At 38.8% G+C, this 58711-nt stretch overlaps 6 protein-coding genes across 10 annotated transcripts; 1 reads left to right on the top strand and 5 right to left on the bottom strand.

The window, feature by feature from the left end:
• Window positions 1–7925: 7925 nt before the first annotated feature.
• On the bottom strand, window positions 7926–9566 carry LOC116205695 (arabinogalactan protein 41-like). The gene is made up of 2 exons (XM_031538340.1): window positions 9152–9566; window positions 7926–8198 (listed from the first exon to the last, which is right to left on the bottom strand). The coding sequence occupies exons 1-2, from the start codon at window positions 9270–9272 to the stop codon at window positions 8101–8103; spliced, it is 219 nt and encodes a 72-aa protein (XP_031394200.1). The 5' UTR covers window positions 9273–9566; the 3' UTR covers window positions 7926–8100.
• Window positions 9567–18968: 9402 nt separating this feature from the next.
• Window positions 18969–23336, bottom strand: LOC116206038 (CMP-sialic acid transporter 1). The gene is made up of 8 exons (XM_031538770.1): window positions 23137–23336; window positions 22408–22491; window positions 22010–22224; window positions 21766–21844; window positions 21306–21475; window positions 20762–20948; window positions 20129–20206; window positions 18969–19667 (listed from the first exon to the last, which is right to left on the bottom strand). Exons 1-8 carry the CDS (start codon window positions 23185–23187, stop codon window positions 19524–19526), a joined length of 1008 nt encoding a protein of 335 aa, XP_031394630.1. The 5' UTR covers window positions 23188–23336; the 3' UTR covers window positions 18969–19523.
• A 943-nt stretch (window positions 23337–24279) lies between these two features.
• On the bottom strand, window positions 24280–28148 carry LOC116204070. Of its 3 annotated transcripts, XR_004156339.1 has the most exons (6): window positions 27549–28148; window positions 27363–27435; window positions 26739–27265; window positions 25386–25726; window positions 24959–25289; window positions 24280–24833 (listed from the first exon to the last, which is right to left on the bottom strand). XR_004156339.1 is itself a non-coding variant. In XM_031536130.1 (5 exons), the coding sequence occupies exons 2-4, from the start codon at window positions 27259–27261 to the stop codon at window positions 25212–25214; spliced, it is 942 nt and encodes a 313-aa protein (XP_031391990.1). In that variant the 5' UTR covers window positions 27262–27435; window positions 27549–28148; the 3' UTR covers window positions 24280–24833; window positions 25171–25211. The 3 variants fall into 3 exon arrangements, 1 of the variants encoding a protein (XP_031391990.1); XR_004156338.1 differs by having other exon boundaries at window positions 26739–27435; XM_031536130.1 differs by having other exon boundaries at window positions 25171–25289; window positions 26739–27435.
• Window positions 28149–31518: 3370 nt separating this feature from the next.
• On the top strand, window positions 31519–43474 carry LOC116203340 (COP1-interactive protein 1-like). The gene is made up of 5 exons (XM_031535030.1): window positions 31519–31648; window positions 33300–33409; window positions 33802–36069; window positions 39726–39839; window positions 39929–43474. Exons 2-5 carry the CDS (start codon window positions 33337–33339, stop codon window positions 43354–43356), a joined length of 5883 nt encoding a protein of 1960 aa, XP_031390890.1. The 5' UTR covers window positions 31519–31648; window positions 33300–33336; the 3' UTR covers window positions 43357–43474.
• Window positions 43475–43866: 392 nt separating this feature from the next.
• LOC116204069 (mitochondrial adenine nucleotide transporter ADNT1-like) lies at window positions 43867–48603 on the bottom strand. Its single transcript, XM_031536129.1, has 8 exons — window positions 48189–48603; window positions 46844–46892; window positions 46364–46527; window positions 46159–46196; window positions 45782–45894; window positions 45542–45655; window positions 44424–44768; window positions 43867–44314 (listed from the first exon to the last, which is right to left on the bottom strand). Exons 1-8 carry the CDS (start codon window positions 48353–48355, stop codon window positions 44231–44233), a joined length of 1074 nt encoding a protein of 357 aa, XP_031391989.1. The 5' UTR covers window positions 48356–48603; the 3' UTR covers window positions 43867–44230.
• Window positions 48604–54298: 5695 nt separating this feature from the next.
• Window positions 54299–57349, bottom strand: LOC116202882 (cysteine-rich receptor-like protein kinase 10). Of its 3 annotated transcripts, XM_031534516.1 has the most exons (8): window positions 56554–56659; window positions 56278–56464; window positions 56058–56174; window positions 55777–55967; window positions 55475–55685; window positions 55145–55382; window positions 54895–55045; window positions 54302–54818 (listed from the first exon to the last, which is right to left on the bottom strand). In XM_031534516.1, exons 2-8 carry the CDS (start codon window positions 56369–56371, stop codon window positions 54516–54518), a joined length of 1305 nt encoding a protein of 434 aa, XP_031390376.1. In that variant the 5' UTR covers window positions 56372–56464; window positions 56554–56659; the 3' UTR covers window positions 54302–54515. The 3 variants fall into 3 exon arrangements, with proteins under 3 accessions (XP_031390375.1, XP_031390377.1, XP_031390376.1); XM_031534515.1 differs by having other exon boundaries at window positions 54299–54818; window positions 56278–57349; XM_031534517.1 differs by lacking the exons at window positions 56058–56174; window positions 56278–56464; window positions 56554–56659 and having other exon boundaries at window positions 54300–54818; window positions 55800–55962.
• Window positions 57350–58711: the final 1362 nt, after the last annotated feature.

The raw sequence follows: 58711 nt of genomic DNA, 5'->3' as shown, positions 1-58711 counted from the left end.
GGGGGGGGGGGGGGGTAACCTGGGGCCGGCTTCTTCTTCTCATAAAAGGCTCTCTTTGCTCTGCACGCCACAGTAAAAGAGAGAGAGCATAAGAAAGGGGCCGGTCAGAACTGGCATCCATCCCTTTTCTTTTTCGCGGCCTAATAAAAGAAGCGATCGGAAGTCGGGGTTAAGTATATCGTCTTTCGTGTGTCGACTTGTGATGCCACGTAGTTCAAAATTTAAGTTGTAAGATACGGTATTGGTCGATCTCGACGCCAGGTACGCATGCATAATCGGTCGAAACTTCTTCGAAAACTGGGATATGTCCTTTGCTCTGCAGTGATTGATTTTGTTATGTCCCAGTACTATTTTGTTTAACATGCAGGGACAAGAAGGGAAGTCATTTTCTGTTCTGCCATTCATTCAGAATTTTGGTCCCCCTCCCTCCTCACTCTGATGTGCTGTGCAGTGGATGTTCAAGCAGCTTCTCTGATCAAAAATCGAATTAAATCACAAAATGTACGTAAATAAGGACAACGTCTAATATGCATGCTCTATAATCACCATTATCCATGTGATTACGCATTAGTTAAATAAGCCTTCGATATTGGTGGGTTATTATCGTAAGAAACAGCGAGTGAATACATGAATATACCTTCTCATCCGATACATATACGTTGATCTGAAGTCCTGTAATTTGTCCAGATGAAAGTTCTAATTTTCTCGGCAAAAAATAATCCAATTTTAGTAAAGATTGATAGTATGGTTTTTTTTTTTTTTGTGGGCACCATATGTCCATAAGCCCAATTGCAACCCCGATTAATCTAGTTCAAGCCGAAGTCAGTCTACTAAGGGATAAAACTATTCCGACGTAGATTTTATACATTCATGAAAACTCGAACTCGAGACCCTAATTAATGGAACAAACCACTCAAGACAATCGTGTTAGTTATAGTTTGATTTTACAGTCTAATTCATTCCATTTTTACTATTTGAGTATTTTTTTGCCAATTTTTTTTAAGGCCAAAATATTATTTTGAGTTAGCCAAAATATATATTTTTTCTAATGAGACCAAATATCATTTTGAGTTAGCCGAAATGTGTTTTTTTTTTTTTATAAGACCAAAATATTTTTTGAATTAGCCTGTTATAAAATCGCAGGCATTAGCAGGACGTCACGGATCGGTTTCATCCCATGCGACCAGAAGAAAAGGCAAAATAACGTTTTCCTTGCCAGAAGAATCCATCTTTGCCTAATGAACCAAACAGAGGATCTTTCCTTCTCCGTTATTCTTTGTCCCTGGGAGGACGTACCTGGACAATCCCAGCCGTACACATCGCATCGTTCTTCTGTTCTAACGGCTTGGGCCATCATCTCTTCTCTGGACCCCACATGTGGTCCCACACTGGGGTTTGCGTACTGTGGCCCCCACAGTCAGCACGGCCAATCAGGACCCTCTCTCCCCTTCCGGGTGCGTTCATCATAGGCCCTCCGTTTCCGATAAGAAGCGTTTGGAGTGGTACTGTCCATTTTTCCCGCGCTGAGCAAGTTGGTTATGGGGATCCATAACGGCAACCGGACCCACCTTGATCACCGTTTAGCTGCTATGTGACCTCTTCTCTCCATTAATCCCATGGCCCAAAGTGCATATGATGGATCCTTGACATTTAATCGATCCTAACTTGATCTATGCACTTTTAGGATTCGGATTCGGATTGAACTCGTGAGATTGAACTCGTGTTTTCCTCTTATGAGTTGAGGTTGCTTACCACTTTGCCAACGATTTGTTGGTACTTATAAGTATTTTAATTGGTTGTTAGTTATCCATTATGGATGAGTGCCGCTCATTAAATATTTAGTATGCACGGAGTGGCATATATGAATGTGTGTGTGTATTATTAGGTGCAGACTGAAAATGGAAAGGAGGGATATTCTTTTTATATGTCCAATATTTGGTGCAAGTAAAGGCGTGGAGGTGTGGGAGTGTTGTGGTGGAGAAGTGGCAGATAGCATAGCAGAGAGGGTCACGTGAAAATAAAATGTCTGTGTAATTTCGGAGTGGGGATTTTAATCATATACATAAAATATTTTGCACAAAAAACTTTGCTTGCTATTTAATATATGGTCTCCATATTTTTCAGGTCTGCTGCCTGTTGGGGGGATGTCTTAACGTGTCAAGTCATGGACGCGTCGTCTCAGCAGCTTGCGTGGCCTCTCCTGATCGATCTTTAAAAGGAACATTCCCAGTTTCTCTTGGGGGGGGGGGGGGGGGAAGCGCGTATAGTATAGTAGCGTTAACGACACTTGAAATAGAGATGTTATGAGGCCCCATTTGGTTGATGTAAAATGAAGGAATTGGAATCAGAATCATTCCAGGAATTTGATTTGGAGGAATCGGTAGCTGATTTCCTTTTACATGGGAATCAACTCTCTCGTAATGGAGAATCATTCAATTTTTGGGTTCTCCGGGAATAAAGAGGAAATCAAAAATTATTTTATTTTTATTTTTTAATCTAATTTTGAATTGAAATTTAATTAAAAATGAAAATAAAATCTCGTAAATAGTCAGTGAACAACAACTCGATGAAAATATCCGATCAACAAATGCAATCAACAAACATAATCAACAAATTAATTGTTAGGAGTATCTCATCGGTCAACAACTCAACAAACACATTCAACAAATGCAAGATATGTTATATGAATAATTAATGAGCCGCATGGTTACTTGTTAATTGTTCACTTAAATATTATGAACTTGGTTCCGTTTTCATAGGTAATGAACCAAATATAAGCAATTAAAATTCAATCGCGGTTCCTTATTAAACCAGACAAAGATGAAAATTTGTCATTCCATTATCAATAAACGCGCCTTGAATTCGATTATCATCAATGAGATTTCGCCCGGTAGATGTCAAAGATTTCTCGATATTTGGCGAAAATTTTCAAATTGTGTCGCCGATACTCGACGTATTATATTATAGCGAGTCGATCTACCAGCATCATCGCTAGCTGGACGCTAGTTAGCTGAGAAAATTCGAGTGATGAATGACCGAAGTCTGAACATTAGAGTAATCTTCAAAGATCATATTTTAGCTTTTTCACCCAAAAAGGATCATATATTTGCCGACGCTAAACTTGCTCGGAGCCGACTATGAGTTCAGTTCAATCGATCGACCGGCTGTAGAAATTTTTCTAAGACTAGCATCCACCCAAGCATTAGTGTGCCGTGGTTACGAAGTACTTTCTCTTGGTTTCACGCTATAGCTAAATTCACCCATCAGCAACATGTAATTTACCTATTGAGACGTCCGTTTTTTTTCTTAATAAAATCCAAATATTCTTAACTTATTAATTAAGACTAATTAAACCTTTTGAAACATATAAATAATATACTTATGCTACGCATTGGAGTTAGTTGCCGCGCAAAAATGCCATTCTACAGTTGCCCTAGTTCATGTAGTGTGGGTAAACATGTCGACTGTATAGGGGACAAGAAATTTCATGCCGCCTACCGACAGCAAGTCGATAGATTTATTCTTTTTTCGGCCTTTTCTTTTTAATGCTCATATAATTTTTCTGAATATTATTATTGATGTTCATTATCATGTGTGATGGGATATGAAAAATAGAGCATGGGCTATATTGGTCTAGTGGTATCTCATGATTTGGGTTTAGCTATTTAATATGGGCCCCCACTAAGGCACACGCACCGCTTGTGATCGTATTTTTGAAAAAGATAAAGGTACATGCATGTACGACAAGAGACTCTTATTCTATATAATTAGGTGATACTTGCGCCTATTAATTCTTTTATAATTAAGTATAAATAATCAATACATATGATGCGAATAAATAAAAATAAAAAATCTAATAAATACTAACTTTAATGTTATAAAAATGCAAACAACGTGTCTCCATATATATATATATATATATATATATATATATATATATAGTAAATTTACCTTAAAGTAGATTACCAAAAAGAAAAAAAAGTATACCTTAAAGTGAAGGTGTATAATCCTACTGAAAATAAAGTTTCCTAATGCGAAAAAAGTTTTACTATTTAAAAAACTAAATGTGTGTAAAAACACTAAAGTTAATAGAAGCGGTATATATAAAAGAATGAATTTCCAAATCTATCATTTATAGAATTTTTAGTGCATTGAATTTGAAAAAGTATCTCGTGTCTCAATGAATTTTCTAAATATTTGAAAAGATTTGTAATTTTTCAAAAAAATTTCATAATTATATATGAATTTTTATACATAATATAGACATATCCAAAATTCGTTGAATATTATATATCAAACAAAATATAGTAAAATTTTCATGTAATCAGAAATTGAAAGGCAAATATGTAAATTTTCCCATTAGCAATTGAATTCTTCAAGCACTCCAAAAAGCGATTGGGCTTTGTTTGGTTCTTGTATTGGAATCTAATTCCACTATTAGCCGCTAGGGACAAGATAGGTAAAAGTAATGTGAGAATTTATTATTAAAAAATTAATTGCAATAATAGTTAAGAAAAAAGTAGAAGTGAGAATTTATTATTAAATTGAAGAGAAACACAAAAATGTACGTATATATGGATGTAAAAGTAAATGGAGGAATTTTTTATTAAAAAGTTAGTTGTAAAAATGGTTATGAAAAAGTATGTGTGAGAATTTATTATTAAATGAAAGAAAAATATAAAAAAAATAATGATTGTGTTGTTGAGTTGAGGGAAGAATGAAATGGAGTGGAGTGAAGTATGATTTATATTCGAAAACGAAACGACACTTAACCATAAGCTGAGGATTTTCAAAAAATGATATACAATAAGTGTTTATCGATTTTTATATATTATCCTAGATAATCTTTCTTCTACCTTTTTTGTGCTTTTTTTTTTTTGTTTTTTTCCGGAAACCCGGCGCAACAATATGTCACCATTTTCGGCCGGTTAGCTATATTTCTCACTAGGTGTTGTGTGATAGTGTGCATGCCAATGTTGGTCAGTCTCTTCCAGAGATGGAATTTCGGCTTTGACGAGCAAAATATATATATATATATATGCGGATGTGTATGTATTCTACAGCGAAAGCCTTTGGGGTTTACTTAGGCCCATGGAAAGAAAGTGAAGAGTTCGACGCCCACCAAGCCGAGAATAGGCCGATCCATAAAAAAAGCCCAATTATGAAATATCAGTGGTAGATTATAGGCAGTGGGCTTCCCTTTTGAGACGTGCGGGTGGGCCCAAAATACTCATCTTGCCATTTGGTGTGTAATGGTCTAATGGGTCCGATTCTTTCTTCATGACTATCAGTCTCAAGTCATGGCTTTTGGATAGCTGTGCGATCGAAATGATTGTATCACCATATACTTTCATGTTTCTACCAATGGGTTATAGGAGCTAACTAAGAGTCATAAGAATTAAAATAATATATATGTTGTTTTTTGAGAGCATAAATTTATGGCAGGGTTCAGGTACCACCTGTTATTTTTCGGTGAGGAAAAACCTACATTTTAGGTCGGATGAGTTCGAAATCTTCAGCTTTCAGTTTTTCGAAGGTTTTTTTTTTTTTTTTTATTTTGGCACCACTAAAAACAAAAAAATTTATATTCCTAAAAAGAATATTATTTGAAAAATTATATTGCTCTTACTTAAAGTATACCCGTGCAAGTACACGGGCTATTAGTTAGTTCGTTATAAAATAATTCATCATTCAACACATATAACAACTATCACAATGTTAGAAAATTTGGATTTGAACAAATAATTAATCTCATTTTAATATCACGACTATCGCTATTAGATTCTTTCTAATTATTATTATTATTATTATTATTATTATTTTAAAGGAAGGCAAGGAAGCCTTCCGAGAACATCAGTGCACCGCTGTTTTTGCTGGAAAACTGTAGGAGGTTGAAATCCGCAGGTTTGACCGCTCCCTCCCCCCCTCTCTCTCACTCTCTCTTTCCTTCTTCTTCTTTCCACCGCTGGTCTGAAACCTGAATTCAGAACTGAGTGAAACCCTAAAACCCAGGAGATAACCGATGAGCGAAGCCGGAGCGAAGCCCGTGTGCGCTCAGGAGGCTCTCGATCTTCTCAACTGCGTCGCTCAAACGCCTTACGATCAGGAGAAATGCGTCCGCCTCCTCCAGTCCCTCCGCGACTGCGTGCTCAACAAGGTACTCAAATTTACCACTGAATCTCTCATTCCTCCATCCCTCCTGTTTCCCGATTAGCTTCCTGAGATTGCTGCTCTGCTCCTCCCATCGGTATGATTCAAATTCGTGATTCTCTCTATGTTTTGCCATTGTCTGGGATTTGAGCTGAACGAGTGACTTGGGGAATTAGCTCCAATATTGCAGTGACTGACATGACCTACGTTATTATTAGATGCCGCTTTGCGCCAACTTGTTAGCTTTTTTCGGTCTCGATTAGTTGCATTTTGCTGATCCGACTGTTTTCTTCTAAGAAGATCCATCGTAGATTGCGGTGTCGAAGCAAGTTCTGAATTTTTCTCGAAAGGGAAATGAACAAAAGAAAGAGGAATGATCATATGATTCATATCCATATCTAACATAGATAGTAGGATCAAGCAAGACCATCTTGGGTTTTGAAAAGTGTCCCTTCCAATTTGTAAACTAACACGAGTTTGATTAGTCATGGGTGTAGATAATGTTTATTGGGAATCTGGGATCGCATCATGCAAGAGTTGTTTGCTGCTCAAAAACTGAGGTATCGATGTTATGCTCAGTTGATGCATGTGTCAAATAAAGGGTCATAGTGGAGCTCGGTTGATGTTAATACAATGAAGCTCATTGCTCGGTCTAATGTGTAATGCCTGTTTCACAAAGTTCTGTTCCTCTGTTTCTTGATCAGAAACCTCCCCTTTAATTCGTCCTGAAACCGCATCCAAAGACTAGTAGTTACAACTTGTGCGTGGTGATACCATTGAGCCTGTCAAAATCCTATTTGTACTAATAGTTTAACTCACTAGTTTACCATCTTTGAGCTTTAACTTTCTCTTATTCCTTTGCTTTGATCTGCTTGCTTACATTTTTGACGTTCATTCGGGTTTTTTCTTGACAGAAAGTGAAGAAGTTTACAATAGCTGAACAGGACCAGCCAGCAGCAAGCTCTAGTGGGAAGAAAGCTTAGTTTATACTCTCTTCAAATTGCGCCAATTTTTCAGTCTGTTCCACTGACTGAGGGAAAGAAATTCCGTATGTTTCTTTTTCCATTGAGGATGACAGATTCCAGTGGATAAAAACCGTGTAACTGATCCTATGAGTCTTCATACACATTGAGTTATCTACAGAGGATTCGGTTCTCTTGATTCAATGCAGAATCTTCATTTCTTTTTTATTAGATAATCTCCTCGACTCTTCGCCGTTATAATTCATTAAGTTTCCAAATCGCCGGGGAAACTGGTTTAGGTGAATGAGTAGCTTTGAGGTTTCTCATGGACCACTTGGCGGTTTCTCCTGAATTGCTGTATGGTGCCTTCCCTACCATCTTAAGATATTTATACATATTAGATTGCCTTTCAATTCTCGTGTTACACTTCTTTGTCAGTTTAGGTGAAATCTAAAGCAGCAGGTAATTCGATGACTTTGAACATTCTGAATCTTTTTGCTTCTTCCATCTAGTTAGATGTGGATTCAGTTCCTTGGCATTTCGTATGGAACAACAAGTGGTTTGCTAGCAGGGTCAGATTGAATCCCGCCCTGACAGCCACTGGAGATCCTCCCGGCGGCGATTCTTAATATTGCCAGCAAGTGGGCTTAATAGTCGAGTAGGTTTGTGCTACCATGAGTATAGAGTTTTGCCTGGGATGGGTTCAAAACACCGAACCATCTGTCTATCTGACGAAAGACTATTGACCAATCGAGATTGGGATCGAAACCAAAGGCTTTCGAGTGCAAGAAAGTAAAGAAGAACGCAAGAGCAGAATGAAAGAACATAAGAAGCTGCTACAACAATTTGGTCACAAATTCAGAATCCCCAGTTGAAGAAACCATGACAGACGGTGGAAATCAAGGATATAAATGGATGAATCAGCCTCTGCCATCTACCACAAAGTCCCTACCCCTGAAACTCAAAACCCGACACCAGGTATTGCATCTTAGAAGGTGGAAGATACATCGACGGTGTGAATGAGGTAAGTGAGGACCAGCGCCACCAACATCAGCACATATGCAATGCCTTGGTCGATCGATGTCCCTGGAAGTAGAAAGCTCATGTCAGATTTACATTCCATCATATTTTCGATTTTAGGGAGTGGCATTGCTAAGAAAGATAACTGAGAGAACAACAACAGCATTACAATTTACGAGTACAACTATCCCATCCAATTCCATAAGGATCACCAATCCTAATTGAATTTAATTTGCCACCTAATTCCATTCCCCGTTGGATTCTAATCAGAAACTATGAAAGGTGAGGCTATTGCATGGATGGCATTCGGATTGCCGTCATCCTTGCATGAAAGATCTTCTTCCTCTTCCCTCCTCAAAATGCCACAAGCTTCTTTCCCGAGTTAATCCCGAAACTCAGTTTCTTGCTGGACTAAGCTGTCCATGGCGACCAAAATATGATATGTGAAAAGAGTACAAATTTTTTAGAAAACTCTCGGAATGTAAGTTAGTCAGATGAAATATATCGGAGTATTGATTTATATCCAGGCAACATTGTATGATAATCGATCCCATAATTTCCCCCGATGCCTCACCTAAGCATAGCAGATCGAGTTCCTCCCGAGATCTCGACAAGAGCACAAGTGAAATACTATATGCATTGAGGAACTACTAATCTCTGTGTTCTGTTTCAGAAAGCGTATGAGCATATGTTGTCAACAACAATTGCTTCTAGTGACAGCAAAATCCCCTCAGCACAGGGAGACAATTGCACCGATTGCACGCCACCAATCCTCTCGCTCGATCAGCAGAGAATTCGAACGCAACGACTTCGGGGCTAAGGATGGGAAAAATTAATAAGCATTGACTTTTACCTGGATAACCAGACCTCGTCAATCTACTAGATTATGGTCGACAATGTTGGCATATATCCGTTCTTGCGATTTCAAACGAATCAGCAAGCTCGACCATAGATACACAGAAATGAAAGCAGGATCTGGAATTTGTGCAGATAAAGAGGGGGGAGAGAGAGAGACTGACCGTCGCTGGTGGGGGCGGGGGCAGGAGCCATGGACTGAGCCTGGGCAGCGGGCAGCACAATGGCGAAGAGGAGGGTGGCGACGGCCGCCATGACACCGAATGAAACCCTAGAAACCGCCATTTCTCTTCGTTCCCGGTGGAGAACTACAAAGCTTCTGGTGCTGATACAAAGGAAAGGAAGAGGAACGAAGGAGGAGGTGCGAGAGAGAGACGAAACGAGGAAAAATGGATGGGATGTCTCTCTCTGCGACGCCCCCCTGAGGAGATTCCTGGAGAGGAGGCGCAGAGAGAGAAAGAAAGAGAGAGGAGCGGAGCTTTTGAGCAGAGAGCGGACGATGAAGACGGAGAGGTTATGGCTTTGAAGGCCCGATGAGAGGGCCAACTTGTGAATTGCGATGAGAGAGAGAGAGAGAGAGAGGAGACAGGGGAATCCCTTTTATATCTTGATTTTTTGGAGGCTAATACTAATATTAGGATCGAAATCCTCTGCGTCCCACTTCTGTGATCATCAGCAGTTCCGGGCATGGAATGCTGCCACGTGTCCCTCTAAGTTTCCAAAAATTACAAGATGAACCCACCAAATATTTCCCTTTTTTCGCGCTGCAATCCCTCGCCGTGCCTCCCTGTGGTCGATATCTAAACGAGTTACTAGAGAAGAGTTTGACGCGTGAAATGAGACGTCACCACTTATAATATTATAAATGTACTTTATCGTATTACAACTTGGACTAGACTCAAAAATTACAAGATGAATTCGCCAAATAACTCTTTCTGTTCTCTTAGAATTCACGTCAATTTTTTTCAAGAGAAAGAAACGTGCTCCCTATATTTATTTTTTTTCGGCATGTACCATGGTATCAAGAATCCAATGTGATCAAACTAATTCAGTCGGGAGATCGAGTATTAAAGGTTATTCTCCCTCCCAACAAATGCGATTCTCGGGATTCAAACTTGTATTCTCCTCCTTACGGGAGTGAGTTGCTTACAATTCAACCAACGCTTCCTATATTTTTTTTTGTCTTTTCAAAATTTTACCTGTGATTTTTCTTTCTTTTTTCTTTTAAGTAAATCCCGTGCAGGGTGGACAAAATTAAATGTAGTTATTTCATAAAGAGAGAGTGCAACAAAAAAGTCAACAAATAAAAGAAACATGTCTTCAAGCATAGAAAAATATGGGGGAATTTGCGCCATCCTAACCTTATCTTGTGCAATAGAACCCTTTACCCTGCCCGTGTGGCGGGCTTGGAAAAGTATTCTCAATGTGAAAAGCCATCTTACGTCCAGGTCACGTATAGCATGCGGCGTAAGAGATCAACAGTAAAAAATATGATATTTCATAATCATCATTATCAATGTGATTACGTGTCGATTAAACGTTTCACCACTGAACATTATACAGTCATATGATACAATCGAGACATGAGATACATTCTCATTAAATAAACTCGTATAGGGAATTTTAATTTGAGGTGAGAAGGATAATGTGAATGCATTTTGAACGTGATGAGATGGTCCACTCCAATGCTCGATAGTACGCCTTGAGTTTGTGATGCCTTTCCACACGGGTGAGACTTGGCCGGCCGCTGTGAGCTTGCACCAGCAAGTGATCCTTTGTTTGTGTGTGAGAAAGATGTCGTATAATTATTTTATCCAAATAAAAAGTCGTCCATTAGTTGTATTATATTAAAATCCGTAATATAAAAGGTTAGTCAACAAAATAAAACTTGAAGGGTAAATTGTAGAAATCTGAAGCATAAAATCTGAAACTTGGGGGGACGATGCAGAAATTCGAAAAGTGAAGATAATAGCACCAAATGAACTTCCGGAGTATATTGCTTGCCCTTACACGATGAACCAGAGGTACGCACAAACGATTCCGAGCACCATTTGACCGCACATAAAGTAGACAAATGAGTTGAGAATATATATAAATTGCAAAAAATCTAATATATATATATGTGTGTGTGTGATTGTGATATACTTTGCGTATGGACGCGTTTGTTAATACACCAGTAATTCACGGTCGCAACCTACGAAATTTCCATGGAAATTGCATTCGAATGAACGAACAGCTCGAAAGTTTTACGAAATCTTGGAACTTTCGGCATATATATATCTTTCGGGGGAATGGTAGTTTCATTCCACCTGCATAGTGGGTCATTTTCAATTAGGTCCTTTAAAAAATATATCCCAATTTTCTTTAACCTAACAATTTTTGTTTTTATTTCCCCACTAATTGCGCCTCGATATTATATTGGATTTGCTTCTGTTTTGGCTTTCGAAAATTAGTTGGAAGGTTTGAACTAGCTTACTAGTTACTGTTAACTTTTGACCTATAATTGAGCTGGCTGCAAATTATATTCTTTTGTCTTTTCTCCCTTTTCCTCTCATAATGTGTTGTCTTCTCTTTTTTTATTTTTATTTTCAGTTACAGATTTTGAACTAACTTACCGTTAATTTTGTCTCCATTGTACCATCAAGGGGACGAAGCTCATGATCTAACGTTAGTTAGTATAAGATAAGATAAGATAACATGCACGTTAGCGAGTAATTTTTTTTTCTAAATTTATCTACTTTTGCGCATCAAACATTAGGCTAAATATAAATTTAATAATCAATATAAATTAGTTCAAGCGATTTGCCATTTGTTCTTATTAAATAAGATTTTGAGTTTTATTATTTTGTATAGAAAAAATTTATGTTGAGAAAACTTTATCGTGCTTAGTAAATTGAGCTGGCTTAACCTAAATTATCGGACCCATTGGACTTTTAAATAATAAGGTACATTAAAAATTATAAATCTAATCAAATAAATAATTTGATGAGCGAAAATAATGAAATACTGTGCATTTAATAAATTATATTATTAACGAACAAACTTTATTTGTAATATAAAATGTCAAAATTTATTTAAAGTAGGTCGTAATTAAGATCGAATCAATATGAAAAGCGAAAATCTGCTTGAGAGAGAGTGGATGAGGACCTGTGGGGGAAGACAGATAATCTGGGGCTCCACGTGATGAGCAGACCCGGCGGCTCCATCGTTGTTTGTCTTGCCGTTGGACAGTCTGGCGACCTTAGTTGGCGCCATGTGCTCCGCCCCACTACCAGACCGATTCTTCTCCCTTCCCTCCCCCATATGCTATTTTAGTCTTTCCTTTCCTTTCATTTATTTATTTGTTCTCTTTCGAAATTCTAAAAGAAAAGGAAAAAAAAAGAGAGTTATTTTTGCTATTAATATATGAATTGGTTCAAATTATTCAATATTAATTTTTTAAATAAAAATCAAGATTCGAGTTTTGTATTTAAAGAAAATCATCCTCTATATGATCGATCCAACTCCAATTGAATCAGGGGCCTTTTGTGTTTTCGCATGTAACCCACCCTACGGAAGATGAGTTGTCAGGATGACCAATGCTAATATTTTAATTTCTTAATTAACTGAACTAACAACGGCCAATTATTATGTATCAAACTGGCATCTAATAAAATGCTTTGGGTTGGACTATAACCTCGTATGCCTCTGGATTGAGTGTTACATCATTCACCGGGAGTTAGCCATAATATACTTTGATTTCGTAATAGACTTAATTACTACTTGATACTGAAGATTTATACATATCTTTAAAAATTTGAGGATTATATTACGCATCTATTCATAACTCATAAGTAATATTACGAAATGTTCAAGTTCTAGTGTTCAACCGCGAACATATCAGACGAACTGAATAACCAGCGCAAGCACTGACCCCGTCAATGTGACATCACCAAGAATCTAATATGATTCACAGAAGCCGAAGATGAGCTCAGGCCTAAGCCAAAGAATCCAACCTAGCATATTTTCTCGGGGGGATTCGACTCGAGATCTGGGGGGTCTTCAAACTACATGAGAGTAAATTTGGAACCACTAAGCCATCACTCATGTTGGTTAAATCTCTATCTTTTGAAAATATAATATCTAGATAATATTGTATATCAAAATATTATAGATAGAGATAAAAAAGAATGAACTTTTATTAAGAGATTATCAGGGTTTTATAGATATGATATCTCTCGAGAACTCGATGTAAATGCGCGCGATGACCGCTTATAGTGAGTGAGAGTATAATCTAGTGAGATCTCGGGATGAGAGTCTCTTTGAGTGTTAGGTATCATCTTTTCGAATTGGCCGTTGTGTCCCGTGAGAGATACACCCGTTTTATATTCCGCTCCATTATTTATTACTTAATAAAAAGTTATTGTCGTGCCTCTTTCGCCCTTAAAAGTTTTCCTCATGCTCACATTGATCAAGAGAATTATACCACGTAAAATCACATCTTGATCTTCTCTTTTCTTTCTCTATTTTCTCGGTTGTTTTATTGAGTCGACCCCCAACACGCGGCATGCTTAATTGTTGTTTGTATTCCGTCACTCTTGCATTATTACTATATAAAACCCTCGGCCTAAGGTTCTCATATCTTTTATAATCGGATATGTAAACATGATCACGTATAGATGGACATAAAATATAAGTAGTACTGGCGATGGGTGGTCCCATGTGATTATAACCTTTTGCACCAACTAGTCCTCAATTTTATCAGCTTTCGCAGGCTTTGATAGGATTGAAAATCTTGGAAGATCTTATGCAAATATATATATATATATATATATATATATATATGTTAGTATATGCTTCTGAGGAAGACAAGACGATAAACTTTGTCAATTGAACACAAAAGAGAAGTGGACAACTTCTGCCCATCCCATGCTTTGCATTGCATGCGCCAATTGTATTTTCTTGTCGGGGATGAAAAAAAGGTCGACTTGGACTGGGACAGTAGTGCAGAGAACAGAGAACGGCAGCCAAAGCATGCATTGTCAATTTTTGTTTTTGTCCTCCATCACCATCAGTAACGTTTGCTTTGTGCTCCCCCATGATTTCGATCATTACCCTAAAACCATGCATGCTATGCACGAAGATGTTCCAATCCAGGCACTGAAAATAGTGCAATTTAATGTGAAGTTAATCCGAACTCAAACCGGATTAAGAAGTTCAAATTTGTTTAAAAGGAGCTTTGAATAATCCAATATGGTTGGTTCAGTGGTGAAATGACACAATTTTTTAGTAAAAACTCAAGTTTGAGTCACGAGAAGTCATGGAGGAGAATATTTCTTATATGCATGATTTGTGCAACCTAACTTACCTATCATGTGTGCTTACATTGTGTTCACGTGAGCTGTAAAGATTACTAGGATGAAATTCAAGTACCATTTGCAACACTTCTATCGAAAAGAATTTCAAGCTTCATTCTAATTGTAAACGTAGACATAATTTACGGAAGAACAGCGGTATGTACAGCACAGAGGAAAGGTATATTTACAATGGTTCGAGACAGATCAGTAGCATTAATTCGAGAGTATAAGGGAAAGGTCCATATATAACGTATGAGCACAGGCCCGCCCAAGCTTGTCGGACCATCTAACAATGGGCCTAGGAAATATTTTCTCAAACCCGCCAGTCCAGCCTGGGCCGGTTTGGACGAAAACCGAACATAGGTTGATTGGGCTACTGCACTCAACTCGAACGCTCCATATCCACTGGACAATAATTAATGCACGAAAACGTTCGATAACACGAGCCGCTCGATCGTGTAGCTTGACGGTAAATCAATTAATAAAGACTTTTGTACTATATATGCAACAACCTAATTCATCGGATTTGAACCTGGAATGAATTATGAATGATAGTCAACGTCCAAGAATCAAATGTTTTCTCGATATGTACCATTTGATATTCGAAATTCAATGAAATTCTCTTTATTGTGAATTTTCTCCATGAAAGACTCAAAACTGAAATCTTTTTTTTTTTTTTTAAGAAGAAAGGGTGCTGAATTATTTGAGGTTCCAAGAATAAATTATTATTAAGCCTATATGGTGGATCATTTTACAGTTATAAATGTTATATACTTCTAAAAAATCCTAAATGATCGCACCTTATGACAATGCAACAATAAAGAACCAATGAAAGGCAAACTTACGATAAATTACTCGCGCGGGAAATTCCATGGTACGTAGCATGTACCATATTCAGAAACCATTGATCGCGATTGAATAAATGCATGGTCCTCTTACTCGTGTGACTGCAATCTTATCGGCTTCTTCTCACGCTGGGGCAATGTATGAGAAAACCATCAGAGAAATAGAAGAGGAACAATATATATATATATATATATATATATATATGTATGTATGTATGTATGTACGTGCGTGTAGATAGTATGTTCATGCCCTGGATAAGAGGTCACTGTAACTTTCACATATTAAATGATGACTTGCAACCCACCATTCTGCTTGATCGATCTACAGTACATTCTTGCAGAATTATGTGGAGGAAATACTCCTTCACACAGCTTTTCCTTGTCAAGCCATCTCAATTATTAACTCGAATTATTATCTTAACGAAGATTCAAATAGAAGGTGACGGTTCACTGAGCGAAAAAGTCTGCTGAGCTACATTGATTATTCATTCGCGTATAACGTGTCACATTGTTGTACCGGGCGATCGATGCTTCATTCCGTGTCTTACTTGTTAATGTGTATAGAAAGCAACTTGAGCGCCATTCGCCTCAATAACTATTCGAGAAATTTAACAAGGCCAAATCAACAAAAAACAGCATACTCAAAATTGATGCTAATTAATTAGCTTCAAGAAACCTACCCAACACAGCCGATAATATATAAGAAATAGACATGCCATGTTAATTATCGTAGGCGTGCTTCATGCACATTGTCAAGTAAATTGTCATCTAAAGTTTCTTTTTTGCTGTTCTTTGCTGTGAGTAAATTATACGCTTTTCTTGTCCTTAACTCACCTCTTTTGATTATCAAATCTTCACGTTAAAACTAAGCTTAATTAATTGCTGCAAACATGCTATATGTCTATCTCTTTCCACACTTCGGCATGGAAACACGGAAGCGTCTGTGAAGGCATTGTGTAATTCAAGACCAACTTAGATTCAGTTGTGAATCGAATGTATCGGAAGGTCTTGTAATGCTGGGTCTCCGGCATATCATACCTGGTCCGATCATACAGGTATGGCAACTGGGTGCCACTCGAAATATATATCTAATAACCTCATTTATCACGATTGACTTGATTTTAGCTTGGAGGAAAGAAGAGTACTGATACGAGATATACATGAAATCAAGCATCGTTTATTGCAAGAGTTATTATAGTACATGCAGGATGGAGAACTTAACTAACTACAACCCCACCGTGTAGTGTGTAACAGATGCACCAAAAAGACTACTAAGTACTAAAAAGCCGAAAATCGAAATAGCTTATTTTCGGTTTCCCTCCTATGTAAGAAAGCCGTCCATCGCTTATTCGTTCTTCCAGAGGAAAGCTCCCATGGCGAAATTCCTCTTGTGATTGACATCTCCTGAGACAGGCAATCCGTATTCCCTCAGCAGGCAATCCAACCTCCACTCGGGCATCTCCTCATAGTCCCTCTTGTTGTACCTAGGATAGTGGAGAGGCATCTGAAAGTAACCCATATTGGGCTTGTTGTTCATCTCTTTCAGCCCATTGGGACTGGGACCAGGCCCACCCAAAATTTTGGCATTGTTTGGGAAGCTAGCTTCAGTCATCTCTCTCTTTCAACCTCTCAAGTAGCTCTCCTTTGGAGAAATCTCTCAACTCTCATCTTCGATTAGCTAGGTTGCCTATTTATAGGGAAAAAAAATGCTGGGGAACATTTGTGTAGATGCTAGAATGGAGATTGAGATGGAGCGCATTTAATATTGTGATAGCGATGTGAATCATTACCTAGAAAACTTGTTTTACGAACCACGAATCATCATGTCTGAACAGTATTTCGCAAAATCCATCTTATCTAGAGAGCATCAAATGATAAAAGGTATAATTCAGAACACTGATCAACTGACCCAAACGCCTTTTAGTACTCGCTCGTAGCCATTGTCGTGAAAGTAACTATTCATTCGAAAAATCCATACTTGGAGTCTAAGAATAATTCGCAGTTTATTATAGTGAATCTTAGGTTATGTTTGATTACTCCAATTAAGAGTTGAATTCAGCACTTAATTGGATTAAGCTTACTTGATAAACACAAAATAAAAAGTGACTTATAAGTCAAAAAAGTGATGAATGAGTAAGCAAATGGGAACTTACTTGATCATTCAGTGATTTTTTTGCTAATCCCTCAGCTGAGGGCAATTTTATCATATTTGTGGCAGTGCCCCTCAACTTTTACATAATTTGCAAATCAGCCCGTTCGCATTTTCACAATAGTTTGGAGAGAGAGAGAGAGAGTAGAGGGGTGCCAATCACGAGGGGCACTGGTGGCGCCATCACCGGCCACCAACTCCATAGAGGAGGTCGTTGGCGAGCTACAGACTTTGTAGAGGTGGTGGCCAAGTTGAGGCCACCACTGCCTCGATTTTCCTCCCTCCCTCTCTTCGAGTGGTCGGCGATGGCGCTGCCAACAACCCTCCCACTCCAATTTGAAACCCTTTTTTTTTTGCAATTTTCAAATTTTTTAAATTTTCTGAATTCAAAAATTAAAATAAAATGTGGGCAAAAGGGAAAAGATGTTAAAGTATTGGGTATTTATGCAAATATAATTTCAGCCATTAAATTTTTACCCAGTCAAACACTCTTCACTTAATCAATGAATCACTTACTCTATTTATGAAATTTTCAACAGTTAATTTTTAACACTTAAAATTAAATACAAACAAACACAACCTTACCTTATATGAATTGGTTTTGCTTTCTAGCTCTTTCTGTCAATGGCAGAAGGATGTCCTAGTTGAGACCCAAAAAGGGATGTTCTAGTGTGAAGACGAACTCACTTAAACATTATATTGAGGAAACGGCACACCCATGTCTCATTCCCTTGCGAGAACCTCTACCTCAATCATATATACCTTTGCTGACTCGTATGCCACCCTTTGCCTGCAAATCCTTTTATAACGAATTCATCATAATCTGCGCAATAAGCATTAAAATGCATGGTGTTTGCTTCTCGTTCGGATCTCCTTCTCCTGGTCTCGCTACCATACTGTCGCTGTCACCAAGCTTATCCTTTGGGCAGTGCATCGCGCGTACCTCAAGATCATATACAGCTTGCTGATAAACAGAGCAACGATTCTGATACCAGAAGGTTGTCATAATTCCTTAATAATCAAAAGTAATTAAAATCCAAAGCCAGGAGATTGCTATACTTAATGATTAAACATAGTCGTTAAACATCAAAGGCAAGATACGTGGTAAAGGGGAAGAGATGAGGCGGGCCAGATATGTAGCGAATTATAATAGAGTCAGAAACATCGATAAGTCAGCATCAACCGCGGTAGTTCTATTTCAAATGGCTCATTACTCGCTATTATTAATATCAACCATCCTCTCAAATCGGAAGTGGTTAAGCTTCTCATCGATCGCTGTGATGATAACGAACTTTGCACGTCCTATTTTTCCACAGACTGCCCTTTCGATATTTTGTGGCTGTGAATAATGTTCTGCGATTGTCCGTGTTCAATCGTAAAACAATTGAAGAACGTTCTAGTTAAGGTTTTTGCCGTCCTTATTCTGTGCTTATCAAGAAAAGAGTGAAAATCTAACTAATCCCTGCACCTAATTCTGGAAAGCTCAACATAATAATTCTGTTCAATAAGTAAAGAATGTTATGAAATAGAATACAATCACTATATATGGAATTGGATTATCTTATAGGACAAATTTATCTGATTCCATTTTCATTCTAGAGTACCAAATATAATCAATAGCCACTTGTTTTGACCTTGAAGCCGCCGCGTGAGCTAGAAAAATAATGAAGCAAGTTGGTAAAACAATTAATACAACACGGGATGATGCCGCGGGGAGATGATATCTAGTCCACATGAAATCGCATGCCTACATCAGTCGACTTCACTACGGAACAATCTCTGCAGCTCAGGATCTAGAAATTTGCAAGTTCTTTCTCCCCTTTCCACTTTCCCTTCAATTAACTATAACACCGGACAGAACAATCCGATCAATAAGTCGAACAAAATACTCGGACGCAGTATCATTCTACTTAAATAACTACTGCATTCCTGAGAAAAAAGGGTCACAATATGGAACCAACAATTGAATGTGTCCGTGCCAGTATAGGAGGTAATTTACTCCATCACAAATTTTCGCCACTTTTTCTCCACTGAGAGCATTTTCACTCGCTTGTGCAAACTTCAACCTTAGGAGAATTCAGCTGGAAACCAGAAAGCATTTTTGCTCGTTTGGAATATTGTTGCGCAGGCATACCGTCTGTTGGAATTGTCATGGGGCAAACCAGACTGCGTATTTTCTTATTGATCTCTTATAGTAGCCTCAGATTCAGGACTCGTTCTTTCGATCAATCGAAATTTCTTTCAAGCTTTCAGGAGATGCTTTTGATGTTGAAGGAAGATCCACAAGCATGTTTGGTGGAGCAAAGTACATGTGCAGCGACATCATACAGATAACGATCCCCAAGAACAGCTGCACGATAAATAAGTAGCTATAGAGGTCACTCACTGCTCCGCCAGAGAAGAGATGGCATAGTTTTCAGAGTCGGACAAGAGATTAAATCAGCCAAGCAGGGCATTTATGGGTTCGACTTAGGTTAAATGGGCCAACCAGATTATAGAAAACATTGTAATAGTTGTTTCAAAAGGTGTATAAATATATAAGTTATAAAAAATATAAATTAATTTGTGAATCCTATGTATTTCACTGGTGAATTGCATAACCAGCTTGTTCTCAGGAAGACCCAGCTGGTTTGGCATATCCAATGTTTGGCACAAAACCGGTGTTCTCGTCCATTTTGAACTATAAGAGGGGCTAAGGCTTTTACACAAGAAAAGAATTTAAGTTTGTGCCCGTAACATAAAATGTCTGCAACCAGATGAAAGAGAAGACGGCAACAATGGAACCAAAGTGAAAGGCCTGCAGAAGCTTACCTGTAGAGTTGGCTTGAAGGAGAAAAGATATACAGATAGCACCATAGTTAGCAGCATCGCCATTGACGTGGAATAAACCTATTTAAATGTAAAAATTACATGAAGTGGGATTAGCAATGATAACTTAGCACACCACAGTACACTGTAGATCAGACAAGACAACATTCTCAGTGCATACAAACACAAAACTACAATCTACAAGAAATCTGAAAATATCCAAGAGATGCATGTTAGAAGGGCCTTAGATATTGTTTCATTTATATAAGGTATAAGACAACGAAGACAATACCCTTCATCAAGCACATAACTTTTGCAGACTTGGGAACTTCATTGACTCTCACAAACGGTTTTTTAAGTCTTGGAACTAACAAAAAGATGGAAATTTTCTCTAAAGCACTAATGCATACGGACACCCAAAACAGATCATCTGGTGAAGGAAAATATTCCCTACTTGTGGATTCCTATGGAATTTCATGTGAGCAGATTAAATAACATGTAGTACATGCATTGTTATGGTAAGGCTACTTTGTCTGTAGATCACTTTGGCATCAATATCATTCTGATGTTACAAGACCAACTGGGATGTTATCACATGACAAGTATTGACCTTCGAATATTAGCAGAAAGAGTTACCTTAACTATGTTATCCGCATACTTCATCAACCACGAAACAAGCAAGCCTGTTGATCCAAGATTTAACACCACCATCCAAGTTATCAAATCATATCCGTTTAAAAGCCTTTGCCACCAAGGTCCCTTCTCAAATCCACCTCTGAAATCATCCAGCACTAACCGTCCCATGTTGAATATTGCCCCAAACCTTGAAATAAAATGAAATTGAAAAATCATCAAATGGTGAAATCAATATCCCTTCACTATGTCCTCCATTTCCCTAAATAAAAGCCAACCTTGCATGTTGATACATTTACAACACATGAATTTGTAAATGAGTTCAAACTTGACAAAAGAAAGGTGTCAAAGTACACTATGAATTAAAAGAAAGGACTGCAATTACTCAAGGAACAGCCTTCAACTTGTATTGTTGCAAAGATGTCATTAGAAGCAATTGATATAGTAAGACCACACAGAGAATATCAAATTTTATGTAAAGCATGAGAAGCCTAATACTTTACTTATATAAAAAGAGTAAGCTACGGTTCAGAGATAAGATACCTACGTATATAATTGAACATTCTGCCAATACAGACTATCGTTGTTCTTCTTCATCAGAAATTCTGTGTAAACACCTGCTAATGCTGATAGGCAAGCGGAGAGGATTCCAAGCATATACCCCTGGATTGGTGCTGAGAAGAGAGAGTCGCATGAAGTTTGTCCACAACCTTTGATCTACAATGCTAGTAGAAATATACTGTTACTTTTCCATACGACAAGTGCAATCCAAAAGGTGCTTAAGCATTCCTGAATTGAGCAGTTCTGTCATGCACGTATCAATTAAATACAGGAATATAAACCTCCCAAATAAACATGATGCAAGACACTCATTCTAACGGTTCCACTTTGATTGGGAGATCATTGCTCTTGGTATATCATACAAGAGAAAACGACACCCGCCAAGTAATTTAATGATAGACGGCATCCAAATTTATGAAAATGCAAGATGTTGCTGCGTTACTCACCTGGCTTGTGGTTGTCCCGACAGCCAGGAGTACAATTGCCATCCACTGAAGGTTGGAGAGCTTCTTTCGTAGGAACAGCCTGAATAATCAGATCAATTGATAAGCAAAAATGCAAGGTGACCGCTAAACTACATTAAGCTAGATCTGAAAAGGAATAATACAGTTATGTTTATCTTTGGATTTAAAACGAAAGAGAGAAGAATGCCAAAATGCTGAAATAATGGTTTCAACTAGAATGGGATACCTGAATAATATTCCAGTAGTAACGATCTTCAGATTTCCCATTATCTGGTATGTGGATGTATCCACATACGTCAGCGTAGCAAATTGAACATTATTATGAATCAGATATATGATCGAAGGAATGGGAAATAAGCGGACACTTTTCCATTCTGTAGTCATCCTTGTAGAAGGCAATGTTCGAATTTCTCTCCATAGAAGGACGCTAGAAACAAGCAGCTGTAGGCAAGCAATTGGGAGATGAGGTACAGCAGCTTTTTAGCATAGAGATTAAGTAATGGGCAATTTCCTTTTCATGAATTTTCTTTTAATACATTAACGATGAAAGAGTTAAATTTAGTTCAGATGAACTCTAGTTATAATAGATGCCTTGCTTCTTGTTCATTTAGAATGTCAAATTACCTTGAAAACTTCTGCGAGGAATGGGACAGTCGCATAGTTGTACTTATATCCCCCATTGCTTTGAGAGAGTGTCGTGAGTATTCCCTATATGAATCAAAAGTGGAATTTCAATCATTAGCAGGCAACTGGGAGAATAACTTCCATCAATAACTTTCTACAATTCATTACAGGACCACTGTTGTCCTTGGATACTGCCCTTTTGAGAAACAGCCATAAATCCCTTTTGCCCATGCGATATGATGTTTAGTACACTTTCCCGGAGTGTAAATCCGAGAATCAATTCAACTTGATATCCAACAAACACTTAAAGGAAAAGAGATCAAATTTGTATAAGACTGACTCCAGCAGCATGTGTCCTATGTGAATTAGGTTCTCATATGGAGATTTTGTCGTGGCCTCGTGTAAGTATCAGCATCTCCCATAATATGCAGCAAAATTGTGTCAATTACTCATATCTGATAGCCTAATTACATAGTAAAATCACGCAATCACAGTTAATAAGCATTGCTTTAGAACAGAGGAATCAGTTTTACATACGGCGAGATCCACCATCGGAAAAGAAACAAACTAGTCAGAAGCTGAGATTCGAACTCGACATCGAGCTCGAAATCCAAGAATAGCTCGTGACTGCGACAGCTCAAATCAACTAAAGCGCATAACAGAATCTCAAGATTGAGTACGGGAAGAAGCTGCCTTTCACTTCGGCTTACGGATTCATCTTCTACTGACCTGAGAGCTGGTGAGGACGGTGAGAAGGGCTGCGACGAAGTACCACTGCATTGTGAACAGTCAGTGCTCTGAGCATAGTTTCTCCGATTTCACCATTGCTCGACAGTCGCCATTGTTGAGGTTAACGCCGATTTCATCCTCCTCGTCTCTTCTGCAAGAAGCTCTGAAGCTAGCAGTCCGTCCGAAGAAGAAACGTTGAGATTTGTACTGTAGCCCCCCAACTGTTTTATATATTATCGAAAACTTCCCCTGATGTTTCAGATTTTGGCTCTTGCATCCCATCTCCGTGGACATAATCCCAATTTCGTCCACAAAGTTTGCTCTTTGTCTCAATTTCACCTTTGTTTGAGCTTTCACTTTGGGCTAATTCTGGTAGAAATGGATCGTGTTATCACGACGGTTGGGTTGGGAATTGGAAATGAGCTCAATACAGTCTCATACGATGGAGGTTTATCATCCGTCAGCCGTGGAACCTCACAGAGTCTTCGACTCTTCGCATTCGCAATCAAAAGCTTCTCTCAAAAAGTGATCACGTGTGCGAATGACCTCAAAAAAAGTGTATGCACTTATGGAAAATCAAGTTCACGACTAGTCCAGAGGTGTTTATACTCGATAAACTATCAAGACTAACACTGGGAGATATCGTGTGTTTGGTTTTAGAGTTTGAGTTAAGTTTTGATTTTAATTGGATTGTAACGATTGTGTTGTTAAATTATGAAAAAAAAATATGAAAAAGTAATGAATAGTTGAAAAAAAGTAATGGTTGTATTGTTGAATTGTAAAAAAAATAATGGATAGTTGAGAGAATTTAATATTAAAAATTGAATTGAATGGTTAAAAAATGAAAAAATAAAAAAAAGTAATAATTGTGTTGTTAATTTTTATTGTGTAGTGAGTAGAGTTAAAATTTTCAAAATATGATTGTAAAACCAAACGGAGGGTTAAAAATTCTCCTTTTTACATGAATCTTAGGATGCAAGACTGTCTCAAAAAATTGCCAACAATTTCCAACTGAATCTGGACATGACAATTACTCTGTTCTCACACGATGATGTCTCGAAACTGCAGTAGACAAATTTAATCTAGCACTTACACCTGATCCTCCAATCATAGTAGAGGCAAATGTTTTATGTAAGCAATAAATAGAAGAATGCCCAGAAGGATGGAGGTTTGATTAGTCAAAAGATTTAAGTACACATTCAACAGACGATGTGTTCGAAGGAACTACAAGATAAGACTAGACAAGTTAAAGGGCCCTGATCGACGTTCGCATCATTCCTAACATCCTAACTACGTACATAAAAAACACGGTGAGTGAGTACTTTGTCTGCACATATCCTAGCAGGACAGTCATATGTACCTCAATCAAGTGGGTGAGGCAGAATGCCATCACCCATCAACAACAAAATCTGCAGGAGAGTCCTGATTCATTTCAGTGTGGGGGGGCTCCGCTTCTATTATCTACAGTTTCCATCCTGGAATGGCTCTTAAGCATTAAGTTCGCTACCTTATGAGTGCGGAAAAAAAGGGGTCTTCTTTCTTGTTGTATATTTTGATCAACTCCTTGAAATAGTTGACTGCTATTTTTCCTACAATGCTCGATGAAATGAGTGTTGAACTTCTGCAGCTCGGAGATGGACCTTTTCAACCTGCCCTGTGGATATCCACTTGTAAGAAATTCAACCCATGATGTTTCCCTACAATAAAATAAAATACAAGAAAAGTGAGGAAGGTTATGTATAGAAAATGAAAACCTTATCAAATTGTTCAGAAATAAACAAGCTCATAAGCACAATCCCCCGTGTAATACAATGTTAAATACCTGCGTGTAATTATAAGTACAACCATCAGGGCAGCTCATATAGAGAAATTGCCTTCCGTTGGAATGACCATATGAATCCACAATTGTAACTCTTCTCTTCCAATATTTGCTTTTTCTATGACATATATTTTTTGAGAGGAAAAAAAAAACGCACATGTATTTGTGATAGAAGACAACTGTTTTAAAAGGACATGTTTGTCAAGCCAAATTACCAAATCCCTGTAAATGCTCCTTCAGCTCAAGGTGCTTAACATTAGAAAATTGCCTTCTCTGCCGGTCGTAACTCTGTAAATCGGCTAGCTTCGGTGAAACTCCTTCGAGTTTTTGATGCCTGTAAAGTGCAAAAACAGCTCTCATACATAACTCGTCATCTTTGGAGAAATCAGTAAGCATTTCCATATCAAAGTTCCATTCTCTAATTTTTCACCTCTGGGTTGTGTTGGCGTTGGAAAGAGTCTCTTTCAGTGCTAGAAGCCATAGTATTCTTGTCATAGGAGTTCATCTTGGTGTTGCTGGTCTCTTGGCACTTCTCAAGAACAACCATATCCTGCAGGGATTTAGAGGAAGACCTAGCAGCTTCACCAACAACACAACAAGCTTCTGTCTTTCTCAATTTTCTCCAGCTGTTCTCACTCTCATCGTCACTTAGATCTACAAGAGAGCTCTCTCGACGTTTGAGGCCGGCTGTTGTTTTCTCTCCATTAGTCTGAAGAGAATTGTAGCTTTTGTTTACCTTCTTGGACCCTAATTTGCTTCCGTTCAGGTCTCCTAATAAAGCAATGCCGTCATCACTATCAATAATTTCCAAGATCTTGGGTTTTTATCCGAGAAAAAAAAGGGAGGGAAGAACTTATTCCAAAAAAAAAAAGAAGAAGACACTTAAATTGACAATTTTCCAGGAAGATTTCGTGTCGACTGTTATCGACTGTTTTGGAAATAATTGCATCAGTAATCTTATCCTCTAATTTGAACACAAAAGATTGTTGGTTACGATCTCTTGTATATAACATTGAAAATTTTGAACATTATTGAAGAGGAGGTATTTTATTAGAGAGGATAAAGTATACTTCAATGAGGGTGACTGGATATTCCTATTCATGCTAGAAGCAACCCCAAAGTCAAGATATCACCACAAGGAAAATTTGTCAACTACATGTTTTAGCATGCAAGTTTCTTCAAAACGAAACAAAGTAACAAAACTGATGGATTTGAACGATGACAGAAGAATTTCACGGACAATCTAAGAGCAAGAATTCATACATATCCTCTGTCCTTGCACTATCATTTGGCCACTATCTTTTTGTCTTATGAAGTGTTTACGTATGATAGGATGCATAAGAAACACAGTTATTGGAAATCAGATTAAAGGGGAACAGAAAGTGTACATAAATGAACTGCAGCAGCAACGAGAAACAGTTGGATTTTCAAATACGTTAAGGAATTGAGAAAACAACTAATAGCTTTTCTATTCCAACAATTAGAATGACTAGCTCATTGCTACCAGTGGACAGAGTACTTTATATTTTTACAGCATATAAAACAGAATCAGTGGGACACTCATTAGAGCTTGATCAAACAAAACATGTATTCTGGTCCACTTATCTACAGAGCACCAACTACCATAACAATATTTAGAATGACATCCCAACAAACAAATGTTAAGATTAGAATAACAAGGAAAGCGACAACCATCAGTTCAATAAGCTGAGACATGGTAATAACAAAAAATTGGGCAACAATTAACCACGGTGACTAACTATTCCAAACAAAAAGCTGGTACCTTCCTCACTTGGCGGGGATTTTGAAGCCATGCTCGGCGTGATAAACAGAAACTCTTCGAAACAAATCGGCCACTTCATCTTAAGCTTAGAGTGGACCGAACTATTCCCAGTCTCTCCCTGCATGACAACACCATTAGGGCAACCCTGTTCACTACCAAAATCGGCCTTCATTTCGGTGATATCATCCTCTATTTGGGACATCCGCTTTACCAGTTCTTCGTAATCCCTCCTATAAGCTGCATTTTCGTCCTCTAACCTGTCTATCTTCTCCTTTAAACGATTATTCTCGTTCCTCAATAATTTGTTGGAAAACCCATTGAGGACATCCTTAGGGGTTCTTATTTCTTCCAGCTTTAGTTTCAGCGCTTCACACTTCTTCTTGTAAGTTTCCACCTTGAGATTCAATTGTTCCTCCCGAGCCAAGAGCTTCTCCTCCACGACCTTGTAATCGGAGGGAAAAAATGTTGATTCCAAGCTCTTAATCAACTCGGGAATGCTCTCTCTTCCGCTATCAGACTCCATCCGGCTGAAAACAACAACGAAATAAGAACCGTATACAGAGGCGAGCGTGAGGACCGGCAGGAGGGGACGTTATGGGGACGAGCTGGTGCGCAAGAAGATACCGATTGGAGATGCGCGTAAGGAGCAACGGGAGGAGCCGGTGACGGAAGGAGCTGGTGGCGGAGGTGACAATAGCTGCAGAGATGAAGAACACGATGAATGGAGGCAGTAGTTAGAGAAACGAACGGTCACGGCCAGGGTTTGGAATGGTATTTTCGTTCAAAAAAAATATATATAGAAACATGTACCTGTTAGAAGCTCAAAAATGGCGGCGGCGGGCACAACGTCCGAGAGATGCTCTTCGGTCCCGCCGTCCCGTAATGGCACGGGAGGCCGGAGAAGGCAAAAGGGTTTTAGCGGGAGGAGCTTACGCAGAGTTTCAGAGGGAAAATGCGGAAGACCCGAGAACGAATAATGACGAAAAGGCGTGATCTTGCTGAAGGGGAAGAGCAGAGGAAACGTGAATGGAGGCCGAAACGCTTTTCAAAACGCCTCGACGTGTATGAGAAGGCGACGGAAGGAGAAGTAGGCCATGGCATTACTCACACAAGGGAATGGAATGTGGCTAAACCTTCAGAAATTCCGGTCATTTAAGGGGATGATTAGATAGATGCTTTTCCTCCGGGGAAATGATTCTGAAGGCGAAGCGCCCAAGAAGCCGAAGCGACCGTCGCAGTCTCCATCGGGCGAAACACAGAAGAGGAGAGCCGGGAGGGTGGCAGTATGAGAGAGACAGATGCGCAACAAATATTTTCGGTCGCCGAGATTCGCAACCGATGTCGTCTGGCCTGCTCAGGGGATGTCGATTGTCGAGATTCGCAACCGATGCTACTATTGCTAGCCAAATCTCGATTCCGTCTATTAGAATATAACCATTTTCAAATTTTTCCTACTCATGACATGACGACTTATATTTAATGCACTCATTTAATACACAAAAAATTATATTTAATACACTCATTTTCCGCATCAATTTTCTTTGGAATATCTACACTTAAGGATGTATTATAACTGATAAAAAGTTATACTAATTTGAATACATCAAAAATTCTTTTTTTTTTTCCCCTAGGTAAAACAAGGGTCGGGGGCGACCCTTGGGGATCTTCCCCTTATTTGCTTCCAAGGTTTCTAAAAAGAGTATTAGCACATTACCAGCTAAATTATACCTCATTGGTGAATACATAAAAAAATTCTACAGAATCTTAATATTTATTGAACGATATATTGCTTATAGCTCCACATATTTTGAAGAACAATTTTTGCATGATTTATAGAATGTTACAAATTTATGAATAAAATTTGTGGACTTGACAATTGACACCGATACTAACATATCTCTATTGAACTCGAGGGTGACTGGCTTATCCCCCATGGTAAAAAATCGAAGTTTGAATTTTCCTTTTTGAACTAGAACATGGATGATCGAGAGAGAGCTAACGCAATGTTAGTCGTAGAATAGAAAAGATGAAAAATAAGACTAAAAATAACAGTTCTTTTTATTTTTAATAACTAAATAACAGAATGTTGGTTAGGGGATAATTCCATTCTATTGTGTATGTGATGATGGTATTACCCCTGCTCGGTATCATTCCAGATTGTTGTTCCCCATTTTATACCTACTCGGGATAGCCAATGAATGTAGATTATTGTAAAAAAAAAATAGTGTATAATATTGGAGAATTTCAATTATAGTTTTTATTTTATTAATTTTTTGGCTAAATAATTCAGAGCATAAAAATTAAAATTGCAATATCCATCGCATCTCAACTACTATTAATTTCAATTATAGTCTTTCAATTTAGAGTAAATTACAAAAAAAGAAATCTAAGTTTTCAAAAAATTCTCAGTTTTTCCATAAATTTTATTTTGTAGTAAAAAAACCACATGTTTTTCAAATGTCTCATAAATGACATCCCATCCATCCCGTCACAAATCCCTTATAATTTCGATCCCTTTGCCTAATTGGACACTATGGAACCCACCAGATTTACACATCATCACGTCATTCTCCTTACCCCTAAGAAAAAAAACCCAAGTTTTCAAAAAATTCTCAATTTTATCATAAATTTTGTTTTGTATTTTAAAAAATACATGTTTTCATGATATCTCGAAAATAGCCTCAAGGACCTATAACAAGAAATAATCGTAACCTCTTTGTTTTGCGAGAATCCACGATTGAAACCTCTTCATTTTGTTGTATTATTGATGTGATCATAGAAGTCAATTTTTTTTTCTGAAACACCAATCCCTGGCTGACATTGAAGAGAGAATATTAATCAAGGAAGCAAAATATGAAAACATTCATCTCGAGTATAAATTTGGAAGTTGTATACTTGCCCTTGTTGTAACCCATAAAACTGAATCCCCGAATACAATGATAATTCGCTCATTACTTTATGCTCTTACATGACCTATTTTCTTCAATTCTTTATTGGATTGCCTCTAGGATTGCTTGGTTTGTCTATGTTTAGCTCTTTCCTTGGTTTTATATACACAAATACATAACAAATAACCATATCGGGCATCGGCTGGTGTCAAATGTTTCTTGTTATAAGCCCATGAGGCCATTTCTAAAACATTTTGAAAACTTATGGTTTTTATGATTACAAAACAAAATTTATGACAAAATTGAGAATTTTTTGTAAATTTGGATTTTTTATGTAAAGGGCAGAGAGAATGATGGGATGATGTGTAAATATGATGAGTCTCACACTGTCCACGTAGGCAAATGAACAGAAATTATAATGGAAGTTGTAATAGTATATCATTTTTGAGACATGTGGTTTTTTATGTTACAAAATAAAATCTAGAATAAAACTGAAATTTCTTGAAAAATTTAGGTCCTTTTTGCTAATTCTTCCTTTATTTTATTAATTTTTATTAATATAGGTTTTAATCATGGCAAAGAAAGCGTTTAGGTTTTGATAATCTTTCTAATTAGATAAGATTAGCCACTATTTTTTTAATATGCTTTTCTTGACAGAAATGGTATGATTCAATGAAACCTTGTACTAGCAAAAAATAGAAAGTATAATAATTTTAAGAATATATAACTCAAGTTGTATTGAATTATACGAGCAAATTGTGTACCTCTTATGCAATCTAATCCTAATCACTATTATGGGCATACCATCCAGTATTCTGCACCACATAATATTTGAAAATTCATTTAGCAAAAAGAAAAGTATTTGAAAATTCAATACACTTCAACTAATTCAAATCGAGCTGAATCAATCCATTAAGAAGCAAAATTCTTTTAAATCTTGAATTTTGTGTAACCAAGGTGAAGTGGCCATAACTTCAAAGAGTTTAGCCCGATGGTAAGGAGAAGCGTAAGTATCCACTCGATCTCATATTTGAATACCCTTAAAGTCAACTGTCATGGCTTAACTCTTTTTCTCCCATCCCATATGTGTCGCGTAAGGTGCATAGAACCCGAGGGATTGATCGAGCAAATAATAAGAAACTTATTAAATAGTAAAATACTTGTTATTTAATAACAAACTTATTGTTCATAATAAGGTATTTGCTAAATAATAAGAAACTTGTTATTTTATAAAAAAATATAGTATATGGTTAATTTCACCGTATATCATGATATTTTGAAAATTTTCACCACGTAGCATATATCGTCGTAATTTCACCAAATTACATGATATTTTGAAATCTTTTCAAAGCATAGCACGGAACACAGTAATTTCACCATATGGCATAAAATTTTAAAAAGATTTCATGACATAGTATGGAGTTAGTTTTCCGTCTATGACTTAACAGAGAACTGACATGACCGTGTATGATTGTAATAAACAAGACACTTATTAAATAATAAATTATCATACTAAATAATAAAAAAATCTTATTTTTTTCTAAGCATCCTTGAAAGTGCTTGGAACGGTAGACGCTCTCCTTGCCATTAAAAAAAAGAAAATTGCAAGTGGCCACATAAAAGCATAAACCGAGGTGCAGATCATGGAGTGAACAACTCGTACGGTACGAGATTGTCAAAAGACCATCTCGCGACATTTCCTTCTGCATTGTACTGTTGATTCGGGGAATGCGGACTCCGGGGAGAAATTGAAGGGTCCCACCCAGTGGTCCTGGACGTAAATAATGCCAACTGAGGGCGTTAATATCAAAGAGACGCGCCAAACTCTCTTTTCCTCCCCCAACCCCCGCCCTGCCGGTGCCTGCCTGCTCCTACGTAATGACAAAAAGAAATTCAAGATTTAACTAATCAGTTATTATTACTTGAGATTTCCTAAACTTAATAATAATTTCCCGTTGTCCCTGCTCCGATTTATTTAATCATCATGTCCAGATCTGTGATGGTGACGGACCCAATCCGCAGGTAATTTCGAATTTTTGTCTCCTTCTGATCTCTTTCCTTTGCCGCAAAAACCCCCCTCCCCTCATCGTGTCCGGCAGCTGCCGATGATGTTCTGTTCATAGGATATACGAGATTTGATCCTTCTGAAGATGCGCCTCATCGCGTAACCGACGCAGATCATTAATTCCTGATGCGTCCTTAATTAATGCTCCTGTTTGTGTCAATTTCTATTCGATTTTGAGTTCAATTTTAGGGATTTTACCGTTTGGGATGTCAATAGTGGATTTATGTCACTCTCATTTGACCAATTGAAACACAAAAAGAAAAAAAAAATCACCAATTGTCAGTCTCTGACTGGTGAAAATGAGAAACAATGGAAAAGATTACTTAATTGACGAAATCAGAGGATAGGGGAGCCCACCACGTGTTCCTCTTTCGCATTATTGTGCATTTAGGTGATCAATTCATTGTGTATTCATGTACATTTATTTATGTTTGCATATGTGTATGTATTATTATATGTTAGTATTGCATCAGGAGATACTGGGAAGGGAGAAAATCTGGTTTACTGCATATGTTAGGAGGATTTTTGGGTAGCTGTCTTCGCTTGAAAGCTCGAGACCGGAATATTGATAGAGATTTTATCGTTTATAAGGACACCATTTTTCGTCGGTTAGGAAGCGGAGAGTGACTTACTATTTAATTCGGGTTGCTACTTGTTAGATATGCCCGGTTAAGACATGGCACATGCCCGTTTGTGTTTCCATGTTTCTTTAGGAAATATAATAGTATGTTTTTTTCTATGAAGTTGACGTCTTATGGGTTCATGTTTCTGGACTAAATATTCACTATGGGTATTTCTCATTACTTTGAATGAATAAAAATCAATCAAAATACTTATAAGTAAGTGAGAATCTGTAAGATCATTATGGAGCAAGTTATTCACTTTCAGATATCTTAAGTGAATGTTATACATCTAAATAGATGAGTAATACTCGTTCATTATTTGTTCGTGTTTCTGAGTGGGCCCAGTGCATCGTGTAGTAGATGTAGATCTCTGCCATAGATCAGCAGACTGGGAGGGGATATTAGAAAAATAAGCTCTTGGTCATTAAGAAATTTGTGATGATTTTTTCTTTTTTAGTTTAAGGAAACGAGACCGTACACTTTTCGCTTCGTTAGATATGAACGCCGATGATCGAGCTTGGTGATTCCGACATTCAGTATATAAATTAAATGTCGTCTTTGACTTTGCAAGTACTATTGACAGGTTTATCGGCCTGATTGCTTAAGAAATTAAACCTTAACTAATCAGTCTCTGAATAGTGCTGAGAAATCTTATGATGTCACTGTCTGCATATATTGAACTTGTTATTTTATGAGTCGTCTTTCTGACCTTCAAGTTTAAGATTTTGAGATAGAGAAAAAAAATTAATGCTCCAGGTTTTCTGGAATAAGATGTTGTTCTTGAGAAAATGATGCAGATGAACGTCCTTTCCTTTAACGTGTTAATTGTACTGGAAGAATTGTTTTGCATATAAATCTCGGACACATTATATTGAGTTTTTGCAGTATGAATTGATGCAAAAAGTGTATGTTGCAATTCCCATTGTTTCTTCTTTTGATAAACTATCCAGGTCGGGAACGATGTGATCACTTGTTTTGACTGCAGAATAAACAACATATAACTGCCAGTCCTCCACTAGAAAATGAAAAAGAGTCAATCGGCGAAATCCTTCGGAGACACCCAGAAGCCACCTGAGCTCGAAGGGACTAAAGCAGGTGAAGCCCCCATATCATATGAGCATCTCAATCTGAATTCGCGAATTTGTGCTCAGATTGATCATCAGTGATACTGTGCCATTAAGAGAGAGTGCAAATGTTGTGCGTCATTTGTTAAGGAAAGAAACAAATGATAACTAGTTCTTCTATGGCTTCACCATATATGCATAAATACAGAAAAATAACCTTCCGGGTAGTTCATTTACAAAGAGTACAAGAGGTCTCATGAAAAGTTGAGCTTTGATGCCATTAAGACTTCGGAAGATCACTGTTAACTCATCTAAAAGCTTTAAGTTTGTGAGGCGAACGTCCGGTTTGTTATTTACTACTTAACTATGAAGGCGTACCAATGTGGCCCCTTACTTTTGGTCTTAAGAGGTTTGTTTCATCAGCAGATGTCACGAAGAAGATCACAAGGATCTTGGAGCTCATAAAGAACGAAGGCCAGAGTAGAAAACGTGGAGGCAAGAGCTGGAAACGAGAGTCCGAACTAGTTACGCTCGTCCAGGACTTGCATAAACAGTATCAATCACTTTACGTGCTGTACGAGCAACTCAAACAAGAACAAGGAAGAAGTGACCATGGAGGAAGCAGAAAGACTCATCCTCCCTCTCCATCTGGCTCCGATGTTTCCGAGTATTTCTCGTCTGATGAAATCGAGGGAATCAGTGGATTGAATAGCGATATTGTTAATGAGGAAGGGATTAACCTAAAAGATCTTTTGGATTTGGCTACAAAAGAGAGGGAAACTCTGAGTGCTCAATACACGGAAGCTTTGAGAAAGATTGAGGAAGCAGAGTCTCTAATGAAAGATCTGAGAAGTGAGGCTGACGAGAGGAAAAGGGAAGTCTCTATTCTTTCGGAGAAGAATCGGCATTTGGAGGCTGAAGCATCGGCGAGGACAATGGTGTTGGAAGATGAATTAATGGGTGTGAAATCTGAACTCAAGTCGTTGCAGCAGAACAGGAGACGCCTAAACGGGCAGCTTGAGAGCCGTGCAACTAAAGCCAAAGAGCTGAGTGAAGAGAACAAAGGGCTGCGAGCTCGTATTTCCGAGCTTGATTTGATGCTAAAGAATAAAGGGGAGGAATTCTCAGACCTCCTAAAAAATCTCCAGGACACCGAGAACAACAGGTCGTGTAAAGTGGCACAGTTGACTGCTCAAGTCCATGAACTTCAACAGGAAGTGGAGTCCATGCGAGATCAGAAATGCAAACTGGAAGAAAAGATGCAATCTCTAAGAAATGAAAATGCATTTCGGGAGAAGGAATTCGATGAAAAGATGGAATCTCTCAGAAATGAACTAGTGGCTCGAGAAAAGGAACTTGATGAAAAGATAGAAGTTCCTGGAAAGGAACGGGCGGCTCTACAGGAGGAACTCGATGATCTGCGGAAAGAAATTCAGTCCTTAGTTTCCGAACTCGAAGGTAAAAAGAATGAAATTTCGGAGAACTTGATTGAAATAGAACGCCTGCAAGAAGAGTTAGCCAGGAAAAACAAAGAGGAGCAGGGAGTTTTGGAGGAGAGGAAGTTCCTTGCGCAGCAAGTCGAGGATTTAAAACTAAAAGTAAGTTCTCTATCTGACCATGAACACGAATTGGAAGAGAAATTGCGGGAAAAATCTGATGAGACTGACCGTCTGAGAGAGGAAAAAGAGGAGTTTGGGGCTAAAGTTATTGAACTCGAGAGAAGCTTGACAGAGAGAGAAAACGAGGTTACGTCTCTCCAGGACACGCTTCGATCCGAGGGCAATGCGAATTCTACGCAAATCTCGGGCATGAAAATCGAGATTGAGAGCTTGCAGCAGGAGCTCAATTCACTGGAGGCCCAAAAGAGCCGATTGGAGCTGAATAATAGAAGAGAGGAAGAAGAATCTTCTCGTAGGATGTCCCTCTTGGAGAACGAGAACATGCAGTTGACAAACATGATTCAGGACCTCCAGAGCAAGATGAATGAACCGGGAGGGCCCTCAGGAAGACTCATCAGCAAGAACAGCAGCAATCAGGTGAAGAATTCTCCTCGGAGTTTGAAATTGGATCCTTGCAGCGTAGAGAAGAAGATAGAGGAGCTTGCCGTAGAATATAGAATGAACCTCGAGGATAATATTCGCATTCTATGCCAAAGAATTCTAGTGCTGGAGCAATTACACATTGAGAACAAGGAGAGTTATAAGACCGCAAAGGAACGATTCCAGGAAGAATACAAGTGTCTCGAGGAGAAGATATCATTTTATAAGAACGAAATGAAGAAGATGATGGAGGCGTCCATGACGGCAAACAACACGATCACTGAACTTGACTTGTTAGTTAGGAAATCGGATGAGAACAGCAGGAATATTATGAATCGGGTCTCAAAGGTCTCGAAGGAAATTCAGCTCATGAAAGACTGGTTTTCTCAAGTGAACCGCCACACTGACAGTAGGAATGTGCAAGAGGAGACGAAGGTTCGGGATTCACAAAACTTGGAGGAGGTGAAGAAGCTCGAGAAGAAAGTGGTGGACTTGGAAGGGATTGTAAGGGAGAGAGATACGGGGCTGGTGGCTCTCGGAGAAGAGAAGAGGGAGGCGATAAGGCAACTGTGCGTTCTGATCGAGTATCAACGTGGTCGATGCGAATATTTCAAGGAAGTTATATCAAAGATAACGGTAAAAAGGAAGAAGTGAACTTGGAGAAATACGATTGAGTCTCTCCTCCACCATCATCAAGAGGCAACTTTGGTGAAGGGTTTTCTTTCTTTATTCTTTCAGAATGATGTAAGTTTTGGTTGTTCTTCAACCGTTAGACAGTTAGGGGAGTAAACTATAGCCATTTCCCCTGTTATTGCTTCAGATGGTATGAACATGCCCGACCGAATTTAACAGCATGGCATGTCCGTTTTATCATTTCATCAATATGGCCCGGGTCGTGTAGAGCTAAGATACATTCAGGAATTGTGTCCATTTCTTCGACGGGGTCCGAATTATTGTGGTATGGCCAAGGAAAAGTTCACAGGCCACGAGTAATTTGAATTGACATATCTTTTGGTGTGGAAACACAAGACAAAATGTGGTCCCTTCACCTTTGTTAGCTTTTGAAAGTAATGGGCAAATAAATTGAGGATACATGCAAAACTCAATTAGGATTTCTTTTTTTTTTTTTTTTTTAATAATGCTCAATTTGAGTTCAAACATTGAAGATTAGCATTTGACTGCACATTTACCCATAGCATCTAACATTCCATAAGCTGCAACTTGAGAATGAACTTTTGTTTTCTTGTCCCAATGATTAACGTGATTGATCATGTATTAACCTTGTATATAAGTCTTCTTTTTGATGAGGCATTCGATTCGATATGATCTTCCAACAGGTCTTTGCGAACAATTACAAATATACGTATTGAATTATAAGTTGTATTTGTGGTCACGCCGAACAGCTCTCCGACGACCTTCGAGGAAACCCACAACCAATTGGCTCAAAACAAAATTGGAGCCAGTTTAATTTTGAATTTTCATTGACTTCCAACTTTGGCCAATTTAGTCACCTAACAGAAGTAATATTGTCCAACTGTATGGATCCTATCCACCCTGAATACAGGTGACCCTTTGAACATTGAACTTTCATTCTGATCCCCTTCCCACTTCAAACCGATAAAAGTAACCTCCGAGGTTCTTTACCTAATCCCTTATCCGATCATATTTTCAAGTTATTAATAACCGTACGCGGCTTATTTAGACACGGGGCCCTTTCTTTATATAGAAAAAGCATATACAAACGATCGGATCGGATTTAATACGCGCCTTTAATTAGACATAATAGAAGAGGAATAAAATTGAGAATCCAATAAAAATAGTATATTATAGTGATGCACGCTTTCATCTGTAACAAATACTCGTTGTGATATTATTAATTATAATTTTTATTTCATTATATTATATTTAAAAAATTTCCTTTATTATAATAATAATAATAATAATAATAAAAGAGATGGAGAATGGTCGCTCCAATGGCAATAGGGAACAACGGACGGTGAAACGCGGGAAGGGAAACGATTGGTGGCGCCAATGTCAATCATCATGTTCCCAGTCATTTTCTCGAGAATCCAAAAAAACTCATACCGCGTATCGCGAGATAGACTGGCGACAAATTGGGCCCTCTTCATCTGCATGACAGCATCATGCATTGACAGGCTGAAAGATTGAGCCAATTGCCAGCCGAGGACAGCTTCCCGCGGTGGCAGAGTCGTAATATCTGGTGAAATTGGAGGGCAATTAATTGTAAGGGAATGACGACCTGGAGATTCCGTCCTCATAAATTTTTATTTTTAGTGGCGGGCTAAAAATGGAGGGCGAGTCTTGAGTCTGATTTGAGCGCTCTGATAATCCAAACAACAACAAAAAAAAAAAACCACTTTTTCCCTTCCGATTTCTTTTGTCATTCTTTTTGAATCTTGACATTCATCTCATTTCCATCTCTCTCTCTCTCCCTCTCTCTCCCTCTCCGTACGCGGCTGCGCTTCTGCTCTGTGTCGTCTTCTTATTGGAGAAGGAAGCTCGTCTCCTCCCAGTCTGTGCATAATCTCGATTTTCTCCCCCGCGAGCTCGAGGCTGTTTGTCTGTTTGATCAATCGGACGCGGCCGGAGTGAAGCTTCATCTGAGCTCGGCGTCTGAGGTATAACTCCGATTCTCAGCCGATCACTGCTTGTTTTTGCTTCCACTGTCTGCCTCTGCCTCTGCCTCTGCTTCTGTCACCTGAGAATTCTTTTTCAGTCACGTTCTTGGATAATATTAATTAGTCCAGTGCATGCTTTGATTAAGTGAAGTTTTGATATGGCATAAACCGAGCTTTTAGAATTCTTGAGTGGATTGCTTGCCGAAGATCCGCGTAGTGGAGTAGACTCCGGGAATTCCGATTTCATTAGTTTTGTTAGCTCAGGCTTCGGGAACTTCAGTTGATCGTTCTTCCTTTGCAGGATTCGGCAACTTTGAAGGAAGTCTCGCGGTTGGTTTGAAGGAGAAACATCCGGGGTCAGTATCATCAGGTCCTCACTATTTCAAAGCTTGGATTAGATGACGAAACTCGATGGATAGAGCTGGATAGTGGTTTACTGCTTGAATGATTGTGAATCTTTAAATTATCGATAATCATTCTCTCCGGCCTGGTATTGAAAATAAAAGCGCGGCTGCTTTTTCTGACACAATAATAATCCCTTGTCCATAATTTTCTGATTTCCTCTACTTTTGGGACTCACTCTCTCCATTGAATTCAAAATTAGGTAGGGAGAGAGCAGCATGAGTTGGCACCGAACATAAAAATAGTGTTCCAAGCAGTGTTACGTGCACGACGTGAGCACCAGAGGATGGAGTCATTGGGTTTTTAACTAGGAAATATTCATCGATCCTCCCCTCATGCCCAATTATTTATCCCAAACGCAATTCTAGGAAGTGGTCCCCAGTTTCTTTATGGCATTAGGAAGTAGGAACTGGAGCTGTCCTTTTCTCTCTCTCTTTTTCATACTGAATTTTCAAAATTTTGCTTGGATTTCGGCATAATGCTTTCTCTAAGGTCTATTTGAATGGTGGTTCCTGGTAGATTGCAAAGACTGCGTTAGAGCAGTAACGACTGCTATTGTAGTCAAAATATAATCCTTATACAGTGGGTAACTGGATATCGCTCTCAATGGAAGGCATATATCAGTTCAATGCTGAGGCTTGAGTGTCTGTGGCATCTCCTACTTGTCAAGTAGTTAGAATATAAGGAAAATGGTACCCAATTACGGTCAGCCCATTTATAGGAAAACAAGATATAGTTTTCAGCTGGAACCGGCTCACTGAATGCTGATGGAAGGATGGTCGTGTATAATTTTTCTCTGTTCACATAAATCAAGGAGTCCATCAAAATGCTGGAGAAACTCGAGGAACTTGCTAAGGGTGATAGCTTCTGCTATTCAAACAAAATTATATTAAACTTTTGGAAATATAAATAGATGTATCGTGCAGAGATGATCATACCTTGGGTCGGGCAATGTCATTTAGATTACTTTCATTAGTAGGTATGTTTTGCAATTCGTCTGGGAGTTACATAAGTGGCCTATCTTAAGTCTTAACCTTGGGTGTGATGTGGCTCCAATTACCCTCTGGTAGAGAGCTTTCCTTTTCTAAATGATATCCCTTCTGTATAAATTCCAGTTATGAAAAAGATAAAAGAGGCGCTCTCCTAATGATTGATTAACTATACGTTACCAGAAGCTTTTTACAGAACTGACAGATTGCAAATCTTTTGTCAGGACTTCCAATAATTGGGCAAATGATGGAGATGTTATGAAAGTATCCTTGCTGAGATTATTTCTTGGGAAAAGATATGGCAAAGCATCGGTTCAGGGATTCAATAAAGTCATTATTTGGAAGTCATATCGATCCAGAGAGAGATGAACAACTTAAAGAAACTATTACAGGTAAAGCTGTTGCCACTCGTACTGTACCCTCCCTGCTAACTCTGATGGAAATCCATATACCGGCTTAAAATTTTTATCTTTTATTTCAGAAATTGAGAACAAAGTGAAAAGGATCTTGAAGCGTTTCAGAGGTGAAGATCAAGCAGAGAATGACCAGAGTCCCGTCACAGATTTGAAAAAAGAAGAATTAATTGAGATTATAGACGATCTCCATAAAAAGTACCAGACACTTTACGCACAATATGATCATCTCACAGGGGAACTGAAGAACAAAGTACATGGAAAACAAAGTAAGGAGACATTGTCATCTAGCTCAGACTCGGACTCGGATTCAGGTGACTCAAAGAAGAGAAATAGTAAAAATGGAAAGCTGGATACTGCCTCGGAGAAAATCATTGAAGAACTAAAGCTGGAAGTTGAAACAACAAAGTCAGAAGTTGCTGAATTGACAGCTAGGCTAACTGTCTTGACCGAAGAGAAGGAAGCTTTACAGGCAGAGCAACAGGCAGCTTTAAGCAAGGCAGAGGAAGCAGAAAATACCATCATAGATCTTAGAACTGAAGCTGAGAGGTTACGTGAGGAGAATTCTGAGCAGTCAGTTGAAAATCAAAATCTGACTGAAAGGTTGGAAGTTGCGGGTGAGGTTGAAAAAGAACTAAGGAGGAGACTGGAAGATATGACCAAGAATCTGACTGCTGAAACAGAAGCTGCTGCGAAGAGGGTTGAAGAAGGTGAGAGAACTTCAGAGAACTTGAGAAACATGATTGACGTGCTGAAGGATGAAAAGGCAGCCCTTGAGCAGGAACTTGAATCAGTTAAACACGAAATTACTAACATGAACAGACTGCAAGAATCAGCAGAGCAGAAGATAGCGGATTTGGGCTCTACTCTCGAGACCACCATGGATGAGAACAAATCTCTAACGTCAAGACTTTCAGAGCTTTCTATTGAGATTGATGAGGCACAGAAAGCAATTGAAGTAGCTGTGGGTGAGTCCAGTCAGTTGAAGAAAATAATGGAAGAAAAAGAAAGAGAGCACTCAAACCTCAGAGAAGTGCATGAGGTCCATAAAAATGAAGCCTCAGCACGGGTGGAAGGACTAAATGCTCAGGTTGCAGAACTTGAACTGGAGCTGGAGTCACTGAAAACCCAGAAAAGAGATATGGAGGAGCAGATAGAAAGTAAATCAGCAGAAGAAGATCGACTGGGGAAGGAAAATACTAGACTGGCAGCTGAAATTGCAGAACTTGAAAAACTATCAAGAGAGAGAGAAGATGATATCTCTGAACTGCGGAAGAAACTTGAGGATCACAAGAAGGAGTCTCTTTCTAGGGTGGAGGATTTGACTGGACAAGTTAAGAGTCTCCAGGGTGATCTGGAATCTTTAGAAGCTCAAAAAGCTGAACTGGAGGCACAGATAGTTTCTAAAAGTGGCGAAGCATCAAGTCAGCTCAGTGGGTTTATGGATCAGATCAGTGCACTGCAGAAAGAACTGGGGTCCTTGCAAAATGAGAAAGCGGAACTAGAGTTGCAACTTGAGAAAAAAACTCAAGAACTTTCAGAGCACCTGATTCAGATAGAAAGTCTGAAAGAAGAGTTGGTGAGAAATAAAGAGGATAAGGAAAAGGTACTGGAGGAAAACGGAGGTCTCGTTGCTCGGGTGAAGGATCTAGAGATTGAGGTAGATGCCCTGCAGAGTCAGAAAAAGGAGTTGGCAGGACAGATAGAGAGCTTGAACTATGAGAGCGAGAAGTTGAGAGGGGATAATGAGGGGCTGCAAGGCAGAGTTCTGGAGTTTGAAGAAAAGCTCGAGTCTCTACATGGACACAAGGGTAATTTGGAACAGCAACTCGAGACAAAAGCCCGTGATGTTTCGGAATTTCTTATTCAAATGGAGAACTTGAAGCAGGATTTAGCAAGCCACACGGCAGATAAACGGAAAATTATGGAGGAGAGAGACGGAATAACTTCTCAGATGAAGAACCTTCAAATTGAGGTGGATTCTTTAAGCAGCAAGAAGAGCCAACTCGAGGAGCAGATAGAGTGTAAAAATCAGGAGACCAATCAACTTCAAGAAGAAAACAAAAAGCTGCAGGATAGGATGCTGCAGTTGGAGATTGATTTAAAGCAGAAAGGTGATGAGTTCTCTGCTCTGATTGGGAATCTTGAGCAGCGAGATAGCGAAGCTTCTGCTCAGATTGCGGCCTTGGAGGGACAGCTTGATAGCCTAAGGCAGGAATTGGGTTCCATTCAGATCCAGAGGAATGAACTGGTATCACAGCTCGACAAGGAGAGGCAAGAATTTTCAGAAACTCTGATGCAGCTCGAGAACCGGAAATCTGAATTGACGAATCAGTTAGAAGATCAGCAAAGATTGTTGAAAGAGCAGGAGGGGGCGTACCAGAAGTTGACTGAGGAGTATGAACAGAATCAAGATAGCCTAAGGCAGGAGCTGGGTTCCATTCAGATCCAGAGGAATGAACTGGAATCGAAGCTCGAGAAGGAGAGGCAAGAATTTTCAGAAACTCTAATGCAGATGGAGAACCAGAAGTCTGAATTAACGAGTCAATTGGAAGATCAGCAGAGGTTGTTAAAAGAGCAGGAGGAGGCGCACAAGAAATTGACTGAGGAGTATGAACAGAACCAAGATCTGCTTCAGAAATACAAGGAGAGTCTTGAACTCACAGAGAGCAGGATCGAAGAAACAGCAGCAGAGCTCCGAACAAAGTCAGTATCGAGCGACCAGGCAGTGGCTGAATTGGAGGAAATGGTCGAAGACCTGAAGAGAGATCTGGAGCTGAAGGGAGATGAATTGAGCACTCTAACTGAGAATGTGAGTACGATTGAGGTCAAGCTTCGGCTGTCAAACCAGAAGCTCCGGGTCACTGAGCAGTTACTGACAGAGAAGGAAGGTTTCTTCAGAACTGCGGAGGCTAAGTACAAGGAGGAAATTAGAGTTCTTGAAGAAAGGGTTGCAGAATTATCTGAAACACTGGTCTCCAACCACAAAATGTTCATCACTATCTCAGAAGAAGTGACCAGGACCATGATTGGATTGGAATCCGTGGTGCAGAAGTTCGAACGAGAACTGAATTCAAACTGCATCCTCCAAGCGTCTGCTGAGCTCCAGATTGTAAAAAACTGGGTTAGAGAGACTAGTAATGCAAAACACCACCTAGAGGAAGAGGTCCATAGTCTGGCGGAGCAACTGAAGAAGATGACCCAACAGGAGTCGGAACTAAAAGAACAGGTGGAGAAGTTGGAGGTGAAAGCAAGGACGGAGGAATCGGAGAAAGGGAAGCTGAGCATAGCGTTTAACAAGCTCGAGACGAAAGTCGTGGAACTTGAGATGAAACTGAAGGGTAAGGAGGAAATAGCTTCTGTTCTTGGGGAGGAGAAGAGGGAGGCAATCAGGCAGCTCTGTATATGGATCGACTATCACCGAGTCCGGTACGATGAGTTGAAGGAAGCGCTGTCAAAGACGAGGGCCGGCAGGGGCAGGCTGCGAAGGGAATAATTCTTAGCCATTCCCGAGTTCCCATAGAGCATGTGCATTATTATTCTTAATACTGCAGGTCGTGTTGTGTTCTGTGCTGAAGATTGATTCATTTTTTAGGCGGGTGTGTTTGTTTGTATATCAATTTTTTTTCTTTCCTCAGACCCCCCGTGATGAGATATTTTCGGATCGGGTTGGTTAGGAAATATGTCATGTAAAACTCAGTCGGTCTCTCCTCATTTGTCAATTGATGTGTTTTAATAAGAATCTCAGAGAAGACCCTCTTTTGATTTGATAGGGTCGAGACTCGAGAGCGGACATTTTATGGAAATGATTTCTCGAGTTTGAAGGAATTAGTGTCACGAGCAGATTCATTTTGAACAATTTAGCCTTATCCATCAGTTTCTCCGCCTCGTCTTTCAGTGAGATTACAGAGACAACAATGGCTTACGCCGATCGAATTTCCATCTTAAGAAGGAAATGCACACGCACGGAACCGAAGTGCTTAGAGATCTATATTGATAACGGTCAGGAGCTCATAAAGAATTCTATTTGGCAAAACCAGTCGATGGTCCAATTGAAACCAGCCAAAAATTACGAGAATAAATCCACAATTGACTGATAGGGACAACTCCGGTGCGACATTTATTTCAGGCCATACAGTAAAAATTAAATAAGAAAGAAACTAAGAGCTCCAGGTGAAGGAAGAACGTAAAAAAAATTATGTATAAATAAGAGCTACACATAAAAGATGTGGATCCCTACCGCCCTAATTTTAAAATAAATAAGTAGCCAGCAATATTTCTGCCCTCTGCTATCTCCTTCCCTTAACTCGAAAAAGACCAAGCGAAAACGATAGCTAGGTCAGTGACCCCGAAGTTGCCCATATCCTCCTTCAGTCAGATATCCTCATCTCTACTCCGAGGACGTCCTTCACTGCTTCGTATGTGACAAAAGCTATAGCAATTGATGGTACCACCTGAAAGTGTTCCATACCGCATAAACGTTAAAAGCACAGCCTGGTAAGGCAAGTCTCAAAACTAAAATAACAATACTTGGGGCAACTAAATCTATAAGGTAGAACTGACCTTTACTGAGTTTGGTACCAAGCCCTTGTACAATGCTCCGAACCCCTCGTTGCGAACAGTTTTTCTGAATGCGTCGACCATGCCAGTGTACTCGAGGGGAGCCTTAATCTTCCCTTCGCCTGTAACAACTGACGAGGCATCTTTCCATCCCACCATCTGCATCCTCCGCCTGATGACGTCAAGTGGGTAGGCGACTGTTTGGCCCACAGTCCCAGCAGCAGCCCCACAGGCAAGCCTGGTGGTCACACTCAGCTCGTTGTCCTCGACCAATCCAAATGCATTGCTTTTGATCAACCAGTCCTTGAGAGACTCATACACCGCAAAGTTGAGACCCACATATGGAACCTACAGGCACCACAAATTATTCTAAAACCACCCATTTCATGCACAGTATCAATTGTAAAGAATTTCTTTCTGGCTGATGATGTTATAATAATAATGGAGGAGTTATAGGTGATATTTCTCACCATATGGTCTGAGGAAAATACAATTAGCACACAATTTATGGACCATGACTACTTTAACTAAAAGATTTTTTTTTTTTTGATAGGTCGTCATTTTAAATTGCTGCAAACGAACTATGAAACCATGGAATGATGGCAAAAGAAGGTTTTATTAATTACATTGTGAATAAGTGAGAAAAGTGCACAAGAAATGGTAAATGCAAATTTAACTTATTAATTATAAGTGCAGATGAATCACTTAATTATGGTATGGGGGGTTAGCGTTGTATGGCCTGATCACTTAGAAAAAACTGTTCTCTTTGCTTCAGTCTTTCAGTTCTCTCACCAAAAAGAATGGAAAAAAAAAGGGGAAAGTAATGGGTTAGATTGCACGACGCAGCATAACATCCCTTAAATCACTTAATTATGGTATGGGGGGTTAGCGCTGTATGGCCTGATCACTTAGAAAAAAACTGTTCTCTTTGTTTCAGTCTTTCAGTTCTCTCACCAAAACGAATGGAAAAAAAAAAGGGGAAAGTAATGGGTTAGATTGCACGACGCAGCATATCATCCCTTAAATCCTTCTAGAAAGTAAAAGGAAAAAGCTGATAACCGGGAAATTTCTTCACAGTTTTCCAGAAACAAGACACCCTTAAAATGAAACATTGCACTTACAACTCCAATAACAGAAGGTAGCCAACCTCTGTACAATGCACGAGGGCCTTCTTCCTGGAAGACTGTAGTAAGGGCATGAAATATTCCTCTATATTGACGGGGAGACTTCTCCGTCTACATGGCATAATATCCATATGTTAGGCTTGCAGATTGAAGCTCATTTGCTGGTATTAATAGAGAGAAATCTATAAAGCAAAATCAGTGTGAAAGAACCTTTGTAAAGGGAAACACTAGACAAACCTGGACAGTAAGCCGACCTCGAACCATGTCCATTGGATATGTCGCTGACATAGCAATAATACCAGCACATGCACCAGCTCCAAGGCGTAATAGAGGAGTAAGTTGAGCATCCTCTGCAAGAAGTCAGCACAAAAGAAAATAATTAAAAAATATAAATATCTTTGTAGATATCTCTCTCTCTACACACAGACACACACATATATATAAAGAGACTTAGAACTTCTTCAGGTCTGACTTTGAAATCAAACAATTTTAAAAAAAGCCATCAATAACAAGTTAAACAGGCAATCGTTAAGGGATATCCATAACAAGTACCAACAACATCAATCTCCAAAATGTGCATGAAATCAACCCAAACTGATAAAGGAAGCGCATACCTTTTCCAGATTGTTCCCGGTAAAGCCACAGGATACCTCTGTTCACAAAACCCAATGGAAGCAAAATGTTCGTTAATGGCCAAAAACTTATATGAAAGGTAAAATAACCAATTCTGTCCCTCCAGAGGACATTAATAGGTATTCACCCGCTTATAAGACTGACAGATAATCAACAAAATATTAATGGAAAAATAGTAGAGGATACCTTGATGCTTGCTCATAGCTAAAAAACTTGACTGCAGAATTTGGAACAATTCGAGCGCAATTGGTGCCATTGCCTTTAAACAGTCCCCTAACACCCTCTGTTCTCCATATGTACTTCAAGCCCTGCATTGTTCCATTGTACTTTATGCTATGCGGATTTTGAACCTGCATTTCAGAAGCGCCCCACGTTATGTGTAAGCCAGGCACAGAATGTAATCGAAGTATAAGAAGAAAAGGAAACACTTTCTATCATCCTCACTAGAGAGACGACGCATGCTCCATCCCTACTTCTTCAACCCCTCCCATTCAAATGAATAGACAGGTACACTCATGCACCATCCTGACAGTTTCTGGATGTGATTATACAAAAATTCAAAGGGGGATAACATATCAATATGCCCGCCAGCTCCCCGTAAACCTAACATATATGTGGGGGAACTAAGAAGTAACAGATTGTAGAGATTGTATCATAAAAGAGTACCTGGAGCAAAATTTTTAGTCTCTCTAAGGGAGCTACAGCAGTTCGCGACCTGTAACAAAAGCATTAAAAACCTCAGCACATAACTTGGTGAGTATTTTATGCTTCAAAAATGAAACATTAAATACTTTTTTGGCAATTTATGCTGACCATCACTGCTATACTAGAAAATGAGCATGCTGCAGGTTATATTAGAATAACTTAGAACCAGTCTAATGAAACCTATGCACCAGGAATCTATTATATAAAGTAAGGATTACAGCAGTCTTTGTGTCTTTCCACTTTATAGGATATTAATTTTGGAATCATGAAACTACTGACCAATCACATCAAACCAAAAGATTACATTTCTTGTCGTAATACAAATTGCACATCTACAACATTTTTTCCTTAGAATAATCATCACGCAACCAAACTGCATAATGGCCAACTGCATTAGGAAATGATATTTTCGATCTAAAACCTTGCTCATAACTACGCATGGCTCTTCATGTTTCGTGCTAACATCATGCAGAGCTAGAAGGGTCTCGACCCACATCATCTGGCGGAAGTTCGTTTTGCTTGTTTTCTTTCAATCTGTAACTCCAGCCAATTGCAAGTACTTGAAGTGAAAATTAATCACGCAACATCAGCAACCAAAAAACATGAATTTATTTCAAGTTTCTGCTTGACAACTATGGTGATTTAAAAGAAGAAATGATGCAAAGATGCTCCAAATAGAACACAATACTCAACAAACATAAATAACCACCTATACAACAAGAAACGGATCATAAGAGTAAATGTACTTTCTCTTTACTTGCTGGTAGTCACAAGAAAACGCATTCAAAGGGACCTAGTAGAGGTCATAAACCTAGAGAGTTCTGAGTTGATCATAACTAAGCTTAGCCATATGACCAATATTTTGATCGTAGGATCAAGGTTTGGAGAGTAAATGACCTACGACTGATTCTCAACCCAGTCAAGCATTCTGTCATGACTTCATTTCCATCACACATAACTGACCGGTAAAATTCTAAATCGATCAAACGACAAACGAAGACATGAATAGAAGTGAGCATACGCTTGTCCTAGCGTACATGTAAAGCAAGCATCTTTATCAACAAAACGAGAAGTTTACATAAGAATGTAACAAAAGGACGTCGATACAGCACAACAAAACAGTTCAGCAGACGGAAGAAAAACAGCGAAACACGCAACAGAGCAAAAACAGAAATCAAATCCACAACACTGACCATTGCCACTAAATTCAGCAGCAGATAGAGCTGCCAAACGAAGGGGGTAAGGAAACAAAAAAAAGAAGAAGAAGAAGAAGCCAAAGCAAGGAAAGGAGGGGAAGGAAGCTTACACTCCACCGGCGACGCCGCCAGCGACCAGAGACTTGCAGATGGTGAGGAAAGCATGGCTAGGAGCCTTGACCCCCTCGCGGCCGGCGAGCTTCGCCTCCTCCGCCAGATTGACGATCGTCGAAACAGCGGACTCGCTCGTCTTGCTCATCACATCCTCCGACGCCATAGAAAGGACCGGAAGCCCGCCGGAACCCTACGCCGACCGATCGAAACTCGCGGATAACCGGCTCCTCCGGCAATCACGGAAGCTCTCGGGGACGGATTCCTAAGGGAGGGAGAGCGCTCGCATTGGCCGTATCGGGGAAAGGGAGGAGGGGAGGAGAGTGGAGGCGAAGGACGAAAGCGTACGGAGGCGATTCGTTAACCTCAATACGCTCGAGCTTTTGTATTGTGCGAGAGAGTTCAGTGACGAAGCGGCGTCGTTTAGAGGTCCAGCGGACCGGGCCGTTGCTCGATTTTGTGGGAACGGGAAAGTAGTTTGTACGAGTGCCGCGTTTTGGAGGGTACCTTTGTTCGTTTCTTTCCATTTCCACCAATCTAAATAATATAAAAATATTTGTAAAATAATAAAAAAATTAATTTTAATTAATTAATATAAACAAAAACAATTTAATGAAAATTACTTGTAACAAATTGATGACTTTATTAGGATTTCCTTCATGCTTTTCGGTCTTCATTAGAAGAGTTGAGATCAATGATGGGTCATGAGCTTGGTGCTTTAATGTGTTTTATGTGCATAATTATAACTTGTAGCTATTTATTGTGTCTTAAATTTTATATTTCAAGCAAATATCATCCTTACATCCCAACCTTTCCATGAACACACTCTAAAACACATGATTAGTCTCCTAACAATGGCGTGGCAATTTGACGAAATTTTAGAACCACAATAAAAAATACATGATTAGCCTCCTAACAATGACGGGGCAATTCGACGAAATGATGTATGTCCTTCACCATTTGTGTAGAGTTTCAAATATCACAATGTCATATATAGGAGAGGAGAAAGCCGATGCGGCATGACCTCTTTTTATCATCAATTTTCTCTTACAAATATATATTAGACATATAAATACGTGCATTTGGTTTGAAACTGTGGTAACTACTCGTATCTTGATTAATAACTATTAGTTAAATAAAATTTACAATTTGGAAGGATATATTTCGTATAAAATGGGATGCTCATTTCTTTTCATTTCCTACTCTTTCCCATATCAAATGCGAACTTAATTAAGGTGGAGCACCCTTGCTTCGTGCCCTTCTATGTGATGTTTGTGCCATGCTAGCAAGGAATTTAGAGATTAAGGTGGTCCATACTGTTACGGTGGTTTATCTCCTATATGGAGAATGGTGAGGGCGAGTGTTGGAAGTAATCCCACATGGAAAAGTTGAGAGGAAATCCATAGGTTTATAAGAGATAATGGTCTAGCAATCTATTGGCTTAAGTTTTTGAGTTGCGGATGGGCCCGAGTCCGAAGTAGGCATGTAGATTTTTCCTAACAAGTTGTATCAGAACCCAAGGTAACGATCATGGGGAAGTGCACATGCTATGTGTGGAAACCCACACCACACTAAGGCCCGAGTGTGGAACTCGTGGCTAATGAAGGGCCTAACAATTGGTATCTGAGTCCGGAAGTAGAAGCCCGGCTCGAAGTCCTCCACATAGTTGAGTTCTCTCCTATATGGAGAATGATGAGGGAGAGTGTTGGAAGTAATCTCACATGGAAAAGTTGAGAGTAAATCCATAGGTTTATAAGAGATAATGGTCTAACAATCAATTAGCTTAAGCTTTTGAGTTGCGGATAGGCCCGATATCGAAGTAGGCCTGTGAATTTTTCATAACACATACTTTCAGGGAGAGCAATTGTTGCACGGATTGATCAGCGAGGAGAGCCGTTTCATTGTCCATGGATTTTTCATTTTTTGTCATCGGTTCCTAATGGCCCGAGTCCTCTATTGTTATGCGATATTTCTGGGATCTCCATACTCCGCTCCTGTAATTTTTAGATTTTGCTTGCATGTTGTCCCATCTCATCACGGAAACAAAAAATGTGAACTTATTTACTTGAAAACATCAACATAACGGGAAAAGCGATGGAGCATCCTAAACCAAAGGGTAATCTTCCATCCGAAAAAATGTCCAACTTAATCGGATGTCTGATTCTATCTTCTTTGACTAAAAAGAAGAGGAAGAAAAATCTGCATAAGAGTCTCATTTATTTCCTGTGATTGCAAGCAAATTGAAAGACAAAATGCTTCAAAATTGATTGATGATCTCATTAATATTCGGGACATTTTTAGTTTTTCCCTTTTTTTTAGTTAAAAATTGAAGCTTTGGAATTAATAGTGGATAGAGAAAAGGAAAATAATATGGAATGGGAGTTCCATTTATCAGAATCGAACGCAAAAATAATTGTAACCGCATATAAAAAGAGTTTGTTTCAGACACACACCCCCTACGTATTGATCATAATCATCTTTAAAATTTGTTCACATTATTTTTGTTTCTCTATAGTATATGATTTTTTTTTCTTTTAATTAGTAGGAAAAAGGAATTACATTGAATGACAATAAGATAGTATTAATCGATATGAGTTAATTCAAGTGATTTAGCACTTGTCTTCCGTCGACAAGGTCTTGGGTTCGAGTCTTATGGTGGAGAAAATTTATATTGGGAGAGTTTTACACTTTAGTGGATAAACTTGGATTGAATTGGATTAATCAAGGCATTCTGAATTTTTGAATAGTGAGGTGCATGCAAATAAAAAAAAAAAGAAAGAAAGAAAAAGAAGAGGCTATTGAGCATAGAAGAGCAAAGGAAGATAAGAGGTTGACAGGTGCTTCTTTTGCATTTGGATAAGTTCGCTCCATTCAGTTTTCCTTTCATATCACATAAAGGCAAGAGAAAAGAGCTGTAGGTGTGATGTTTGATGTTTTCTTGAGGTCCACAGGCTCTTCTGGGCTATTCATTCAATGCCCACCTCAACGCAAACTATTATCTATAATGAATATATCACATATCACGTGACACTATATTACCAAACACAAAAAAAATTATTTTTATCGACTGTAAATTTTGTAATAATATTTTTAAGAAACTAAAAGGAATTGATGAATTCTTATTAATTTATAACATCGTCACATAATATACTCATTACACGCAAGACTTCCTAGACAAAAGCCTTCTGACCTATGACCATCGGAGGGCTACAACAATACAAGCCGCAGGAAAGTTCTTCAAATTGAAACTATATGTATATATATTCACTTATTATCCAAACAAAAAGGAATGATATATATGGGGACCATTTTCATGCACAGCCAATATGAGGAAGAATGTTGCAGCATAGACTCCGCGTAAATGTAGTTCGACACAACGCTGGGTAGATGTAGCCTTATTGTAATTAACCTGGAATAACATGGAATCGACTTATTTTGATAATAAGATTGTAATTCTTTTCGTGTTTGAGCCTAACTTAAAGAAACCAGTCACAACGATGCAAATCTCATAGTCAGGACCCACTTTCCCGATATGACATTGAATATGGTAAGGTCATGATAAATGTTGCAGTTAAAGCCAAATGACGGAAGACCACTAAGCAAGTCAGACTTATGGTTTAGGTTTGCATATATATATATATATATATATATATATATATTTAATGTCGATGTCTACAACCATAGTCGTCGTCGGCCACAGGAGCCACATAAACTTGAGAGAGGTGTAGGCCTTGATGATACCTGATCTCATGTCATGCACTAGTCTCATTTGATCATATCACGACTCAAAAGCCTAAACTTGACTGTGGCCGAAAAAAAGGGGCCTAAACTTAATGAAATCGAGTCATGTGAGATCTAGACGCGCTCGATCACAATGTTCATGACTAATACTTTGAGCCATGTTTAGATCTTATGAACTTGATAGAGTCTGAAAGAACTAACAAGGACCAGTATATAACCTTGTTTTCCATAAAACAAAGTAATGAACATTTCTTCCCGCTAGATTCTCTGCATCAATTGATTGGTCTAGCTCAATCAACAAATTAATAATAAGTGTATGTTTTTATACACAACCGATGTGAGACTTGCGACAATCAATAATCGTGATTAATCCCGGGTAAAAGAATAATTTGAACATTTATGTACTCAATTCACGCAAGGATTTTGGAAATCGCAGCTGCATGAATTACAATAGAATTGACAAGCAAATAAATACTTTTCTGCTTAAATAAGGTCTCGGATTCGAGTCATTATAAATCCAGAAAATCCACGCTGGGAGAGCTTTACCCCATAGTCTGCCGACTCGGCTTGACTAAATTAGTCGGAATCCAATTGAGATTTCGGATATCAGGGTTTACACAGAAAATAAATGTTTTTCCTCTTATTTATTGGGCAAAGCTTTGTTTGCCTATCAGGATTCTCTTCCATTGCTAAGACTCCAGAGGCTTTAACGTGACAATTCGGCTGGGCCTAATTCGAAAGACTTCGGGGAGGAGGGAGATATATCGTCTGGGTGATCGCATGTTTTTCACTTTGGGCCCAGTACAATTTAATTAGCTAATTATCCGAAAATTAGATATTAATTGAACAATTATTCAATTTAATATCTTGAATATAAAAAGTTCCTTAATAATATCTATCGAAAAACAGTAAAACTGGTTTACCCAAAAAAAGAAAAAGAATGATATACAAGGCTCATTCTCCGGTTTTTTTTTTGTTTGAAAAAGTACAAAAATCCCATGTAGTTTGGGCTTAAGACAAATTGAACATTGTAATTTTTTTAGGGAGAAATTACAACTCGTGATTTATTTCGTGAGATATAATGGATCTCACTGTTGATTTTTTCATCACTTTAGTTTTCAAACTTTTCTTTATGCCATTATTACTCTCAAACTTTCAATTTTTTTTTCTCAATTTGGTTCTAAAATTCGAAAAAAGAGAGGAAAGGATCCGGCAACCCCGACCCCACCATTGAGGTCGCATACACCCACAAAGGATGCCAGCAACCATGGAGGTGGGGTCGAGGTCCTCGATTGGCGGCCTCCACCACCGAATCGACTGGGATCTCAAGTTTGAGATCCCAGGTTGATTCAGGGACTGAGACCACAAATTGGCGACCTCGACCCTACCCTCAAGGTATTTGACATTCTCTGTGGGTGTCGCCAAGCCCCTTCATCTTTTTTTTCCCTCGAATTTTAGGATCAAATTGCAAAAAAAATTGGAAGTTTGAGGGTAATAATGACAAAAATAAAATTTTGAGAACCAAAAGTGACGAAGAAATTAACGGTGAGGTTCATTATGTCTCACGAAGTGAACAATGGGTGTTACTTGTCCCAAAAAAATTACGGGTCCAATTTATCTCAAGCCCAAATCACATGTGGGTTTTTATACTTTTTTTCTTTTTTTTAATAAAAGATGTCCATAAGCCTAATATTATGAACTAGAAATCCAAATAGCTAGAGGGGAATGTTACCTTTTTTAATTGATGGTGAAAATTGATTGCAAGCAAACATTGCCTTGACTAAAATGACTTTAGGACCGGCGATCGTGAAATTTTAATTACATAATTAATCAACTATATGATGGTCATGAAGTTAATCAGCATGTCTCCATTGAATCTATCTAACTTACCACAATGCAAATATGGCTCTTGCTATCGCCACTACTCAAGGGCACTATTAAATGACCCCCCGGCCCCGGGATATTAATTTACTATTTTACTTGACTGACCCACTGAAATTACACCCTATGAAGACCTATAAATATCTGAAGCACTTCATTTTACCAAACAAATCTGCAATTATGCAGAGGCACCGCCGGTGCCTGCTCACAGCCATTCCTCCACAGCATCTCCACGTACTCCACCACATCATCATCCTAGAGCTGAGCTCTACCAGCGCTGACATGGAATTAAGAGATTTCAAATTTAATACTCGTTCGTTATGTGTTTTATACACATTACTTCGATAAAAAGATTTAACACCTGACCCATTTGTATTCATGACTCACTGTATCGGTCTCTTGCTTAGGCCTACGGAACGAGCTGGAAAGGGATTTTATCCATCTTTCAAGGGAAAAAGAAAGCCTATGATCAGATGGATTCATTATCTTCTCGAGGCCATGCAATGCAAAACACGTTTGCCTTCATTCAAGATGTTACATATGAAATCATCCTTTTTTTCTTTTTGATAGGTGATTTAATCTATCTCACTATTCAAAAGGTAATGTATGTACAAGTAATACACTTATCTGAGAAAATCATCCATTTTTGACATTGCTATACGCAATAGATTACCAACACAATTTAGAAACCGATGTCAAGCAGTTCATCTAGGGAAGATAGTAGAAGCAGTCATTTCATTAGCAGAATGACCAGTACCGGAGGACTGGTCAGGCACGGGAACAACTCTCCCCACTGAATATGCAGGTTGTTTTGGTTCCGGCGGGATCCTCATTTCGCTCCCTAATAGAGTCACAACCTCAGACATTGTGGGTCTATCTGCTGGATCTTCCTGTACGCAAAGTAATCCAATCTGGACGCACCGTACTATTTCTGATGTCGAGCCTGAGTCCAGGAGTGAAGGGTCCACAAACTCGAGCTCTTTCCCTTCCTGCCATAGCTTCCAAGCCTGCAAAGTCCATTCGAAACGAGTGAATGTCAGGATTAAGAAAAGTTTTTCTTACGGTCGAGAAAAAAGTGCTTACATATGCTAAGAGAGTCTGGGCGAGTTCGGTGAGATAAAATCCATTGTTCCTTTTCCCGCTTATGATTTCGAGCATAACAACCCCGAAGCTGAACACATCCGATTTTACCGAGAAGTGTCCACCCATTGCATACTCCGGAGCCATGTAACCACTGTTTCAAGGGCAATACATTTAGGCTGTCTACTGGATTAAGCTTCTAAGTGTCACAATACTAATTTGGGAGGATAACTTCGAAGCAGTAGCAACTCACTATGTTCCAACAACCCTTTTGGTGTTAGCTGTGATTTGCTTCTCGCCGAAAATTCTGGCCATCCCGAAATCTGATATCTTAGCCTCCATGCCACAGTCCAGCAGCACATTGCTTGGTTTCAGATCCCTGTGAATGATTTTATGCCTCGAGTCCTCGTGAAGGTAGACTAATCCACGGGCTATCCCATCTAATATCAAGTAACATGTTCTCCAATCGAGCTCTGTTCGTTTCTCTGGGTCTACAAATATAGCATATAATTGCAACAATTAACTTGGGCAAGATAATGCGGGAGAAATTTTGATATAATTGTAAGTTGTGCGAGAAACTAACCAAAGATAAAGATGTCAAGGCTTCTGTTGGGCATGAATTCATATATGAGCAGCTTCTCGTCTCCCTCCATGCCCCATCCTATAAGCCGCACGAGATTCCTGTGCTTAAGTCTCCCTATTAACATGACCTCGTTCTTGAACTCCTCCAGGCCTTGCCATGACTTCCTCGACAGTCTCTTCACTGCTACTTCCGTCCCATCGGAGAGCACTCCCTGAGGTACACGACCTCCATAACTGAGGCATTTGAGACTTGACCACTAAACAATGTGAAAGTCGGGGTCAAATTAGAAAAACCATAGTTACCTTGTAAACGGCTCCAAACCCACCTTGTCCGAGCTTGTTTGAGCTTGAAAAATCATCTGTAGCAGCCTTTACTATGGTCAGGTCCATGAAAGGAAGTTCGTCGGAACTCACTAAATCTCCTGCTTCTGTGATTGCCACTCCAACTGGGGCGGCATAGTCATGGAACAATGCACTGCGGCTTCTTTCATCATCTGCAAAAATCATGAATCTTTGGTTTTACTTTTCGAGTTATCCTACTAAACACTGAAATGATTTAGACCATTTGGATGGGATGGACATACCAAATTCATCCTTTCTTCTCCGACTGAAAAAGACTGCGCAATAGCCAATGACAACAAATGATACGGACCCAAGTACACAGAGTACGAGCACAATAATCCATTTCTTCCATCTATTTCCTGCTTTAAGCAAAATAGTTGCATTAATTATTTTTCTTTTATGAGTATTTACTTGACATGTTCACCGCCAAGTATATGTTTTGCAGATTAATTAAGTTCTAACCTTCAGAGTAATGGTAAGTCAATACAGAAGTGACCGGTCCATTATAAAACTGGTAGTGCTCAAACCTCACATTGCAGTTTCTGCTCAAAATCATCCCGCCCTCTCTCGTATAACAGCATGTCCGAAGATCACCCAAGGCTTGCCTCAAGCAGCTATTGCAATCACTTGCAGAGATATCCCTTGTGCACTGCACAAGTCCGTAAATTGCTCTTGATGCCGTAAAGTTCACTACCCCAGTTGCAAACATCTGAAGGGAAGGATCAAAGGCAGCCTCACCTGATATATTAGTCATCATGTATATCCAGTGGGAATATAACCGAGCAGGATTAGCTGTAACATTTCTCGGGTAGTTGGAATCTGTGTACTTTCCGGTGTAAACCATCAGGGAGAAGAAGTTCATGACTGAGTACCGGACTTGGCAGCGCTCGTACCATATTAAAGCATCCAGGGACTTATTACACTGACTCATAATGCCTTGTGCTGCGATTTTCACGCAGTCCCGACACTCAGTGGAGTTGGTGTCCCCTCGGCACAGTGCCTGCCCATAGACTTGGGCAGTGGAGTTCCCAACCGAGGTGTCATTGAAGCCGGTGATTGGAGTATTGGAAGTGAGAGATTGGAGGAGGAGTTTTAGGTTGTTCTCGAAAGTACTGTTGGCGGAATAGTTTCCGTATTGATAAGAACATAGAGTGGATAGAGGTTCCACAGCATGAACATTGCTAACACTACAGATTGTACAGACAGAGAGGACTAGAATAAAAATGGCACAGAGCGAAAATCTGTCCATTATCTCTCCGAATCACCGGAAGAAAAGAATGGAGGCAAATGAAAATAGCAGATACCACACGGGATGCAAATTGTCGAGAAATGGATAGAAGGAAAAGGATGCCAGGCAAGTAACTGGAACTTACAACATCAGACAGAGGATGGAAATGGTTCGCTCTTGCCTCCGAGGAAACCACAAAAGCTTAAACAGGAAAAAGTGGAAATTACAAGGAACATGATGTGAATTATTCATGATGTTATGTGGGACATACAGCTGCTTATGCCATGGACCCTTCGTGCCGTGTCAGGGTTGGCGTAATTGTCGATGCAGCATTTTTCTTCCAAAGAAGTCCCATCGACGGGAATTTCACGAAACGTAAATCATAGTAGCAAAGATGGAGGAGTAGAATAATGCAGAAAAGACTCAATTTCAGTGTGCAGTAAGCAGATTAGTAACGCTCTGTATGATTTGTTTTGAGTTAAAATCACAAAAAATTTGACTTTAATTTTAACTCAACCCATTACCCAACAAAAATATACATTTTCCAAATCAAAAATTTTAACTTTAACTTTAATTCAATACACTACACAATATTTTTTATTTTTCACAATAAAAATCAAAATTAATTTTAAAACCAAAAGCACTGACATTATCCCAGTACTAGCGTTTCTTATCTTGCACAAGTCAAAACCATATTTTAATAATATTTTTCTGCTGTCATCCTAATGATTCAAGACCACAAAAGAATTGTTCTTTCGGATACCAAATCGCATATATTCAATCGTTTCCCTATTTTGTTTTAGGCTGGAAGTTCTTAGGAAGCTGCTAAGTGGGTTCATCATTATTCCCCGTCAGCTGTATTCCCCCAGTCACAACCTTGAAACTGCATGCGGTTATGAAAGTTCAACGGATAAGGACTTCAGAGATGCTCGACTACATATACGCACATATATAGATATAGATATATTATGAGATGCCATTATAAAATCATTATGACATTAACTGGTGAATTGTTTCTTAGATTATATATATTTTTAAATTCAATCTATTCTACACACTTTTGTGCGAGAAAATCCTAAATGATCATGCTTTATAATAACGTGAATGAGGAAGAACTAATCAGATTTGTACAATTAAAGAATACTTATGACAATTGGTCGGGTGATCAACATTCATTATCTTATTTGTTATTACAATCTGATTGGTACTTTCTCATGTCACATAACGAGATAGATGACCAAAGGAAATGCATAGCTTCAAACAATTGAGAAAAGTCGCTTGAGTCGATCCCTTGGTTTGAATATCAATAGATTTTGTGTGCTAATGTGAGATTTTCCATTGCCGGGAAAATTCGTTGATATATATATATATATATATGTTTAATTGTTAATTAAAAATGATGAAATTGAGAATGAACCTTTCACTTTCATCGATGTTCCGATTCTTTCTTGTTATGAACAACTTGGAATAAAGACTCAAGTAATTGACATTTACATATTATATATATTTTGGCCAATTGACATATACGATTGTATAATTGTATATGTCAATTGGCCAAAATATATATAATATGTAAATGTCAAATAGTATAGTATAGTATATATATATATATATATATATATATATATTGAACACAGCTGTTGACATAATTAACAATTAAAGATTCTA

This window comes from Punica granatum, chromosome 4, assembly GCF_007655135.1.
Source record: "Punica granatum isolate Tunisia-2019 chromosome 4, ASM765513v2, whole genome shotgun sequence".
Classification (NCBI taxonomy): Eukaryota; Viridiplantae; Streptophyta; class Magnoliopsida; order Myrtales; family Lythraceae; genus Punica; species Punica granatum.
Note: the sequence above shows the minus strand (reverse complement) of the source record. Positions and strands in the feature narration are given on the sequence as shown.

Excerpts from the sequence above, each read along its gene's own strand:
- LOC116205695 (XM_031538340.1), bottom strand. The coding sequence starts at position 9,272 with ATGGCGGTTTCTAGGGTTTCATTCGGTGTCATGGCGGCCGTCGCCACC. Across the intron at positions 8,199-9,151 it reads CCCCGCCCCCACCAGCGACG|GGACATCGATCGACCAAGGC; the intron begins GTCAGTCTCTCT and ends TTCTACTTCCAG.
- LOC116206038 (XM_031538770.1), bottom strand. The coding sequence starts at position 23,187 with ATGCAGTGGTACTTCGTCGCAGCCCTTCTCACCGTCCTCACCAGCTCT. Across the intron at positions 22,492-23,136 it reads CCGTCCTCACCAGCTCTCAG|GGAATACTCACGACACTCTC; the intron begins GTCAGTAGAAGA and ends TGATTCATATAG. Across the intron at positions 22,225-22,407 it reads TCCTCGCAGAAGTTTTCAAG|CTGCTTGTTTCTAGCGTCCT; the intron begins GTAATTTGACAT and ends GCTTGCCTACAG.
- LOC116204070 (XM_031536130.1), bottom strand. The coding sequence starts at position 27,261 with ATGGAGTCTGATAGCGGAAGAGAGAGCATTCCCGAGTTGATTAAGAGC. Across the intron at positions 25,727-26,738 it reads ATCCCCGCCAAGTGAGGAAG|GAGACCTGAACGGAAGCAAA; the intron begins GTACCAGCTTTT and ends TTGCTTTATTAG. Across the intron at positions 25,290-25,385 it reads AACGCCAACACAACCCAGAG|GCATCAAAAACTCGAAGGAG; the intron begins GTGAAAAATTAG and ends TGCACTTTACAG.
- LOC116203340 (XM_031535030.1), top strand. The coding sequence starts at position 33,337 with ATGAAAAAGAGTCAATCGGCGAAATCCTTCGGAGACACCCAGAAGCCA. Across the intron at positions 33,410-33,801 it reads GCTCGAAGGGACTAAAGCAG|CAGATGTCACGAAGAAGATC; the intron begins GTGAAGCCCCCA and ends TTGTTTCATCAG. Across the intron at positions 36,070-39,725 it reads AACGGTAAAAAGGAAGAAGT|ATTATTTCTTGGGAAAAGAT; the intron begins GAACTTGGAGAA and ends ATCCTTGCTGAG.
- LOC116204069 (XM_031536129.1), bottom strand. The coding sequence starts at position 48,355 with ATGGCGTCGGAGGATGTGATGAGCAAGACGAGCGAGTCCGCTGTTTCG. Across the intron at positions 46,893-48,188 it reads GGCGGCGTCGCCGGTGGAGT|GTCGCGAACTGCTGTAGCTC; the intron begins GTAAGCTTCCTT and ends CTTTTGTTACAG. Across the intron at positions 45,895-46,158 it reads CCGGGAACAATCTGGAAAAG|AGGATGCTCAACTTACTCCT; the intron begins GTATGCGCTTCC and ends GACTTCTTGCAG.
- LOC116202882 (XM_031534515.1), bottom strand. The coding sequence starts at position 57,064 with ATGGACAGATTTTCGCTCTGTGCCATTTTTATTCTAGTCCTCTCTGTC. Across the intron at positions 55,046-55,144 it reads AAAAGGGTTGTTGGAACATA|TGGTTACATGGCTCCGGAGT; the intron begins GTGAGTTGCTAC and ends CCCTTGAAACAG. Across the intron at positions 54,819-54,894 it reads CCCAGACTCTCTTAGCATAT|GCTTGGAAGCTATGGCAGGA; the intron begins GTAAGCACTTTT and ends TGGACTTTGCAG.